The sequence below is a fragment of the Sturnira hondurensis genome, unplaced genomic scaffold, assembly GCF_014824575.4.
Source record: "Sturnira hondurensis isolate 20B ecotype Veracruz unplaced genomic scaffold, ASM1482457v3 Scaffold0008640, whole genome shotgun sequence".
In the NCBI taxonomy this organism is placed as follows: Eukaryota; Metazoa; Chordata; class Mammalia; order Chiroptera; family Phyllostomidae; genus Sturnira; species Sturnira hondurensis.
Genome location: NW_028081271.1, coordinates 12,118,152 through 12,180,201, shown reverse-complemented (window position 1 = coordinate 12,180,201; position 62,050 = coordinate 12,118,152). Strand labels below are relative to the sequence as shown.

General features: G+C 43.7%; 1 protein-coding gene across 1 annotated transcript; it reads right to left on the bottom strand.

Moving 5' to 3' along the window:
* Window positions 1–27,405: 27,405 nt before the first annotated feature.
* On the bottom strand, window positions 27,406–54,325 carry LONRF1 (LON peptidase N-terminal domain and ring finger 1). The gene is made up of 12 exons (XM_037055284.1): window positions 53,486–54,325; window positions 45,687–45,805; window positions 44,623–44,745; window positions 41,675–41,824; window positions 40,906–41,146; window positions 40,713–40,809; window positions 39,300–39,414; window positions 36,121–36,242; window positions 33,891–34,049; window positions 33,613–33,775; window positions 32,069–32,221; window positions 27,406–28,419 (listed from the first exon to the last, which is right to left on the bottom strand). The coding sequence occupies exons 1-12, from the start codon at window positions 54,201–54,203 to the stop codon at window positions 28,261–28,263; spliced, it is 2,319 nt and encodes a 772-aa protein (XP_036911179.1). The 5' UTR covers window positions 54,204–54,325; the 3' UTR covers window positions 27,406–28,260.
* Between the last annotated feature and the right edge of the window lie 7,725 nt (window positions 54,326–62,050).

Sequence of the window (62,050 nt, the reverse complement as noted above, 5' to 3'; positions counted from 1 at the left end):
AAACATCCTACACCGAGGGTATGCTTACTCTCCAACTTGATGCCCGTTTAATTGAAACAGACTAGCAAATTAATATCAGTTTGAAGTCGACATTGACATAGGCCTCGGCCTCACAAACAGCTCACTACCACTGGTCCTGAGCCCAGTTCCTGGACAATGGCCCTTTGGATAATGGCATTGTTCTTGAGTTCATTCACAACACAGTGTTCCTTGCTTTGCATTCAGACCCCCAAAGCACGTGTTTTCCTTGCTGGATTCCATAGAATCATCCTATTCACTTTTTTATGAGAGTTATACAGATCTGCCATATTGTAAGAAGTTATGTATGTTTATTCAAGCCTTTTATGAATCAGCTTCATAAAAACACCTGGAGTTAGTACTATGACTGACCTGGACTCGGCAGCCTCTCACGGAACTGTCTGTAGATCATTTTACAGTTCCCTGTGGTGCTTTCTCAGTAAAGGTGTGGTGGGAAGTGCAGGGAAGTGGTTACCGCAGGTACTTCTATATTCTCAGACTCCCCAACACTAGACACTCCACACGAATCTCTGACTCAGGCATTGTCTTCGGTTTCGTGCGTGGAACCCAAGCCACCTGGTAACAGCCCCAATGACCATCTGCTTGAGGAAGGAAACACACTATTCCTCCGCTCTCTACTCACGACCCTTGGACAGCACATGGGTGTGGTTTCCCCACCCCGACCAACTCTCTGCCACCAGCTGGGTGACCTGTGACGCAGTTCTGTTCTGACACTGTCCACCTAGAGTTGGCGTCACATCCCACGGGTTAAAGACTCGGTCCCGCACGCCTGCCCCCGCTTCAGATGCCAATTCCCCAGGTTACCCAAGCTGCTGCCTGACGGGGCTACAAACCGGGGGCGCCAATGCCCCTTGCCTCAGGCTCCATAACTTGCTATAACGTCTTACAGAACTCAAGGAAATACTTTCCTATATTTACCAGCTTACTGTATAATGAAGGGGGGGGGAGATACAAAGGAACAGCCAGGGGGAGAGAGATATGGGGCGAGGCCCAGAAGGGTCCCCAGCCCAGGAGCGCCGGCCTCCGTGGGATTGGCCTGTGCCACCCTCCCAGCAGGTAGATGTGTTCCGGAACTGAAAAGCCTTTTAGCACTGCTGTGTAGGGAATTCACAGAGTGTGCATAGTGTAGTTTAGGTTTCATTGTACAGGCGTGATTAGTTATCAATGCAGTTTCTGGTCCCTCCCTGCCGAGAGGATGGGAATGGAGATGGGCGTTCCGTGCTTCCGACCACGGCTCAGCCTTCCTGGTGACCAGCTCCCATCCTGCAGGGATCCAGGAGCCCACTGAGAGTCCCCACGTTAGGAAAGAAGGCACTCCCGTCACCCAGGAAGTCCCAAGGGATTTAGGATCTCTGTGACAGAAACTTGACCAAATACAAGAACAAAAGATGCTCTTAGCCTCTTTATAAGATAGCGAGAGCTCTGGCCAAGAGCCGGGGACAAAGACCAAAACACATATTTATTGTTACAACACAGTGTCACACTAACCTTCATAGTTTCATTACATTTTAAAATACCCACCAGAGCGGTTAAGTGGGGGGAATGTTCACCAGCAGGTTTTGTTTAGCTGCTGTTCATAGCATTTCATTATGACAAGGCAATTACGAGGAAGGAACAGAGCCTCAATCTGTACCTCCGAAATTCAGGACACCAGTTCCTGGGTACTCTGAAACCTAATTTATTTCTTTCTCAGGTCAAATTTAATTTATTCTCCTTCTTGTCTTTCCTTCTGCGGAGCTCTTTTCTGTTGGGTGTGGCAGAAAACACGGAGGTGATAAGTGGAGCACCGGTTCCAGCTCCAGCTGAAAGCAAGTCGCTCTGTGTGCCAGCCTGGGCCACAGCCGAAAGGAGACAGGAAAAGAGTCAGAACTGGTTAAAGCAAATACATGTTTGGGTAGCAAAACTCTCAAATCAAACCATAGAAATTGAGAAACAGCGGAATATCTAGATTCTGATGTATCTTGTACCCACTCCGACAACCACAGAAGCCATTGAAAAATGGAAGCACAGCTGGCCTCTGTGATTTCTGAAGCGAAGTAAGGGTGGAAATGGAAGCAACAGGCCTGAGCCGCCTGTTACTGGGAGGGGGACTCGGGAGATTCCACCTTACCTCACCCCGAAACTTCCTGGACCCCAAATATTGGATATGTCACTTTGTATTGTTACATTTATGTATTTCTAAAAACTAGATACACGTAAGAAGTCAGCTCAAGTGCAAATGGCATAATTCATTTCCACATGAGAAGAAACCAATTCCCCCAGGTGGCGTTCTTGCCATCTGTTCAGAACAGCCTTGTTCAGAGGACGGAGGCAAAGCAAGAGATTCTCGATCACAGAATTCTCTTCTTCAACTGCCCTCCTGGGCCGCTGGGGCCGGCAAAGGGGCACCCATGCAGTCTATGGGTTGGAACAGGTCAGAGGAATGGGCCTCTATTGCTACAAGTTGTGCAAGGTGCAAACAGGTAATTCTGAAAGTTTAGTCTCCAAAGAATGCAAAGTCAGAGCCAAAGCAAACAGTGGAAACCGGGTCAGCAGCCCCAGAGGCCAAATCATGAGTGGCAACTGAGATAAGACGCCAAATGGGTTAGGAAAACAAAACAAAAGACAAGTGAGAAGTGGCAAGAGCAGGTGGGACCCAAGGAGGCAGCTTTCTGAGGTCAGCTGACCGCATTTAGAGCTGAAGTAGTTCGGAACTAGTTCAGAACTGAGACCCACCCCTCCACCACCACCAGCCCTTCTCGCGGAGGATTTCCCTCAACTTGCCTGGTGGAAGGCTCTAGAGAAGTCCAGAGCTTATATTTCTAAGATGAGGGAGCTTTCTGTTGTCACAGTGGAGAAGCGACCGGAGCTCTTACTAATCTGATGTTCAGGGTCAGTTTTTGGAGGATGGGTGTAGCAGGAGTCAATGGTGCATGGTGAGGATGTTTGCAGAAGACGAAAACTAGGGACAGAAGGTCACGGGGACAATGGCTTCTGACAGCTCGGAGGCCACACGTGGATCTCTGGCTTCTGAAGTGTCAGGTCTGTAAGATTCTGGAGGAAGCCCAGGCATCTTCCACGGGGATGCCCTCCTTTAGGGGTGGACCGCTGTCATTGTAGGACTTGTTTTGACCCTGTACATACTACATGGTTTTCTAAAGGCTTCCATAGACATCATAGTTCCTCGAACCCCTGGTACCTGTGGACAGCCAGGCCTGTTGTTCTCGAATGGGGTGTTCTTGAGGGAGAGGGATGGTGGATTGTTGCAGCAAATGCTCCCTGGTTGAGGTGGCTGCACTAGTTGTTTTGGTGTCTGCAGGACTGCAGGTGCTTTCTGTGTTGCCCTTTTACCAAATAATGTGGGTTAATTATTTATATGTCAAGCACAGTGATAAGCATTTAACCTGTGATTCTCACCGACCCTCCCCCGCATTCATGGTCCCTTTCTTCTTTTTCCCAGAGCCCCAGCTCTGTTCCATTCCCCACCTTCTCCCCGGGAGAGGTCACTGCATGCTCAGTACTACGGTGGCCCTGATTTGTCAAAGGGCTCACCCATTCCTTTCACCAGTTTCTACTGCAGGAAAGAACCTACGATCAAATTTGGCCAACAAGGCTTGTAGGAGGAAGCATGCCAAGTTTCTGGGAAGCGCTCCCTCCTTCCTGAGAGAGCCAAGAGAAGGAGTTTCTGTTTCGTCTCTAGTCCCTGTTGAACTTTAACCTACTTACTAGAACCTACTTGCCAGGGGTTGAATCCTACACACAGGGAGGTGGGGAGATGGAGAAAACCACAGAGAACCGACACTGGATTTCTGCTAGCCTGTCTGTGGAGCAGACTGCTTTTACCATGAGACAATAAATCTCACTGTCTAAGCCAGTTTCATCCGGGCTTTCTGCTTATTGCCACCAAATCATCCTATTGCTACACAACGTAAGATTTCCTCCCTCTCCTACAGATGAGGAAATCGAAGCTTAACATTAAGCAATGTTTCCAAGATTAGACAGCTCCTAAGTTAGAGTCAGGATTTGAACGCAACAGGGCTCAACTTCTAAGCCTGTTTTCAAACTCAGAGCCCCTATTTGACATGATTAATCTGACTTTGATAAGAAGGGCAAAGGTCATAGACATGAATGCAGAGGGCCTTGATTATCCCAGGGGCTCCCAATCCAAGGCATTTGTCCTGGGGGTAGCCTGGTGAGGATGGTGCTTTTAGAGGCTCAGGACACCTGGAACCAGGGATTTATAAGAGACAAAGAGAAGGTCCTGCCAAAAAAGAATCTCTCTATGTTATAGGAGGACTCGTAGCCATCCTTCCTGAGTCCCCTTAAATGCTATTTTCTCAGTGGAGATTTTCTCCTGTGCCCCAGGCTCGGTCAGTCACTGGACTGTATGCTCTCATCAGGCCCTTGACTCCTCAAACTTCTCCCAATCGTAATCAGGTAAATGGTTAATGTCCGTCTCCCCTATAGACTATAAATTCCCTACTTTTCTGGGCTTCCTTTTCTCTAAGCCCGCTTCTGGCCCAGCCATCTCTTTGGTTTGCACACCTGGTTGTTCTGTCAAAGAGCTGGGACATCTGTGGGGACCAGCACAGCCCTGAGCACAGTGCTGCATGAAGGCAGGGCAGTGGGTTCCAAGGTTGGGCTGTAGGTGGGTGCCGCACACCTAGGGGTTTGGGGAGCACATGCCACCAGGCCGGCACGTAGGCTGGGCACAGAAGGGAACTAAAGGTGAACCTCATCTATTCCAAAGTCTGGCTGGAAATTCCACACATAGGAAAGGAGAAGCCCTGTGCGACCTATTTACCAGCGAGACAGATACACACGCACACAGACACCCCAAAGGAACTTGAACTAGTTCCTTCATCACTACCATCAAGTTACATACGATTTCCTGGACTGCTCTGAAAACTTAACTGGCATTTGTAATTTACTTCTTATTGGAAAATACTTTGACAGTACCCAAAAGTATGCACTTTATACAGACTTTTAGTAAATAAACAATTATTGCTCTTGTATTGAAGTGGGTTTTTGGGGGGAGGGGAGGTAATTTTGGCTCCTTCTAAAGCCAAGTGCATTATGTGGAAACTACTGGATGTAGTTGTTCGGTAAACAATTGTTAGACAAAGGAAAGAACATTGATCATTGGTGGTACTTTATTTCTATGCAGAAAATAAACAGAAATGAGCTTATTTTAACACAGAGTGTACATGACTAAGGCCATTGCTATAAATGGAATTCCCTTTAACAATAATGGCTGAAGAAGAAAATGAAATAGCTTAGAGAACCTCAAGATTGTTAGAAGCAAAGAGAAGGTGCTAGAATGCTGTGTGCCCAAGACCAGCTTACGGCCCGCTGCTCCTTCCTGCCTTCATCATCTACCCAGCACAGTGCTCAGAGTACTGAGCAAGGTACCATGAAGTGTGCACACAGAGGTATAATACACAGTATCTATCGGAAAAAAACACCCTACTGCTCTTTTCACCCTTTCGATGCCCAATTCGCCTGTCCATACACGGTCCTATCTGCCTACGGTGGCCCCCACTCCCGTCACCCAGTGAATGCCCACTCACCCTTCAGAGGTCAGGTCAAACTTCACTTGCTTGGAAGACCTCCCCGCATCCCCTAGACTGAGTTGTCATTATGAGGCCACACAGATCGAACTAGAAGTAGCTGTCATCATCAAAATAAAGAATGTCACCTATTCCCCTTCTAAAGAGCTGTTGGAGAGTTGACAAGGGTTCAAAGGGCAGCCAAAACATGGAGGAGTGAGTGGTGGAATATAAAGCTGAGAGGAAAAGTCAAGGGCACATTTCTTCAGTGACTGTGAATTACGTAACTATTGTCTTCAATATAACAGACACTGAGGCGGGTGCTGTGGAAATTCAGGAATGGCAGACCTCAGCAGAACTTACAGGCCAGTAAGAAGAGGCGGATATCCCCAAGGGCATCACTAACTCGACTTCAGTGGTGCGTCAGAAATCGGTTAGAGGCCCAGCAGGGCCCTAAGGAAGAAAGGACAAAGTCCCCCAGGGGAGAGAGACTCACAGCAGTCATTGTGAAAGTAGAAGTCTGTGTGGCCAAGGAGTGGCTCTTTCAGAACAAATACAGACCTAGTTACACTCAAAAGGAGGGGGAGAATGACCTTACGCTGTAACACCGAAGAGGTTGATGTCTTCATGTTGAAAGTTAATCCAGAAGTTATTTGCTGTATATGGTGTACAATCTTCCTTCTCCAAAAATTAAAAAAAATGCATTTTATTATCTCACTGGGATGATGTAACTGTTAATTAATGTGTTCAAGACTCATTTAGCTCATAAAATGCTATTTTTACAAAAACTCAATTACTTTAAAAATTGACTGCAAGCCTGATTACTTAAGCACTCTCAATGCAGACAATTAGTGCTTCTAAATAGTGAATCATGTCCACCGTGTCTCCTAAAGACGGCCTGTTCTCCAAGGCTTCCTGGTTGTTCTGAAAACTCTTCAACAGTGCCCCCCCCCCCAACTACAGGGTGCAGTTCCCAAACCCCAGTGGGTGCCTGGAGTCACGGACAGCTCTACACCCTATCCAAACTATGTTTTCCCTACACATACATACCTTTGCTAGAGTTTAATTTATAAATTAAGCCCAATATGAGATAATAACAACTATTACTATAATAAAACAATTATAACACTATACCATAATAAAAGTTGTGTAAAAGTGGTCTCTCTTCTCTCTCAAAATATCTCATTGTACTATGCTCACCTTTGCACTCAAAGGGAGCCCTTTAGGGTCTCTCTGTGGCGTTTCCAAGTTGCCAGCATCACTACTCTTGGGCTCTGGGGACATCACGAAGTAAAATAAGGTGACTTGAACACAAGCACTGCGATACTGTGACAGTCCATCTGATAATGGAGAGGGCTACTAACAGGCAGGGAGAATCTACAGTGTGTATACACTGGACAAAGGGATGAGAGACGTCCCAGGCAGGACACATCGAGACATGGAGATTTCTTCATGCTACTCAGAATGGCTCAAAACATAAAACATATGAATTGTTTATTTCTGGAATTTTCCACTTAATATTTTTGGACTGTAGCTGACCATAGGTAAGAAAGCAAATCCGTGGGTAAGGGGGACTACTGTACTTACAAACATAACTTGTAAGCCATCACACACAGGAGCAAAACTATTTTCCAGAACAAAACTATTTTGTTTGTTCTAATAGAACAAACTATTTTCCAGGCACATTGACTCTGCCTACTGCCAGCAGATGACAGAAACAGTTACACACCATCATTTTTATTGGAATATAAATTTGCTGCTGGCTTTAGCCACTAGCCTAGTGTGTATCTGCTAAGTCTACATTTAGCACTAAGGTGCTTTTATGAGCAGGCTTTACTCCACTCTCTCCAATAAGTACAAAAACAAAGGCTGTTAGACGGGCAAGTTTGAAGACACACCCAATTATAATGAAAAACAACAGTAGAAAGAATAGAGAAATTATTTGAAAATTATATCTCTTTAGACATATTATAGGCATTACTCATTGGTCCATTGGAACAATTTAGTGTGACAAAGCGATGTGTAACAGGGGCGGCTCTCACCCTGGCTGGGAGCCTCGGTTGGTTGGAGGATCGTCCCATGCCCGTAAGTATTTGGGTTCGAACCCGGGTGATGCTTGCAGAAGGCAACCAATTGACGTTTCTCTCTCACATCAATGTTTCCCTCTTTCTTTCTCCCTCTTCCTGTCTCTCAAATCAATAAATACTTTTACAAATTATACCATAATGACAGGAATGTTTAGCAAAAGATTAGAAAGAATAACTAGCAAACTGGAAAAGAAAATGAGCTTGGCAGGCTTAAGAAAAAGGCTAGGAAGTTATCCAAAATCTCAGCATGGCGGAAGTAGTAAGCCACTGTGGCTTGGTGACAAGCAGTAGACGCCCAGGCTTCTTCAGACCTGTACAAGGTGCGAGTCAGCGGTGCCGTATCCAAAGCAGACGGAGCAGAGATTAATTTCTGCAGGACCCTTAATGCCACACTGGGGAACAGGGCTCAGGGACTAGAACAAGGGTAGGAACTTGACTCTCATTCACCGCCTCAGTGGATGACCAGCCTGCGTATACAAATTTGACTGTTAGGCAACATCTCACAACATGTGTGACAGTCCCTTGGAGAGGGGATACTTGCCCACCAGATTTTCCTTATAGTTAAAACCAGTCTGACTTGGAAACAGGTGTAAGAGTTTATGCCTTTTAAGGGTGGCTGAATATGGCATCTCAAAATATGCCACTTTAGCATAAGAGTTATATGGAGCTAAAGACACTTGATAAACAGAAGATGTGTGAAGTGTATTCTGACCTCCCCTTTTTCCCCTGAAAGCAGGAGATACAGTTCCCATGTGAAAAATGTCCCCCCGTCCCAGGAGGAAAGAAACATGCTTACCACCAGAGACCAGGAGTTGAGGACTAGCAGATTCTGTGCATGGACTTTGTTAAAATAATTCTCTTCTCCTTCAGCCTCTCCATACATACTCTTCCACCATTGCCTCTCATTGTTCCAGTTAGTATAAAAGCATTTGGGTTCGGCCACTCCTTTGAGTTTTCATTGTGTTGTGAAGACTTTTATGCACATTTAAAAATAAAATGTCCATTATTTTCATGGTTTTATACTCTATCTTATGTCTGTTTAATTCTCAAGCTAAGCTGGAGACCCCCAAAATGATGGAGGCAAAGTTTTACCTTTTCTTACACTAGCAAGGAGGAAAATGTTACCTGATTTTAAAGCTCTTAGAAGAGCAAGTCATTCTCCTACTGGATGAAAACACTTTGGACAACCAGGTATAAACCTCTCTTGGCCATTAGAAACTATGAAAGGAAAATGTATTATTACAGCTTCTCAGGATGTGGTTGGTTGTATGCAAATAAGACCTCCAAAATTCCCTCTTCTATGCTTCTCCTACTAAAATTTTGAGTCTCTTTCCTCTTCCCTTGAATCTGTCTTGGCCTTGGAATTTGCTTTTCTTGCTTTAACTTCCGTCCCTGTCAGAATGCAACAGAAATGACATTCTGGGACTTCTGAACCTGGGAGTTAAGAGACAACTCCTTCTTCCTCTTGGAAGCCAGTCGTGGCATGAAAACTCCAACTACCCTGAGATCAACCCCCAGGGAAGCAGCCAAACAAGAGACATGGAAAAGTCGTGAGAGGGAGAAGCAAGGCACCCAGCAGTTGACCAGCCAATGAATGCATGCCCTCAGGCCACCCCAGGCGAGACCGGCAGGAAATCCACCCAGTGGACCCACAGGACCATGAGATCACTAAACTGCTTTTGTTTCAAGCCTCTGAGTTTTGGGGTTGTTGGTTGTGCCAAGCCTCACCAGACCATAAAAGGAGAGGGGCTTCCGCTAACAGGTATGTGAGACCAAACCCCAACACCGGCACCTCCCTGAGATTTCATGGAGATCAACATGAGTGGCAGGTCAGCAAAAACCCAGATGTGAGGTGACAACAAAGGCCAAGAGAAAACTTCTCTAGTAGAACTTGTGACGACGGAGCGGGTTACATTGTCACTTGGAAGGACGAGACAGACGACCCTTGATGCTGGCTGTTGGAAGGGGATTCCTGTACGTTGTGGTTTCGGAACTATTTTGCAATGGAACCCCAATACACAAGACTGGTAAAATACTCTTTTATTGGTAAGTTATTTTTAAGTTTAAGGCATTACTTTCACTTGTGTAAAAAGTCATCCATGCGGTCAATAAACGCATTTTAATTTAGACAAACCAAGTGACCATCAGCTCTATTTTTATCCTCACTACCCACTTCATATTTTGTCTGGAATGCACTATACCTAGAAAATTCCATTTAACCTAGAAGTAGACTGAGAGGAACTCAAGGTCAGAGACTCTTCCCCAAGGCAAAGCAAAACACCCAGGACGTGGTAGGTGCTGGATTAATACTTCCTGAATGTGTGACGGCGGAGTTGCTGATTGGGTGCCTCTTTCCAGAAGTAGCCACACCCACAACTGCGTTCAGTGGTGAAGATGCTCCCAATCTGGTTTCCCTCATTCATTTGCTTAGTGTGGGAGCTACGTAAAGAACCTCCTCTACCTACTCGAGGCGAAGGAGCTCTCTGCCCCTCCCCTGCTTCTTTACCACTGATGTCTTCTCCCTCCCCCAGGGGGACCTCACAGTAGTCAGAGTTCTTTCATGACGCCTGAAGGTTCTCAGAATGAACATCCTGGGAGAAACTGGCATTCATTTCATAACCATTTCTCCTATTTGGGAAATCACACAGAATCACTTCAGCCACTTTCTAAAGGCCTGTCCAGGTTCGAGGGGAGGGGACACGTGAACCCCCCACTTGATGTAAGTGGCAGGGATTGTGGGTATGTTTGGAACTGTCTCAAAGACCCTCCCTCTAGCAGCAGCGGGTGTGCGGGAGCTCCTGTCCTCTTCCGAGTCTTTCCTCTGTCCGGCTGCCTGGAAAACAGTTCCTTCCACCCTGGACCTCGAGGTCAAGGTGGGGGTCGAGGAGCAACTGGGCGGAAGGGTTCTGAGTCACTGCAAACCATCCCGCCAGCCCTTTCCACCTACTTGGATGCTTCTCTCTGGTTTAAGAGAATCGTATTTTGAGTTTTCCGTTACTCACAGCCGAACCTAAACCACAGCAATTAGCAAGGTCAGCAGGACTAGGCAGTGAAAACCCTGAAAAGATCAGACGGTAAGAGTAATCCTATGAGAAATAGGTAGGCTGGGGAAATGCAGGAAAAATAGCATTCCACTAGCCTACCACACTTCAAAACTTAGAGTTACTTTTATGACTTTGTAGGAAGAAATCTTGTATTCTACTTTCCATAGATAGTTAGGGAGTCAGCCCCAAATAACTCCGGTACATCTGCTGGATTTGAATTGTTCTGGGTGCCTAATAAATATGCTTCTCTGTCTCATTTTAGTAGATTCTTTGATCAAAACTATCACAAATTTTCAAATTATATCGAAGCCAAAATCACCTCTTAACCTAAAGCAGTGTTTAGCATCCTAAATGAGATTTGAGGCAGATTTTAAGGACTGCTTAATGCAAGAAATTATTCAAGTGAGAGAATTCTAACATGATGAGTGTTTATATATAAATCATATGTAAGTGACACCGTGTCCTACCCACTCCTACCAGGATTAACATTTTCCTACTGAAAAATATTCATGCAGCTGCTTTTTTTAAAAGAAAAACTTTACAAAGCACCTATGAAATTATCTTGTGATTTGTCTCTCCTTTGGCCATTTATCGTTTGGGGTTTTCCTGTGTTTAATATCCTTTTGTGTGAATTCTTTCTAAATTAAGGATTCTGGAAGAATTAAGTCGGATGCATTTTAATGCCACTCTCCATTGTTGTTCTCAGGAAATTATGACTATTTCACGTCGGGGACTGCCAAATGTTAGGCATCTTGGTTGCACATGAATAATCGTCCGCTGATAATTGCTAGTGAGGCTTATGGTTTACTGACCTGCTGGGGTTTGTGGAGATTTATTGACTTAGAGCTAATTAAATTGTTGCCTGCTGCTTTTGAAATTCCACCACAGAAACATGCCTGTTATTTGCGCAGCCTTTGTGCGAGAGGCCTGAGCTGGGTCGGGGCACCGACTTGCCTTTGCTGGGGGTCACGTGGGGACGCGGGATGGCCTCACAGAGGGCAAGGTTGTGGCACACAAAAATTTCACCGTGAGCACTGGTCTTTGTTGACTGTCTGTTTGTTTGTTTGGTTTTTATTTATTTTTTATTTTTGGATTTCTGAGGTATTGGAACTACATGCTTCAACTTGCTGCATCTTCCTTCCAGAATCTCTCTTTGACTAGCAGAGTTATTTGGTGGTCATCCTGATTTCTTTTACCATATCGATTTTAGGGAAAATTCTAAAACTATGATTTTTTTTAAAAAATGTGTTTATTGATTTGAGAGAGAGGGGGTGGGGAGGAAGAAAGAGAGAAAAGGAGAAAGACAGACGACCACTGATGTGAGAGAGAAACACCAAGTAGCTGCCTTCCACATGTGCCCTGACCAGGAATCGAACCCCCGACCTTTTGGTGTAAGGGACCACGGTCCAACTGACTGAGCCATACCAGTCAGGGATAAAACCATGCATTCTGATGCATGGTTGTGAATACCTGAATCATCTGGGATAGTTTTACCTCCTCAAAAAGGTTTTTCAATTTAGAAATGACTAACGACGTTTTAAGAGTAGAACTACCCCTCATTTGTGGCCACATTAAGTCGACAGTGCCCCTTCACATCAAGTTTTAAGAGTCAGAACTGCTCTGGAAGCCATGCTGTGGGCTGGAGACCTCAGCCTTCTGCCACCAAGCCAGTCTCTCAGCCAGTTGTGCCAATTCCTGTCCCTGCCTTCGTTTCCCCCTCTGCCGATCACAATTGTACTGTCCCATGGGGTCATTGGGAAGATGAAGAGACCACATATTTGTAGGCTTGAAAGAAAAGTATTGGCTGGTACTGTTTATTTTTGTATTCATCATCATAATTATAGTGATAAAACTTACATTTTGCTGAGCTTCTGAGCTCAGAAAGCTCACATCAGAAAGTTTCCCATCGGTCATCTCATTTGACCTTAACTGCACGGAACAAAGTCATGTGTTATTTTTATCATTCCATTTTAGGGATGAGAAATCTGAGATCAGAAAGGTTAAGAATTCTTTTTTTGCAAAATCAAATGACTATGAAGTGATAAAGCCAAAACTCAAATCGAGCTCTGTGGAGTTCAGACTTCCCTATTGATTTACTATTTCACTCTGCCATCCTCCAGCCTCGTCGAATTTAGAACCAGAGGAGACCTCAAAAGACATTAGTCTGAGCCCTTAATTATATGGCTGGGAAAAAAAGAGCCCCCCCCAATAAAGATTCGCCCGAGATCACGTCGCACTGCGGAGAAGACCCACATTTCTTGATTACCATCTAAAATCCTCTTGCCACCCCCACTCACCAGACAACAGACATTCCAGTAAAGCACAGAGGAAGTGGTGATAACAGTCCCGACACGAAGAACAAGGTTCTTTTTTTGGTAACTTGAGAATTTTAATATCATTACTTGTCTGCAAGCCAACTACTGTGGAATTGCGATAAAAGTTAAATAACATCCTCTCCATCAATGAGTTATTATTATAGTCAGAGGGTCCCTTTAATTTCCCCTTTGTAGCCAACTTGGGTTTCGTCTCCTGGGCATTTCTCCCTTTCTCGTGGGAAAACACGGGTCCAGTGACAGCTGTCCGGCCCTCTGTGATCGCTCTCCGGTTCAGAGCCCCCAGGAGCTGTGAGGTGTGGCCGACACACAATGAGGTCGGTTTTCACAGTGGCTTCTGGAAGCAGAGAGGAGCAAGGGGCATCTAGCGTGCTGCGTGCGGGAGCCTCAGTGCAGTGGGTTCCCGTGGCTGCGTGGCTGCCACTGTCCCGTGCACGTCACGTGCAGCCAAGAAGAGCCTACTTCGTGCACAGCCTAGGAGCCACATTGTGCGCAAAGGCAGCTCCCCAAGCCACGGGAAACACAGGGAGGAAGTGACGTAGAGATAGGCAATTGGTCCATCACCACGCCTGAAGGGGTGTCCCCTCTGCTCACCAGAACAGGAGTGTTTCTGGAGAGGGCTTCCTCTCCCGGCTCCGGACAGAACCACCCTCTCCTCTGGACCGGGGGAACTGTATTTCCGAAAGGCCCCTCCTGGCTCTCAGATATGGCAGGTCTTTCCCCCCTAGAGCCTTCTCACCTTTATCTTTTCACCTGAAACTCTCCTGTCACACCCAACTGCTTCTCATGCTGGCGAAGAATGTTTTCCTTGGCAACTGTCTCTAAAATAGAACACCCGGCCTATTTTATGTCCACCTCCTAGTCATAGCACTGATCTCAATTTTATACTTATTTGTCTGCTGCAGTAAATATTCTCTCTCTCCGGCTAGACTTTAAGATCCATGAATTGAAACAACGTCCAGCTCAAACCACCAGCGTGGGCAAGAGGCTCAGAGCACAGAGCCCGTGCGCCCAAGTGCTGAATGAGCACTTTTGGTTGGGTGGATTAGGTGGATAACTGAGTTCATTACGAAGAAGTTCAGTTTAAGTGGACCACGTAGGAGGGTGCAGTGGGGCGGGGGAGGGATGTCACAAGATGGGATTAAGGCGTGACAATAAAATAACAATCGATGGGTTTAAACCAGAAAACTCATTTATTCACTTCTGTGTGATTCCAAGGCCAGAAGTAGCCTTTGAAATAAACTGCACAGGCAGGTTAGCTTGTGGACATCTGGTCTTGCAGGAGCTCCCCTACCCTTCGCTGAGAGCCACCACACGCACCCAGGACCCCCGTTTCCCAAACCATGCCCGTTGCTTCTGCAGCTGCATAGCTCTCTTCCACCCAGTTAGGACTTAGGGATTTTACCATAAATCCTAAGCTACCTTTCGAGGTATTTTTCTCAAGTCCAAAACAGTTCCATCCCTAAGAGAAATGCTGGTGCTGTGACAATGATGTGTTGTTTCACCTTGCTGCGTTCGTTCAAATACAGGTGGTTATGAGGAACAGACCCCTAGGGGAGCTCAGGGAGGCAGGTACGGGATTTAGTAGAGGGATGCAGTGGTTTCTAATGGGACTCAAGGAAGAACCGAATACCCGGGCCTCGGGGCAGCGGCTCACAGGAAACGCACATCACCCCTGAGGATCCCAGACGATTTCCACGGAAGGAGCAATCCCTGTGAGCTGTGCAGACACTCCCAGAGATGTCTACGACCTGCCCTGCTGAGTGCCCACGACCCGGGGCCATTTCCTCAAAGAGGTGACCGTTTAAGTGTCTGGGGAACAGAGAATAGCATGTGGAGCTTTCACATATAACCATTTCCAAATTAGAAAAAATGGTCATTGCTTCACTTAAAAAACCCTTGGCTGGTGTGGCTCAGTGGATTGAGTGACAGCCTGAAAACCAAAGAGTCGCTGGTTCGATCCCCAGTCAGGGTGTGTGCATGGGTTGCAGGCCAGGTCCCCAGTGGGGGACTTTCTGGGGGTGGCCACGCGCTAATGTTTCTCTCCCTCTCTCTCTCCTTTCCCCTCCATCTAAAAATAAATAAATTAAAAATCTTAAAAAACAAACAAACCCACACTGTACTCCATTACCATTCAAGTGAGATATGGTTGGGAGTGAGAAGAATTCATTGAAATTCATTTTTAAAATAAGGGTGCTAGCAATTACATTGACCTTTGAAGTGATCATCTAAAAAGCTTATTTATTCTAACATCATTCTTAGCATTTTTGTATATTTATTACACGCCTTGTGAGATGTGTAATAAATATTTATCTTCTACAAAATATGAGGTACAGTTACTATTTTTATTACTTTATAGATGAGAGAACCGAGTCTTGGAAAAGTTAACTTGTCTAAGATTTAACATTTAGGAAATACTAGTAAAAATATTCATTTATCTCTCAGGCTTCAAAGACAATGGTTAAAAAATGTTCTAATATGGAGGATGTTTTTCTAAAATATAAAGAAAAACTGGTTTAAAAATACACTCTGGTCTTATCTGAGAGCTTGTTTTTGTTTAAATGAGCGAAGTCTTTAAGAAGAGAAATCCATCAAACTCCCTCCACAGCCCATGTGACAGAATCTGTTTTATCGTCAGATGTGGCAGCACCATCTAGTGGCCAAAGGAAGACATAGCCTTCTTGAGTGGTTTTCTTCATTGGACAACTAACCTCATTTATAAGGGTGACAGAGATTGATTTGAGGCTTCCAATTGAAAACAAAATGAGCGAATATGTTTATTTTCTCTACCTGGAAAATGGCACTAAAACTGAGCTAGTGAAATAAAAATGTTATTAATTCACGAAGGCAGATGGAGACAAACCCATCGGGGACAAAGACTTCTACAAATCCTTGGAAGACAGAGGACAGAAGCTGCTGACTTAGAACAGGAAGCACATGCTTTTGTTCTCCTCACGTTAACCTCCTAAGGTTTCTTTCACCAATAAGCAGTCTGGTATTTATTCCCCAATAATGAGGTTGAAAGCAGAGACGGATTTGCGTCTTTCTTTGCGGTGATGAGACCAATCAAACTCTGTGTGCTCATCACTGCAGCGACGTGGATGAAATTTCGGACCGCATTTGAATCACTTCTCATCTAGGAGGTTGGCCGGGTCATCCCAGGCTGTCCGTGCCTGTCTTCCTTAGCAGGCGTGCCGTTTATGGAGGAGAAGTCTAGGCTTTCGTTCATCCTGTTTCTTCTGGAGTTTATTTCCTTGTCTATTCACCCGATTAAACACTACTCATCTTTAAGACAGTCTGGAGACCCACCCTCCAGAAGCCTAGCAAAGCCCTCAACACCACCCAACCCTCACACAGATTCAGTGAGCATCTTTATACGTAAGAACACCCCAGGCAGATGCCCATCACTGCACGTGGCCCTGGTTTTAATCACCTGCTTCTGCCTTTGTCTGCCCCACTGTAATGAAAGTTCCTCGAGGGCAGGGACTTGGTGTTATTTATTTTTGTTGCTGAACATCTGGTGGGACATAGTCGATGTTTATTTCATAAAAGAATACAGAGAAGTAACCGTGGCTTCACAAGAGAGTGAGAGGAAACACAGATGCCCTGTACCTGGAGCTCTCAGGCACAGGGCCAAGGACTGGATTAAACTTTTAAAAATATATTTTATTGATTATGCTATTACAATTGCCCCATTTCCCCCCTTTATTCCCCTCTGCCCTGCACACCCCCTCCCACCTGCATTCACCCCTCTTAGTTCATGTCCACGGGTCGTACATATAAGTTATTTGGCTTCTCCATGTTCTATACTATTCTTAACCTCCCCCTGTCTATTTTGTACCTACCATTCATGCTTCTTATTCCCTGTACCTTCCCCCCATTCTCCCTCCTCTCCTTCCCCACTGATAACCCTCCTTGTGATCTCCATTTCTGTGATTCTGTTCCTGATCTAGTTGTTTGCTTAGTTTGTATTTGTTTTTATTAGGTTCAGTTGTTGATAGTTGTGAGTTTGTTGTCATTTTACTGCGCATATTTTTTCTTTTTCTTTTTCTTAGATAAGTCCTGTAAACAATTCATATAGTAAGGGCTTGGTGGTGATGAACCCCTTTAACTTGACTTTATCTGGGAAGCACTTTATCTGCCCTTCCATTCTAAATAATAGCCTTGCTGGATAGAGCAATCTTGGATGTAGGTCCTTGGCTTTCATGACATTGAATACTTCTTTCCAGCCTCTTCTTGCTTGTAAGTTTTCTTTTGAGAAATCAGCTGACAGTCTTAAGAGAACTCCTTTCTAGGTAACTCTTTCCTTTCCTCTTGCTGCTTTTAAGATTCTCTCCTTATCTTAGGTAATGTAATTATGACATGCCTTGGTGTGTGCTTCCTTGGGTCCAACTTCTTTGGGACTCTCTGGGCTTCCTGGAATTCCTGGAAGTCTATTTCCTTTGCCAGGTTGGGGACGTTCTCTTTCATTATGTTTTCAAATAAGTTTTCGATTTCTGGCTCTTCCTATTCTTCTCCGGCACCCCTATGATTAAGATGTTGAAACATTTAAAGTTGTCCCGGAGATTCCCACACCTCTCCTCATTTTTTGGAATTCTTGTTTCTTCATTCTGTTCTGATTGAATGTTTCTTTCTTCCTTCTGATCCAAACTGTTGATTTGAGTCCCAGTTTCCTTCCTGTCACTCTTGGTTCCCTGTACATTTTCCTTTATTTCACTTTTCATAGCCTTCACTTTTTCCTCTATTTTGCAACCATACTCAAGTAACCACTTCTGTGAGCATCCTGATTACCAGTGTTTTGAACTGTGTATCTGATAGGTTGGCTCTCTCTTCATTGCTTGGCTGTATTTTCTCTGGAGCTTTGATCTGTTCATTCATTTGGGCCATTTTTTTCTGTCTCAGCACATCTGTTAGGTAGTAAGGGGTGGAGCCTTAGGTGTTCACCAGAGCAGGGCAATGATGTCACTGCTCTGTGGTGCAAAATGTGGGGGAGGGTCCAAGTAGGAACAATGCCGCTTGCGCAGCCCTAGACTGGCTTTCAGTTACTTCCCCCTCTACCCACAATCAAATTGGGCCCTTCTGGTGCTGATTTCCCAGTGGGTGGGCTTGTGTATGTTCTAGGACCCTGTGGATCTCTATAACATACTCTCCTATGAGGCTGGGAGTTTCTCCTGCTGGCTCCTCAACCCCCACAGGTGTTTTCAGTTGAGGTTTTGAGGTTTTATTTCCCAGGAGCCCTGAGTTGTGAGATCGGTCTCCCTCCCCAGCTGTTCCTCATGGTTTATCTGAATGTAAATGTGGGACCACCCACTCTGCTGGCTGTCTTCTCACCACCCGAGGTCCTCCAGCCACTGCCTTGGCTCGAGTCCTCTCCACCCAGCTGCCTGTCTCTGCCCCTCCTACGGGTAAGGATGAATGTGTCGTCTTTAACTTGTTGGTTGTCAGATTTCCATACAGTTCAATTTTGTGGCAGTTCTGGTTGTTTTTTGTTTTTTAAATTTGTTGTTGTCCTTCTTTGGGTTGTGCAAGGAGGCACAATGTGTCTACCTACGCCTCCATCGTGGGCGGTGGGTTGAATTTAAGAGTCAGAGTGGATCACAGGCATGTCAGTGACATACACTCACAGACTGTAAAAGGGGTAAAGACGAATAACAGGGTGATGGGTTGCTGGAAGAGTATGCTCTGGTTATCTTCCTCAGCCCAAACCAGGATCTCGTCAACAGCATCAGTGTAGTAAATGGAGAGAATTGTGTAGACCGACAGACTTATGGATGTGCATACATGTGTAGGGCCAGAGAACTGTTACAAACCTCCACTTGACAATAGACCGCCAAGGACTTTTCATACCGGAATGGAACGGTATCTTCAGATGTGGTAGCACCACCTAGTGGTGAAAAAAGACATCGACCTATTGAATGCTTTTCTTTGGACAACTAACCCCTAAATGAGTAACAGATTAATTTGGGACTTAGAAAGTCTCCAGCAAACGGGGGATAAACTAGTAAAAGATTGTGGTGAGGGTGAAAATGTGCTACTCAAAATGTGCCTTTGAGTAGTATGGTTTTAATAGCGTGAAGTTTGAGATGTGGTAGTCACGTGTTGTTACGAATTTTGGATTTTGAAAGCTGTAGGGGTGATTTTTAGGCTTATTGAGACTCATTTCTATAACTGAGGGAATGTGGCAGATGGTGCTTCCTGTTGCATTGTTGTTGCTGTTGTTTACAACTTTCTATCATTTAGTGTAAAGAAACCGGCAGAAATCCTTTTCTGACTAAAAATATGTCCAAACTGTAAACAGAGCACTTACATGGCTAGGTCATTGAGGAAATTTCACATTTTGTTTTTTAAGTGTCTGTATTATTTCATTTTATTTTAAAATGTGTATTATTGTTGTAATTACATTAAACCATCATTTAAATCAGCGCATGCTGAGCAGTCAACTACACCTTCCCTCTTCAGTGTTGGGGCAGTGTGTTCTCAGTGTGATCCCAAGTCTTTCTGGTTCCTAGTAGTTCCCAGTGGGAGGCAGGAAGGAACTGTGAGACTAGATATTTACAAGCAAGTCCTACTTTCTCCACTTTTCCCCCTTCCAGGACTCTGCAGGAAAATAGGGTAAAATGAGACCGTTGTAAAAGCTTGCCATTTCAGCTGCAGTTGATCTTCCCGGCCACCAGGTGACGCTTGTGTGTCTCTACTGGGAAAGATTTGAGTCAGGACAATCTAGAAAGAAATTTTTGGAAATTTGGAATAGTTGAGAAATCATCAAGTGAACTCCTGGAGAAATGGAGTATAGGTGTTTCTGGATGCCTTTTTATGAACAGATCAGAAACTGAGCTTCTAAAGGACTGATACAAGAATATCCACTTGACCCAGTGTTGGGCACAAAGTAAATGCTAGTAAATATTTTTGGCACCAAAGATCCAACTGTAAAAATAGTACTGTTTTAACTTAAAGAGATCTAGAATTTCTTCATTTGGCTCTCTTAATTTTCACATATTATCAACAATTTGATACAGAAGTGGCATTAGAATCTGTTAAGTTGAGAATGAAAATAACTTAAGGACAGACTGCATTGCCCCAGCACATACATGGGTACCTTTCACTTCATGGAATTTGTTCCCCTGCAGACCTCAGTGAGCTCTAAATTTTGAAAAGTGACCCACATTAGTGGTAACATGAAGTCAGGTGTCTGTAAGCCTCTCCAGATAGGCTGTCATTCTGTAGGTATTTATTGAGTAACTACTATACATACGAGATGCTGGAATCACTCAGATGTTTTGGCTTGAGATGAGATGCTGGCTTTCCTTACGTGTCTTACATTTTCCAGCTAGTCTGAATGGATTTATGAACACGTGTTTCTGGAGCCCAGGGCATGATTACTTTCCATCTGATCGGCTAATTTGTCCCTAAATCCCTTCCCTTCCTCATTTTTGGCAACTCTATCTCTATTTACAAATTCTCCCACTCTAGAATAAATGATAACACATTAGTTACTAGAATCTATGTTAATCTGACAAAGAAATCTTTCCACCAGTTTCAGACACACTTGCACGAGGCCTTTGCCTCACCATCCTTGTGTCAGTCTGAAATGGGCACTCTCCTAGTTTTCTGAGGTTGGTATACCAGAAACTGGGTGGCTTTAAACACTACAAATTTATTCACTCACAGTTCTGGAGACTAAAACTCCCAAATCAGGGTGTCTCCAAGGTCATGTGTCTTCCAAATCCTCTAGAAGCACGTTCTTGCTTGCCTGTTCCTAGGCCCCCTCGGGCATCTGTTGGCCTGTGGACACGTCACTCAGATCTCTGCCCCCATCACCACCTGGCCATCCTCTCTTTGTCTCTGTGCTTCACAGGGCATTCTCTTTTCTTCTTATTCAAATGCCACTCACATCGGACTAAGGGCTCACTCGATTCCAGGAAGTCCTCGTCTTAACTAATTACATCTGCACAAGTGACCCTGTTCCCAAATAAGCTCGCAGTCTGAGGTTCCAGCAGTTTAGGGCTTCGGCATATGCTTCCGGAGGACACAGCTGAACCCAGAAATGACTTAACTAACTTGCGATTCAGTTTCCTGTACAAAAATTCTGTACAGAAATCTGTCCCAAAGTTCCTATTTTATAGTATTTTTCTGAGAATTAAATGTGGTGCTTCACCACAGTTTGAAATTAAACACAGTTGTGACAAGAAAATTTTCTAAGGACACATTTAATGTTGGTGAACAGCCAAACACTATTTGGAGGCAGGTCTGCAAGAGAGCTCGCTTACTAAGCTGGGTCATAACTGTCTTCTCTATAAAACAAACAAACAAACGTTTTTCAAATGTTGGCATTTAACATTGGCTTAGGAAAGAAATTCATATAATCGAGTCCTCTCCTCCTTGAAAACCAGTCAGCTAAGTTACTGCTATTTCATTAGTCCTTGGCCCACCTAAGTTTGTCTGATTGGTTCCCTTTAAATAGGTCTCTAAGAAAGCTGACTATTTTATTGGTCTTGAGCTCTGGGAAAATTGCTTGTGTTATTTGTTTCTTCTCTTCTCTCAAACTTCTGTTACCTGGACGTTGAAACTTCATCTTTCCTGTCTCAATTTTTCCCTATATTTTGACTGTAGTAATTTCTGCACTGTGTTTTGGAAACCACCCTGCCCCATTTAATCCTCCACCCCATCAATTCATTGTTTAATTCATTCTCCTCTTTAGCTCACGTACTTGCTTATTTTTATGATTCATCCATCAATTCAACAAACTTTATTGAATGCTTCTATGGTGTCAATGACTATTTGGAGAGTATTTCTTAGATTCCCAGGTTGCTTTTTGAATTGCACATTCTGAAATCTAAGAATATTGTTTGTTATCTTGCTTAGGGTGTTTTATCTTGAATTTCTAGGATTCAATTGCTTATTCATCTTTGTCACTGAGGATGCCTGATCATTTGGGGTTACTCATTCGGTCAGCGCCCTGTTGATTGTGGGGTGACCCTGGAATACACCGCCACACAGGTAAGGTCAGTAGCCCACGTCTGTGCCCAGGACTCTCCGTCCTTTCGGGGATCCGTAGCTCATTAAGGTTCCGTGGGTCTTCCTGGGCCCAACGCCCCCATTCAGGGCGTTGGCCTGACAACAGTTGCTGCGGCCCTTGGCTGCCTGGCCTAAGTGGAGGGCGGGGCCAGATGATCCAGCTATGTCAAGGGGAGACTCCCCTCAGAATCTTCTGGAGCTTTCCAAGGTGCTCTCTAAGTTTGGGGCTTCCCTGCAGTCCTCCATTTCTGCAAAGCGGTGCTTTCCTCTGGTCTTGGGTCAGATCTGTTTCTGTATCCCCGAAAGCTAGTCAACTGATGAACTTCGGGTTCCACAGTGCCGTTGGATTTCATTTGCACTTCTGTCATCCCCCCCCCCCCCGATTTGGGGAGGAAGGAAAGGTAAAGGCACTTTCAGTCTAATCGTCTTTATCCAATTTCCCTTCTTAGCCGGCATCTATTTCGATTCTGTTCTATAGTCAGCAGGCGTCTCGGAGCTCAGATCTATCTGAATTGCTCAGCACTGGCCATAACGCTCAGGAGAGGGTTTTTGTACTTAATTCGGTTACCTCCTGGCCCTGCCAGAAGCAAAGCAGAAGGAAAATGCTCAGGAGTCAGAGCCGCAGTGGAGGGGAAGCTTCCACGTCGGACCTCGATGAACAGGAAGAACTGGGCGTGTAGAGGCAGGTGTACGAGACAAGCGCGCGCAACCAGCTCCTTCGGCTTGAAACATTGAATTCATGACAGAACTTGGTCCCTTCAAGTGACAAGGGGGGACAGTCTGGGGATTCTTTTGCTCCCATTTTTAAAGTAAACTGTACAGAAAGTGTAGTGAGAAATCGTTTCCAGATATTAAGAAAAAATCTGTACACAGAGCAACTATCAGACAACATCTATCACAAAATCAAGGTCAGGTGACAAATAAAAACCAAGGATTCCTATTAGTATGTGTGCATCTGGAGACCACTTAACACCCATGTGTGTGTGTGCACACTCGTGTACACGTGCAAGCACACACATTAAAGACCTCGATTCAACACCAGGTAAGTCCCACTGCCCCCCCCCCCCCCGATATNCCCCGGCCCCCCCCCCCCCCCCCCCGATATCACACGTAGTTTGAGAACTATACATATAACTCCTAGTGCTGGGCACCACTTAGCAGGCATTTAATAGTTTATTAAGAGAAAGTCTCATCCAACACTTCAGAAACTACTGATAAGGGACTTTGGGGGAATGACCCAGGCTTTAGACAATGGTTTCTGCAGAAGTAATGAACACATCAGCTTCTCAATCAGCATAACAGAGGGGGGCAGAGGATGTGGAGGACAGCTCTAGGCGGTCATTTCTGAATACATTTTTAAAAATCATTCAGTATTAAAAGATGATTTGTTTCTATTTGAAAAATCCTAGCTGGGAAACTGGGGACTGAAATGGTCAAGTCCATCGAATCAAGAGGAGTCCCCAGTGGGTATCATGTATTCATCCTTATCCTAAAGGAACATGGAATTTTTAACTCTTATTTTTAATTGAATTTATTGGGGTGACATTTGTTTACAAAACCACACAGGTGTCAGTGTCCAGGTCAGTAAAACATCCTCTGCTCACTGCATCGTGTGTCCATCGTCCAAAGTTTCTTTCTGTCCCCGTTTCCACCCCTTTGCCCACCTCTACCTATCTCCCCCCCCTCCCCTCTGGTTAGCACTGTTGTCTGTGTGTTATGTTTTTTTTGCTCATCCCTTCACCTTGTTTCATTAGGCCTCAGATCCTCCCCTCTGACAGCTGTTAGCTTGTTCCATGTATCCGTGTCTCTGCTTCTATCTTGTCAGTTTGTTTTGTTCATTAAAGTCCACGTGTAAGTGAAATCATACGGTATTTGTCTTTCTCTGACTGGCTTATTTCACTTAGTATAATAAACTCCAGGTCCATCCCTTCTGCCACAAAAGGTAAGGTCTCCCCTTTTTATGGCTGCGTAGTATCCCACTGTGAAAATGTACCAAAGCTTTTTGCACACCTACTGATGGGCACTTGGGCTGATTCCAGATCTTATTATAAATAACACTGCAATTTGCGTATCTGATGATTAATGATATCAAGTAGATTTTCATCTATGTACTGGCCATCTGTATGTCTTCTTTGGAGAAGTATCTATTCAGGTCCTTTGCCCGTTTTTTAATTGGATTGGTATTTTTTGGTGTTGCATTGTGTAAGTTTTTTATATATTTTGGAAATTAAAGCCTGTTCAGACTTGTCATTGGCAAATATGTTCTCCCACTCAGTGAGCTGTCTTTTTATTTTGTTGATGGTTTCTTTAGCTGTACAAAAACTTCTGTTTGATGCAGTCCCATTTTAATTTTTTTCCCATTTCCCTTCCCCAAGAGATATATTGGCAGAAATATTGCTACATCTCTGAAATTTTACTGCCTGTTTTCTCCTAGAATTTTTATTGTTTTGTGACTTACGTTTAAATCTCTTATCCATCTTTTAAATTTTTTCCTTGAGTATGGTGTGAATTAGTGGTCTAGTCTCATTTTTGACGTGCCCAATTTTCCCAACACCATTTATTGAAGAGGCTGTCTTTATTCCATTGTATGCTCTTGCCTCCTTCGTTGAATATTGACCTTAAAAGCTTGGGTTTATTTTGGGGCTCTCTGCTATGTTCCATTATCTATATGCCTTAGTACCAGGCTGTTTGATTACAGTGGCCTTGTAGTGTAGTTTGATATCAGGTAGCGTGATACCTTCAACTTTCTTCTTTCTCAAGATTGCTGGGGATATTAGAGGTCTTTTTTGTTCTAGACCTGTGAACTATGCCATGGACTTGATAGGAATTGTGTTGAACTTATAGACTGCTTTAGGTAGTATGGATGTTTAATAATGCTAATTCTTTTCATCTATAAACAAAGCATATGCTTTCATTTGCATCTTCCTCAGTTTCTTTCTTCAACATCCTATAATTTTCTGAGTACAGGTCTTTTACACTCTTGGTTAAATTTATTGCTAGGAACCTTTTATTGTTGCAGCAGTAAATGAGATTGTTTTCTTAATTTCTCTGATGGTTCGTTATTGGTGTATAACAATGCCACCAATTTCTGAATACTAATCTTGTATCCTGCTCCTTTGCCAAATTCATTTATTAGATTGTTTCTTGGTGGAGTCTCCAGAGTTTTCTATGTACAACATCGTGTCATCTGCAAACCATGTTTTACTTCCTCCTTTCCAGTTTGGATGCCTGTTACTTCTTGTCTGATTGATGTTGCTGGGACTCCCAGTATTACATGGAGAAAGTGGACATCACTGTCTTGTTCTGGATTATTAAACACTTAAATTTTTTGCCCATTGAGTAAGTTGGCTGTGGGTCTGCCATATATGGCCTTTATTATGTTGAAGTACAATCCCTCCATTTCCACTTTGCTGAAAGTTTTTATCATAAATGGATGCTGAATTTTTTCAACTGACTTTCTTACATCTATTAATATGATCATGTGATTTTTATCCTTCAATTTGTTATGCGATATATCACTTTTATTGATTTGTGAATATTGAACCAATCTTACATCCCTAGAAAAAATCCCAGTTATGGTGTATGCTCTTTTTAAGGTATTCCTGGATCCAGTTTGCTGATACTTTGTTGAAGATCTTGGCATATATATTCACCAGGGATATGAGCCTATAATTTTTTCTTTACAGTGTCTTTATCTGGTTTTGCAATTAGGAATAGTGCTGGTCTTGTAAAAAGAGCTTGGAAGTCTTCCCTCCCCTTGAATTTTCTGGAATAATTTGAAATGGATAGGTGTTAATTCTTTGAATGTTTGGTAAAATTTGTCTGTGAAGCCATCCAGTCCAGGACTTTTTGTATATTGGAAGGTTTTTGATTACTGCTTCAATTTTACTCATTGTAATTGGTTTATTCAGGTTTTCTGATTCTTTCTGATAGTTTTGGAAGACTGTTTCTAGAAATGTATCCATTTCACCCAATTTGTTGCTACATGGTTGTTCATAGTATTTACTTAGGATCCTTTGTATGTCTGTGATGTTCTCTCTCCACTTTCATTTCTGATTTTATTTGGGTCCTCTCTTTTTTCGTGATGAGTCTGGTTAAAGTTTCATCAACCTTGTTTGTCTTCTCAAAGAACCAGCTCTTGGTCTCATTGATCTTTTTGCATTATTTTGTCTCTGTTACTTATTTCCTTCCTTCTCCTCACTCTGGGCTTTGTTGTTCTGTTTCTAGCTCTTTTAGGTGTGAGGCTAGATTATCTGAGATTTCGCGCACTCCCTGAGGTAGGCCTGTATTGCTATGACCTCCCCTCTCAGGACTGCTTTCACTGTGCCGCACGAATTTGGGGTTGTGTTCATTTGCATTCGTCTCTAAGTAATTTCTTATTCCTTCCTTGATCTCATTCTTTAATAACATGCTATGTAGCCTCCACATTTAAAATGTCTTTCAGTTTTTCATTGTATTTGGTTTCTAATTTCATACCTTTGTGATCAGAGGAGATGCTTGATATGACATCAGTCTTCTTGGATTTGGTGACATGAATTTTGTATCCTAACATGTGGTCTATCTTCCATATGCACTTGAGAAGAATGTATATTCTGCTGCTTTGGGATGACATGTTCTGTACATATCAGTGAAGTCCATCTGAGCCAGTGTCTCATTTAAAGTCGTCATTGCCGTGGTAGCATTTTTGTCAGGGAGACCTGTCCACGGATGACAGTGAGGCACTGAAGCCTGACTCTGACTGTCACTCTCCCTTCATGTCCAACTTGTTTACAGGGGTCATGTCCTCCTGTGGGATGGGTCCCAAAAGCTATGGGTTTCTAAAAGGTTGAAAAACAGTGCATTAGAGGTTGGGTCAAAGGCCTCAAGCCTCCCAAGACACTGCACTGTTTGGTAAAAACCTGACCAAAGAAAGTGTCGTGGAAGCTAGTGGTCAGTGTCTCGTGGCACAAAACAGCAAGGAAAACGCTGACCTTCCACTATGTAGTTTGATTCCTCTACTTTTCTCTGACACTGACCTAAATAACATTTAAGAAAACATTTATTATGAATTTAGCTTTTATTCAAAATTAAATAAGCAAAAGCAAATTTTTCAGAAACTTTTACAAATTACTTACATAAAAGAAAGTTAATAGGGAGAGTTATAAGTTTGCAACAAATAATTACAAAAGTGTCTAGGGCAGCATGAATATAAACCATGTCACGGCATGGCGATCTAATTATGGTGAATAAGGCATAACTAACATTTGCACCAAGACCAGAATTAAGAAATAAAACATACTTTAAAAGCTCAGTTCTACATTAAGCTTCTCTTCCCTCAGATCCTTAATGGGTTTAAACTATGTAATTTTTTTCAACGAACACATCATGTCAAACTATAAATTACATAGATGGGCAGTTGATGTGAAAAGCTCCTAAAATGTACAAACTAAACTGGTACTGAGTTGAGCTCTCCATTTACCTTTATGTACAGTTAAATGTAAACCATAGTTTCACAGTTTTAAGTGTTTTATGAGTAGGTGCACAGTACCACGTCAGGTTTGCAACTGTTCCTGAAAACTGGCTCTAGGACCTGCACCCAGTGCCTGGTGGCCACTGGGCCACAAGTATTTACATAAATAAGAAAGCATCATAGTCAATGGTCAAGACAGTTCAGCAAGAGCAGGATTTCCAACAGAACGACACTCGATACCATAGTTTACACACGTGTGCAAATATAAGCATCAGGACGGAGAATCTGAGGCAAATTCTATTGGCCAAAACTGGTGTTGCTGCTGCTGTAAACTTGGGCAGTAAGTGACCCTCGGCAAGTTCTGCTCTCTATGGCTTTTTTTTTCTTTTAAAATCTTAAAGCCAGAGAAAATGCACACATATGACCCACACACTTGCGCGCTCACACACACACACACACACACTCCACATACATACAGAGTTCTCATTTCATTTTAGAATATGGTACATAGTGCAACTTCGTCACCATGTGGAGGTTTAACACACATTTGCTGCGTGTTTTTCTGTGCAAGTTCTTAGTGGTCTAAATCCTAGTTGAGGGTATTCATTTGCAGAACCACATGATTCTGGAGGTTGAAGGAAAAAAAAACCCACAAGAATTTCATTACATTTCTCAAACCAGCACTGGATGTGCAAAGGCAGCGGACAACCCAGCTGTCAACACAGCCAGGTTAGGGTGACGTTAAAGGAAGATCCAAGCAGTTAGTCACTTAGACTGGTCTCTAGAAAAATAGGTCAATATATGCTGTATCTTTGTCAACCGTTCTTTCAGAGACTTCATTGATAAAACCGACAGCTGGTATCGGGGGTCCACGGGGAGAACTGCGAGAAGCCACCAACACCAGGCGGGTCCATTAGGAGTCGCCTAAAAACAAGTGACATATTAAAGAATTAATAAAACAAATATTTATGTAATAATGAACAGTTACAAACCACTAAGCTAGTCTTTATTGAGCACTTGGCCCTATCAGGTCCTATCTCAAATTCTTTTAACAATACTGTAAAAAAGGCTATTGCTATGCCCATATAAAATAAGGAAACTGAAGCTCAGAAAGTTAATACAAATTGTCCATGACCTCTCGGCTTACATGCGGCAGAGCCAAGATTCAAATCTAGACCTGACTCCACAGCCAACGCACTTTTCTCTGTACCAAACTGCCTGTAAGTAGGGTTTTCTCAACCTCAGGCTAAATGGCTTTTGTTGAGACCTGTTCTACACATTGTGGCCTGATCAGCAGTACCTCTACCCTCTGTCAGTAGCTAGCACCTCCCTAGTTGTGACAGTTGAAAATATCTCCAGATGTTGCCAAATTGTCCCTTTGGGGTAAAATTGTTCCCACTTGAGAACTGCTTTCTTTCCTTTTTTTTAAAAAAAAGATTTTATTTATTTGCTTTTAAACAGAGGGGAAGGGAAGGAGAGAGGGAGAGAAACATCAATGTGTGGTTGCTTCTTATATGCCCCCTACTGGGGAGCTGGCCCACAACCCAGGCATGTGCCCTGACTGGGAATCGAACCGGTGGCCACTTGCTTTGCAGGCCAGTGATCAATCCACTAAGCCACACAAGCCAGGGCAAGAACGACTTTCTAAAAATAGGTATTTAAAACATTTCTTAAAGTTAGTTGGTATTTTAAATTTTTTTCAAAGACTTGTGAAATCCCAGGAAAGATGTAAGAAAAAAGTCTTAGCTTCTTGCTTCTTTTTGGACATAAACATATGTCCAGCAAAGAAGTGCCTCTGATGTTGCGAGGGATGACTACTGAAAGGACCAGAAAGGACTAGAAGTTTATACACAGGGATTTTTAAGCCTGCTTTATGCACAGCCTCAGGGGCACGACCACCTCTGCTGCACATCGGAAACGTGAGAAAACTGTGTTTCCTACAACCCCCTTTCCACACGGCTCCACGTCGGACTCGGCCAATGAGAGGTGCTCCTGCGGCGCGTACAGTGGGAAGACAGGAAGCCATTATTCTCTGGAGACTGTTGCCAAGTGAGGGCAGATGTGAGATGTGCAGAAGCTTTCAGGGAACTCGTGAACACCACCTGCTCCACCACTGCTGCAGGTGAGACACTACGGGGACCTCCCTGGGGCCCCTAAGGGTGACAGCAGCTTCCCTGTGCGCTCCTGGGCAGCGCACACTCCACTGTGGCGGCAGACTCCCTGACCGTCACCCCACGGAAAACCCTGCCCTCCTGTGTCCCCAACCGAAGCCTGACTCGCACAAACTCACAGGAGGCAGAGGGGCAGGAGAGGACAGGGCGGGGGGGGGTGGGAGGGGAGGTAAAGGCAATGCGAACGAAACGTTGAAGTTCTCTACAAGTTGGTTTGCTAACATTTAAAACTTCCTTATTCAATGGGAGTAAAAGACAGAAAACTGTACTTGAACAATTAAAATAAAAAAATAAAAAAAAAATAAAATTTCCTTATTCAATTTGGTGCTTATCAAAAGCTGTTCCCATCAGCCCTGGCTCGTGTGGCTCAGTGGATTGAGCTCGGGCCTGTGAACCACACGATCGAGGTTTGATTCCCAGTCAGGGCACATGCCTGGGTTGCAGGCCAGTTCCCAGCAGGGGACTCATGAGAGGCAACCATACATTGATATTTCTCTCCCTCTCCCCTTCCCTTCCCCTCTAAAGATAAATCAATAAAATATTTATTTAAAAAGCTGTTTCCATCAAGTTTAATAAGATCCCAGTAGACAGGATTTTTTAAAAAATATGCTAGACACAGTACTCAATCAGGAGATGGTCTGATACTGAAATTTCAAGTTCAGGTGAAGAATTCAGCCAGGATTCTGACAGACTTCAACCAGCCTTCGGAAACTAGAATGAGAGGCAGTGTGCGCCACAGTGGGCTTCTCTCTCCATCTTCATATTTATTCATAGCCATCACTTTATGAAATCTATTACCTTCCAACCACAAACATCTTTATTCAGTTCAATTCAAAATGCTTACACCTAAACGTTAGTGCTTTGATGAGTCTAAACTCAGATTTCCCAGGACAGGGACACTTCTTTTACGCTTCGCACAGCGCCTGCTGACAGATCTGCCTATGTACAAAGTGCTCACTTCATATTAATTAGATTAATATAAATATAAACTCTTAAGTACAAACCCTAAGTACCCGAGCTAGACCATTAGACCATCGGTTGCCTGAGGAGTGACGCACATTAAACATGAAGAGACAAAAATAAAAATAGTTACTAGGCTGGGAGTTGGAAGTCAAAGTGAGAAAATAATTTTTTAGAGTACAGAAAATGATACATCTCCCAACTGTCAAAGAAGAACAGTTGACTGGCTCAAAGGGACAGTTGTCGCAAAGTCACAATTTGCTAAGTGGCACCATGTCCCATTTTCAACTCCTTATNGTTCCCATCAGCCCTGGCTCGTGTGGCTCAGTGGATTGAGCATGGGCCTGTGAACCAAAGGGTCGAGGTTCGATTCCCAGGCAGGGCACATGCCTGGGTTGCAGGCCAGTTCCCAGCAGGGGACGCATGAGAGGCAACTATACATTGATATTTCTCTCCCTCTCCCCTTCCCTTCCCCTCTAAAGATAAATCAATAAAATATTTATTTAAAAAGCTGTTTCCATCAAGTTTAATAAGATTCCAGTAGACAGGATTTTTTAAAAAATACGCTAGACACAGTACTCAATCAGGAGATGGTCTGATGCTGAAATTTCAAGTTCAGGTGAAGAATTCAGCCAGGATTCTGACAGACTTCAACCAGCCTTCGGAAACCGGAATGAGAGGCAGTGTGCGCCACAGTGGGCTTCTCTCTCCATCTTCATATTTATTCATAGCCATCACTTTATGAAATCTATTACCTCCCAACCACAAACATCTTTATTCAGTTCAATTCAAAATGCTTACACCTAAACGTTAGTGCTTTGATGAGTCTAAACTCAGATTTCCCAGGACAGGGACACTTCTTTTACGCTTCTCACAGCGCCTGCTGACAGATCTGCCTATGTACAAAGTGCTCACTTCATATTAATTAGATTAATATAAATATAAACTCTTAAGTACAAACCCTAAGTACCCGAGCTAGACCATTAGACCATCGGTTGCCTGAGGAGTGACGCACATTAAACATGAAGAGACAAAAATAAAAATAGTTACTAGGCTGGGAGTTGGAAGTCAAAGTGAGAAAATAATTTTTTAGAGTACAGAAAATGATACATCTCCCAACTGTCAAAGAAGAACAGTTGACTGGCTCAAAGGGACAGTTGTCGCAAAGTCACAATTTGCTAAGTGGCACCATGTCCCATTTTCAACTCCTTATTTCTCCTTCCGGAAAAGGGTGCCCTCAGTTAAGGCTACCCCCACCCGCGGCCCTCGCCGCTACCTAACACGCAGTGCGCACCACTGCACCAGAGATCGTGGTCCGATTCTAAAGCCGGGACAAAAGAAACGCTGTGTGGGAAGGGCAACGAGAAGGAAACTTAAAAGTGTACTCATGTGGGTCTATAAAAAAAGTGAGACTTTTGGAAACAACATCAAAGCCATCCTACCTGAAGGTTTTCCTCTCTCCTGGGCATCGATCCAAAGTGCTGAAGAATTTGGCTTCGAAATCTGTCTCTTAAATTCTGAAACCAGCTGCAGGCTTGAGAGTACACCAAATCATGGAGCTGCCTGAGATTCTCCATCTCGTCTTCATTCTCGACCTAGAAATACAACAGTCGGTCAGACTTCTGTGTCCAGTCTTCCTGTCTAATATACCAACCCTACTGAAAGGAGGAAAAGACCAAAAAACAAAGAATACCGATTTCAGTTCTAGATGGGAGAGTATCACGCTTACGCAGCGTGTACCATCTACTTCTGCCTCACCGAATGCCAATGGGCCACCCCAAAGAACGACAGCGAGGCCGCACGTCTCTGCAGCCCTGCTGAGTGGCAGAGCAGAACCCCACCAACAGCCCCAGTCGGGGGAGGGGTTAAGCTGAGAGTGGGTTCTCAGGCCAAGGTTTACCCTAAGTGGCGCTTCCTTTTGTCTTTATGGATCGATGGCTTTTTAAAAGCAGTGGAACTAAGAAAGCAGAAGAATACAGTTGCTACAATAAAAGGAAAGATTGTGAGGAGGAGGTTTAAGGTACAGACGACATGCGGAAAGTGTAACAGGATGGAAGACAAGCATAATTATATCTTTTACCAAGGAACTGGATCAAAAAAACAAAAAAGAAAAAGTACCAAATAACTTGGCATATAAGTCAGTATGTCAAAAAATAGAGAATAAATTGTGGGATGATGAAATTCTGCAGTAAAGACCCAAAGCTGCGGTCACCTCCGCCATCCCTCCGTACACCCCTCCGACCACTGGATCTCGGGGCTGTGAATGTGAAATTAAACGCACCAGCCTTCAGCCCGAGACCCAGAGTGGTACCACAGAACACAGGGGGGAGGACGCAACACTAACGCGTCATCTCCTCGGGACTTCTGTAACGCACATCTCTGGCCCACTCACTCCCTGCCAGGGAGAGCTCTGTTCCACGTGCACTAACGCGGCTGAACAAACACTAGCCTGGACTCAGCCTTTCCCACTGCAAGGATGACTTGACAGAAAAACAATAAAGGGACTCCCAAAACATTCTGAAATATAAAAGGTGAATCTATAGCACCTAAGAGATGAGAAATTACTTTTACTTTTGAAGATTTGAAACGAAACACAAGCGTTTAAAAGGCACCTACTTTTGCACAACAATGTAAATGCACTTCATGCCACTGAACTAGTCACACTTAAAAATGGTCAAAATTCAACCAACTGCTCCTGTTAAGTGCCTGCCGTGCAAACGCACACACACAGTCTAGGCATGTGCTGGCTGCAGCACCTGGAGAAATGAAGAGGATCGAGGTTCGGATGTCCCTCGGTCTCTTGGAACTCACAGTGATTAAGAGCAAGGTAGGAAAAAGGTACGCTGGAACTAATTTGCAGAAGTGTTGCTGAGGGCCTCTCAGAGGAGGAACTGCTTCATCTGCCTGGAAAAGAGCCTGGGTACCAGTACAAAATGCACAGGACAGCGTACACCGGAGTGGGCTGGGGAAGAACACTCCGCGGTACCTTAACATCTTCCAGATACTCAATGTCTGCGGTGCAATATCCATCTTTCATTCCTCTCTTTAAAACCCGAAACCGCTTTCCTCCGACCGTATCCACCACAGACCTTCCATCAGGTAAGAAATGTACGTTTCTAATTTGTAACATACAACCATAATCTGCAAAACTAAAAGAAAAACTCTCGTTAATATCAAAGTTCAAGCAACAAGCACACAAGTTCTTAAAATATTCAAGGAAAGTTCCAATATAAATACAAATATTTAAGTACACAGAGAGCATACCTGTTTTGTGTATCACTGACACACATCCCAAACTGTTTGGTTCCAGTCTGTATACTTCTCCGAATCATCAGTCTGTATCTTGGCTCAAATACATGAAGAGGGCAAGGCACAGTGGGGTAAGCCATAGTGCAAACAAATATTGGGACATTCTTGGTCAAGCTGAAGAAGAAAGACGTTTATTGTACATCATAACATACAAGCAGAGTGAGTGACGCTTGCACCAGTAATAAGTTAAGATAAAACAGAAAGAAATTAGCCCTAAATAAGGTGACTTTCATTCTTGCCAGGAACGAGAACTGGCATCGCCTTCATTACACTCACCATGATAAATATTAGACTAAGAAATTTGTTTCTGACCCTCTATGTATACAAGTCAATCTGAGCTTGAGACACCAGGGTATCATATAGCACCAAGTACCTTTATGAACCCAAAACCCACTGACCATAATTACTGTTTCCTATTAGAAACCTGTCTAAAGTATCCGTAACATGACAGAGTTAGTCTTTTATCTGTAAGACACTCTTGGTTACTCCTAGATGATAAGAAAGGATGAGCTCTCACAAAAGACAAAAAGGAAACCATTAAAAATATTTTCAAACTCACTATTCAAAGTAGGTAATTCAGTCACATTTCCCCAGGTAATTAAAATGATGTGTCTTTCCTTGCCAGACTGACAGAAAGGAAGGAGGACAAAGGCGACGCCCGGCTTTGACAAGGGTGTAGGGAAGCTGCCAGGGCAGGTGGCAGATGGAAACAGTGCAATCAATCATGTTGAGGAAGAATTTGGCTAAAAACATCAAAAACTTTTTTAAATATTCATAACCATTTGAACCAGCAGGCTCACTCCCCCCCCCACAAGTACCAAAAGAATGCTCAATATAGTATTGGACATAGTAGCCAAAACTTAGAAGCAAAAAGCGAGTGCTAATAATTTTTGCAGCACTGATCAAAAAGCTTCATAATCTGTGTATCTTAATATTTTTTTATCATAAAATCACACACGCCCTGGCTGGTGTTGCTCAGTAGATTGAGCACTGGCCTGTGAATCACATGGTCACTGGTTCAATTCCCAGTCAGGGCACATGCCTGGGTTGCAGGCCAGGTCTCCAGTAGGGGACATATGAGAGGTGACCACACATGGATGTTCCTCTCCCTTTCTTGCTCCCTCCCTCCCCCTTTCTCTAAAAATAAATAAATACAATCTTTTTTTTAAAAAAACACACAATGAAACATCAGTTCTATGAGAAGACAAATCAATATTGATTTCTATAAAAAAAAATCCATTCTTTTTTCTGTTGCAGGCCACTGGCCCAATGAAGACATTTGGTGAACACTTTCTGAAAAAGAAGAGCCTACAAGCACAATAAATTTTTTCTTAAAAAGTGTGAAATACAAAATCTCCAATTTATATAATTTGAAAAATAATGGAAACCAGATTACTCAATAAAAAGACTATACAAAAATGGCAGTTTTATTCTTTAGTGTGTCTAGTTAAAGGAAAATGAAAGGAAAAGAGTTAAGAAATTAAAAACCTATGAAAGAAATTTAAAAGAACTCAAGTGACTGGTCAAAGAGGGAAAGACATGGAAGAAGAAAAGTACAAGAGAGAAAGGTATACAGAGGAAGAAAACCAAGTCCAACCTACCCAGCCCAAATCAGCCAGGATGTGCTCTTAACAGCCGTCTGTTCTACTAAATCCCAAAGCTACCAAGCTACCTCCACTTCGCTGTTACTAACTCAGCATGTTCATTAAGTTAGAATATGGCCCCTAAGTCCTGGCCCCCTTTTCCAATTTCAATTTCAGGTCTCAAGGTCCCACCTTCCAAACCTCTAACTGGCTAAACCCCTGCCAATCCAGACCATTTACCCCCTACCTTCCTCCTACCCAGAGGCCCAAGGGCCGCTGTCCCCAGCAACCAGTCACCAGCTCCTCTTCTCCATTCCGGATTCTGCCCCAGAAGCCACTGTAACGAGCCCCTCCCCCACCGAAAACACTGCTTCAGTGCAAACAACTGAGTCAGTAATTCCCAGCAGAACATCTGAAAGTTACCAAATGAACTTCTTAGAAATTCTTTTTGGGACGGGGAAGCTGACCAATATTTGTCTAAAATACTCCTCTGACTATAGGGTTGAACTAAAGACAGGATCCAGCTTGCCACGGGAAGGCCTTTCCTATTTTAAAAGGTAGCAGTTCATAATTTGGTTGTGTTTTTATGAGAAAAAACTTACTGTGAGAGTTCAGCAGTTTCTTCATCATACACTTTTTTCCTCTCAGACAGCTCATCAGGCAGGTACTTCACTATTAATTCTTCCAACAGCTGTGTGACACAGTACCTCCTATCTGCTAGGTACTAAAAGAAAATATTACGTGAACATTCCAATACTTTGTTTCCTACAGGATAAAACAGGCAGAGCGGTTTGGCTGACACAGAAAAGCCTTTAGCACAGATCCACACGGTCACTTCTGAATTGGTGGCGGGGGGACCTCGCAGTGGAGGACGACGACCCAGCAGAGCAGCCTGAGGCTCTGCCCAGGACCTCAGAGATGCGGCCGCGGCACAAGCCCAGCTCTCCCCGGGAGGCCTGGGTCCTGCTTCCACCACACGCCCGGTGTCAGCAGCTGGCAGCCCTGCCCCTGCCGCCCCCCACGCCAAAGGCCAATTCCAACCCGAGGGCTCACAGGCACCTGCAACTGGCATTTTTATTGAGAAACAAAAATATAAGGAATAAAGAAAATGATGCGTGTCTTATTTTAAAAAAGCAAAACTCGGCCTCCTGCTCTGTGCTCTATGTCAGGGGCAGAGTCTCCAGATAGCATGTTTTTTTTCTGGGGCTCCCCTTCCCCTGTCACTTTGCCATGACTCAGACGGTGGTCCTTATATTGAGAGGTGGCTTTTCTCATTCGACCCCCTGGACTCTGCATCAAGTGGTACACTTCACCACTCCCTCCACACTCGGGAAAGTGGCCACCCGCGTGCCTTTTTGTGTCATGATTCCAATTGCTAAAAGCCATCTCTTTCTCTCTTGCCTATGAAAAGCCCACCAATCTTTTAAGGTCTGGCTCCATTTTACGTTTTTCTTACAGTCCTCCTTAACTATTTTTCTGTCTCCCAAGAACCCCATGTTTCACTGCTCGTACCACATAAAAGTCAGCTACCAACCACACCCTGCACCGTACCACGTGGACAGAGGTACACCGTCTCTCTGCAACTGAACCAAAAACTGCACAGGGGCAGGGACCAGGTTAGCGTGTATGCACAGAGCTTTGGACAAAGAAAATGTTCCAGACAAATGTATTTAATAAAAGAGGAAAAACTCTTGGGAGACAGTGGCCAGAGAAGATAAACAGAAGCCATCCTTTAATCTGTGGGGCCAGCATAAGTAAGAGTTTTGTCATTATCCAGTGAAAAATGAAGGAGGAAATAAGAGAGGTTGGGAGATGGGTCGCGTGAATTAGGGCTTGTTAAAATGCAGATTTCCGTGCCCCTCTCCAGGGTTCCTGACTTAACAGCTCTGGAGTGGGGTCTGGTATTTCTAACAAGCTCCCAGGTGACAGCTGGCCAGGGCCCACACCAAGCCCCACTGGCGAGGGGCCCTCTTGAGCAGGTAATATGCATACAGACAACTCACAAGTATGTAATAAAATTAGTCAAATTACAGGCATCAAAAGAACAATTTTATAACTTTTCTATTAAATTAATAAAGATGTTTTAAAATTTAATGTGCATGCATTAAATTTGGGGAAATATGACCTCTTTTAAATTACTGATAAGGATCTAAATTTGTACACTTCTAGGGACCTAAGTAATTTGGCAATTGGTTTTAAGCATCTTATAAACATAGAACCTTTAAGCTAGTAATTTATCTCTCAGGAATTTATCCTAAGGAAATATTCAAAGACATAAAACACAGTGTATAAAATAGAGAAAACAAAACGACTTACATAACCAACAATAGGAAAACATTAATTCACTAGATTAATACACTGCTATAAAAATTCTATCTTTAAAATATATTCAAATTAGAAAATGAGCAAAATAAAATCACATGTAGGAAAAACATAAAACTGTAGAGCATACTAATTTTGATTTTCTTTATATATTTAGATTGTACAAATTATATTACATAAGGTGTTCTCAGGGTCAGGACACAGGATAAAGTTGTTTTAAAACAGGATATTTGTTATTTTTAAATTATAGGCTTATTTTCTTTCAAACTCCAAATATCTCTTTTAAGGTGAGCTATCTCTAAATTTAAAGCAATGTATCTAATTGTTAATCAATCTAAAAATTCTAAAAACACAGGAAAAATAGCATATTTAGAGTATTTCACCTAAAAACACTGAAGCATATTAGTTGAACATGTACTTGACAAACTCCTTAAGAATAAGTTTATCTAGTTTCCTGACACTGAACATTCTGAGTACGGTTTTGTGGTTTCCTATCAGCTTGTTATATAAGACGCAGGTGGAACATAACACACACACAATATTACAACACTCACACAGAGTTGTGCTTTGTATATGGGAAGCAGCTATGAATATCCACAACAAAATGGTTTTATCACTTCTGTATCCAGATTTGGAAGACACTTTTTCTGTAAACAATCCTGTCGACCACCAGAGACAGCCTCCCACTCCCTGATCGATGGCACCAGGCAGCCGGAGCGCAGGATGACAAGGCCCTGGCCCCACTTGGGGGAGCTCCAGCGGTCCGGGCCCAACTGAGGGTGTGATCTCCTACCTGCTTCAGGAGGTGCCCATGGGGATCTAGCCGCTTTCCCAACAGAGGTCATCAGCGCTGACCACTGACCCCATAAGGAGGAGTGCGGGAAGCTGTGCCTCCCGCTCCTGGCCAGTCTACCACTGCCCTGTCCACCGTGGTAGCCACTGGTCACGTGTGCCTCCGCAAATACAACCCCTCAGTCACATCAACCACATTTCAAGTACGCAGTACCCACATGTGACTAGTGGCTACCACAGTGGACAGCACAGAAAGAGCGTTTCCATCAATGCAGAAAGTCTACCGGTGAGAGTTGTTCCAGATGGTAAGGGGCCAGAACTAGGGCAGAAATTTAGCCTGTTATTGTGGAATAAGGCAGGGCAGTTGGGTTTCCCCAATACTGTCTCACTAAAATTGAACCTACTCCCGGCCAGGTACTTGACCAGACCCGCTTTATTTAAAAACATGCAGTGCAGGGGCCTTGGTCCCCAGGACCTCGCTGCTTCCCCGTCCTCTCTAACCTCGCTTTCTCCAGCACTCACATAAGGTAATGAAATGCGCTCCTTGACGGTCACTCAGCATACACAAGGTAATTCATTCTGAACATGATAATCACTATTCCTATGGCTGCACAGAACTCAAACCATGTTGCCAAAGCTGAGATCAATAAACAGATAAAACACTCACCTCTTTTAAGCTTTCTTTGCAGAGGGGACAATACGGCGCATGATCTAAACAACGCTCAAGGCAGCTCTTACAGAACGAGTGCCCGCAAGGGGTTGTCACTGGCTCGAAAAACAACCTGAAACCCACCGAAATACACGTTAGTTTCCACATTCAACTACCTATTGGAAAAACTGGACACACTAGTAACAGAACCATAACACGAATCTCGAGAGGAGGACAGAGGGTCTGATGGCAGAAGAAGCGACCGTGGAGATGCATCCACACTCTCCTGAAGACACCCTCAACGTCCTATCCACAGAGGCGCCCTGACAAGCAGCGAGGGCTGTACTAACCCACAGAGCGACCACTGGCCCCACGCGGCACGAACCACTTGAGTGGGGCTGGTCCAGACTCAGACGTGCAGGAATTGCAAAATACACACCAGATGTCAGACTTTGTGCAAAATAAATAATGTGAAATATATCATTAATAATTATTAAATAGCTTTCATAGAGTCTTATTTTCTCATCTCTTTAAAATTGGTTTCCTTGAGATGCTTATAAAAGCTTTACTATATAAAATTCATTAAAAGGAGTGATCCAATAAATATTACAGTTAGATCCTAAAGAAATATTAAGCCTAATACCAAATGCAATACATAAGTAGTATGGGAAAGCTAATGATAAATAATAATAAAAAATTATTTCCTGAAACACCTCTGAATTCCCTAGAAGTATCATTAGATGTGTGGATACTTCAGAAATGATCGGGTCTCACCCCTTTTCCTCATAAATGAGGAAACCTAGACTCAGAGTTGGGGGACTTGCTTGGGAATGCAGGGAGTGACCCCCAGCCTTGCGGGGCCAGTGCCAGGTCCCCCGACTCTCTGTACACTGGTCCTGTGACTCCACCCAATATGTGTAAGGGGAAAATGTTCTTTCCACACTACCAGTCGTTTAGGGCTCTAAGCATTCTACACAATGGAAATCCCTGGCCGATGTACTTTAGTAGGGTTTTATGGTTAAAATATATACACAAGATAGAGTCGGATACATATGATACATAATTAGAATTCTTACCCAAATCTAAAAGCATGGATGTTTCTGAATTATAACAAGAAGTATAGCTTTTATAGCACTTTACAATTTTGCAGATACTTTCTACACTTAAGTCATTTGATTCTAACAACACTACTATAGAGAATACACAAATACTGACCCACTTTCTAAATAAGGAAAACCAAGGTTCATACATTAAAGTTACTTGTCCAAGGTGTGAAAGGTCAACCTAGGAGTAAAATTCCTATCTTTTGATATTTAGTACAATATTCTGTTCATTTACACTGTTATCACAGAGGAGGTCACCTTTATCTACCCTGCATTTTATTTACCTTAATATAAAAAGTCCGTCTCTTATAAAACATTGCACACTCACCTCATGCACAGAGAACACTCAAAGTCGGAGGCATCGACCAGTTCTCCCGGGACGTCACTGCTGGCTGATGAAAACGTACAGACGTCACTGGGAGGGTCTGTTCAAACAGGGGAACAGGTTGTCTTTAGGAAAAAGTTTAAAAGGTATTCTAAGTAAGTAAATATGCTTCCTACGAATGTAGGGAAAGTTTTACCTCCTTGCTTTTTAAGCTTGTTTCTTCCATCTTCATCAACAATCACGTCCTGCTCCAAAAGAGACAACTTTCTTTTCAGGAGAGCACCTTTTGCTTGAACAGAGAGTAAAGGTTCCGAGGACACCCTTTTCAAGCCGTCTTCCTGGGAGGGCCTTTCTGCGGAATTTATAGCCTGTGCTGACAGAGCACGGTTTAAACTTCCCTTGACAGGCTCCGATGAGACCTCTGCTATTTCCTCATTCTACAAAAATACAGTAACAAAAGTATCTGTATTTATTTCCCATCCTTTAGTGCTCTGGCCAAGAATCGAACTGAAACGAACTTTCCATGTCTTGTAATGCCCATTTAGTCTTCATTTAACAGCACCAACTTTTAATTCTAAAACCCTGGCAAGTAAATGATTTTGCCAGTACTTACATAGCCCTAGACATCCAGCTAACTTCGATTACAATGAGGTGTAAGCAATTATAGTAATATAGCTGTTCCTCTCCTGAGGAAACTAAAATAAATACAATATTCTCCATTTTCCAGTAGACTAAAAGTTTTCTAACATTCAGGTGACTTAAAATGGTGATTCACAAACAAGTCTCTTCACATACAAGTTTTTGGTATAAAACAAAAGGTTATAAACAAAAAATCCTATTCAGACAATTACTAAATAGCTTAACCACACCTGAACACGTTCCAGAACTGAAATTGGGGCAGTGAAGATCTTAACAGAAAGGAAACAGACACACTAAGCCTGTGCTGATCTTTCTTCACCCCTTACCTGCTCCGGGCTGAGCGCACTGGCAGAGTGAGGCTCTTCCATCACTGACGGAAATCCGAAAGGTCTGTTTTTTGTGCACGGCAACGAACTCCAGGAAGAATCCTTCAGGCCTTCTTTTAAGTTTTCAGGTGATAATAAATCAAATAAAATCTGTAAGAGAAATATTATAAAAGTCATGAAAAACATACAATATTTGGTTAAGGACAAGTTAATAAAAATTACCTAATATTTTAGAATTCATAGGAAACTTGGAGCATTATTTTCAATGAGCAGAGGAGGAAGAGATTAAGCAATAGAGCGGGACTACCAAATACATGTGGAAGCCATGCAAAGCCAAAGTGTGCCTCCGTGGGGTCAAGCCGTCTCAGAGAAATGATTCAGAAGGAAGGCATGGTTCAACTGGAAGCCTGTGAAGGTATCCGAGATAAAGGCTGACTTTTTAATGTCAGGATGGTCAAAGGGGAGATCTCAGAGGAGTAGAAAACAATTACCTCTGAAGATCAGCGAGTCCCACCTGTCAAAATAGTTCATGGTTCACCTCCAATGTCTATTTTAAGGCTGGACTTAAGAGTGTTTATGTGAACTGAAGAACTCAGACCTCTAACTACAGAACTCTAAAATTCCATGCATTTAGCTTCGGAATTTAGCTTCTCACTGAACAACTGACCTGCTCTGGCAGTCCCCATGCCAGCTCTTGGCTGGGAGCACCAAGCAGCAGCTGCCCCGTAACAGCTGGGGGTTAACCTGGGAGGAAGCTGTGATATCCGAATTTCTGGGAGCGTCTATCAGGAATACCCTAAAACTCTCAGAGAAACAGGGCAGGTCAAGCCGGGGGAAGAACCTGGCTAGAGGAAATGAGAAGGATTTGGGTGGGGTTTTTTTTTTTTTTTTTTGGTTGCCAAATTAGTTGTATTTATATGTACAGAACATTTCTTAAGGTCTAAATTTAGAGGTTTTATTTTTCAGCTGTACTATCTCTCAAATACACAAAAATTAGAATTATTCCTGATCATTACAATGTATATAAAAGGAAATACATACAATGTAAATGTGCATATCTGGTAGGCACTCAAGCAATGCCTCATTTAATGAACAAACATTCAAACATCTGTGTATGTTTTCACATTTCCCTTGACTTGAAAAAAATGGGTTAAACACATGCCCACCCTAGAACCCAGCCACTCTGCTCCCGGTGCATACAAAAAAGATACAAAAATGTGTGTCCACGAAACGACTTACACAATAATGTCTACAGTGGCGACTGGAAATAATCTGAATGAAAGTCACTGCTAACGGTGAACACCACAAATCGTGGCGTGTTCATACAATGGGGTATGTGAACAAGAGAAGTGAACAATAGTTCTTAGTGAACAACAGAAGCTTTTCAATCACTGGATGTATCTCAAAAATATTATATTGGAGAAAAACCAAGACACCAAAGAGCACGCACTGTATGATTCAATGTATATTAAGTTCTAGAACAGGCAAAACTACTCCACGGCGATAGCGGTCCCAACAGTAGTTGCCGCTGGAAGCAGAGAGACAGGGAATTTACTGGAAAGGAGCTGAGGGAATTTTCTAGGGTGATGAAGATACTCTGTACCTTGATGGGCTATTGTTACATGGGTTTATAATTTCTCAAAACCCACTGAATTATAAAATCCATGCATTTCATTACATGTAAGTTATACCACAATATACAAGCAGCATATTTGGAAAAAAGAAATATTTCAAAGTATCAGGTGTTTTGTATTCACCTGACTGTACTGACCAACAAACAAATATTTACAGATATATGAGGATATCCAACAGCATGGAAAATGCAAAATTATAAGCCCTTAAAAGTCTGCAGCCTCACCAGGGAGGTAACACTAACAAATACAGAACAGTAGAAAAACACATGACAATTAACGAATTCTTGTTAAATCAGGGCTCAAATGTATATGCCAACAACCCTCACAGAGGATATACCAATATTAGCCTGCTTCATGGGCATTTGAGATACGAGAAAAATTTTAAAGTTCTCCTATTTCAGGGTATATAAGAGTCTATCGAGGTGCTTCTTAAACTATGTCCCAGGTCCTGAGATTTTAACTCCACAGGTCTATGGTGGGCCCAGGAATCTTTGTGTTTACCACACACCCAAGATCATCTAGACAAAAAGCCAGTGTAAGAAACAAAGGTGATTAAATGAGGCAGCATGTTCTAAGGACACTGAAGAGAGAATCCTGACCGGGCACCGAAGTTGTGTTAGGTAAGGAACTCCCCCAAACAGTTTCAAAGACTCTGGTCTTGCCGGATGCTCTGTAAGTTTGACAAAAACTGAATGCTACCCTTATGCGTGCAGAGCAAAACCTGTGCGAAGCGTTGAAGAAATCTGTTTAACTGGGTTTAACCTAACGTTCCCCAAAGTCATTTGTTCAGAGAAGCCCCTCCCTTTTTTCTTTTAATTGACACCTACTAACACACTACCGAACAAACTTGAGAAAGTGGAATACTGACTACTGAGAAAAATGTTTTTGAAAAAGAAAGAAAGAAAAATCAGGAAAACAACTTGACTGAGGCGGTACTCCTGGCACCCATAAAAAGTAAGCAAAGGTTAGACCTGATAAATGAAAGACAAAACCAGGCCAATAAAAATTCCTGAGCAGAAACATCATGACAACTATGTTTAATTAAGGATAATTACTCTGGCTCGGATAAAACAGACTATTAGGGAACATCTAAATTTAACTAAGCTATAATGCATTTACATATTCGTGAATGGAATGTTTCGATTTCAGTAAGAACTCAAGACACTAAGTTTACTGAACCTGAAAACCACTTGTTGAATTGCTACTAAATTTGACTTAGGGATTCCTTATGTTCTTATCCCAGTTTTCTGGCATTTTTCAAAATAACTGGGTTTTAGCCCTGCCTTAGACTAGGAACGTTGGTAAACTGAGTACCTTTTCCACTTCTAGCTTCGCAGGCGCAAAATCTTCATCGAGGGCTAAGCACTGCAGAAAGAGCTGTAAGGCGTCGCCTAAGAAGCCAGCAGCATGGAGCACTTCTCCTTTCCTGAAGTAGACCTGCAATAAAAGCACATACATATGACTTTGTTGACAGAATTGTTCAAAACAATTAATATCAAGTAAAAGGAAAAAAAGGTCTTCTTGCAAATGCTCATTTTGAAACTCTGAATGACTCTTCAGGGCTCAGAGCATCTTACAGGCGCACTCATGCGCTGCCCCGAGAGACGCTGACTGAGACAGTGGCTTCGGACCACACTCCTGATCCTGCATTCCGGTGTCAGGCCCAGAGGGCTCGAAAGTTCATACTGATCATTTCCCTCTCATTTCTTCATATGTATGTGCCTATGTACTAACCAGTCACGCTAGCATGGAATTCTACATAATTTTTTTAAGTATTTATTAATTTTTGGACTATCCTTAATATACTGTCTTTGAAGGCACAGGTCTGAATGGAGGAAGAAGTCACAACAAAGAGTAACCTCCAGTTTACAAAACACATATGGGACATGGACTGATTACCTTGGCAAGTTGCTGAACAGGGAAATTGGCAAACTTGACTGCGTACACGCCACAGTCTTTTTCAAACCACGTGGCAAGGCAACCCCCTCTGCCCCCATCTCCTGGGTGAAATCACCACCCAATAGTCTGTGTCCAGGACGACGCCTCACTTAGTTCTCCAGCTACAAGGACCGCTTCCCTTCCCATTACGGACTCCCTGCGTCGATGGCCGGTTTATACCCATCTTCACAATATGGCTAGTTATATCTCTTTGAGGAAATTTTGTATACTAAGGTCTCTTTTTTTTCCTCCCATGCCTTGAATTCAGCTTGTTCTTTAGTTAGGAAACAAAGATTTCTTATCATTTACTGAACTTACATTTTGAGGACTCTGAGTCAACCCAACCATTCTGTTAAAACTTATAACCATAAACGAATGCATGTTCCTTCCTTACAGCTGAAATTTTTAAATGTATGCAAAATGTAGAACAGGAATGTTACCTCAGGCCAATTTGGCAGTTGAAAGAGAACTGCATTCAGATCTTCGATGGCTGCTTTAAACTCTTGGAGACCAGCGTACGATTCAGCTCTGTAAATTTTTAGTGTCAAGTTGCCAGGCTCTGAAATTAGAATTTTATAAAGACTGATTGTTTTTAAAAGATTATTGTATAACCCACAAAATACATCACACCAGATTTAACAATTCACCTAGTTTGATTCCAGTCACTAACCACCACACTAAATGTTATGAACCAAGCCCAGTACAGGTACAACCTACTCACATGTTGAATTTTATCTACAAGTTACATGAGCTCATAAGTAGACTAAAGCTTTATGGCTCACAGGAACACTGGGGATATCTTTATAATGTGAACAATCACTTTCAAGAAAATAAATGTTTTCTTAAAATAGGGCATTCTACACAATTTAAAATACATGTCCTAGATGCTTAGATTTGCCTTTTTATGGTAAATTTTAATTTTTTTACAGCCTAGTGTCCGACTCCTTCCTTATAAGCAACACACGTGTCAGCACTGCACAGGGAATCTTCACAGTGATGAAGACGGACAAGCCAGGCTCAGGAGGTATGTAACGGTCCTGATTCAGGAGGAAACAGGTTGACTGAGAGTCAGCTCTCTACAAGCGTCAAAATTTTAATCCCTGTCATTAGCGAGAATGGTATTAAGCCATTCCAAAACAGGTTAATGTCAAATATTCCTGAGGAAAAAGCTTTGTTTTTAATTTCTCTAGCATCTCCCTCTACATGAGAAACCAAATGAGTATCCAACGACCACCACAATTTCACACACTGAGCCGGTTCACTCCACACCATCATCTATTACCACAAGTACATAGATTCTAAAAGGGAAGTCCACGGGAAAAAAAATCTTTGGCACAAACACATTAACTTGCCTTTTAAAGCAATTCAGTTTTGATGCTTTCGAACAGGTATGCATATAAAATAAAGCATTCATGGTGAGAAGGGCATACAGACTTAGAACGCCTCATTTTTAAAAAAAGCTATTATATCGCCCTGGCTGGTGTAGCTCAGTGGATTGAGCGTGGGCCTGTGAACCACACGATCATGGTTCGATTCCCAGTCAGGGCACATGCCTGGGTTGCAGGCCAGTTCCCAGCAGGGGACTCACAAGAGGCAACCATACATTGATATTTCTCTCCTCTTCCCCTCTAAAAGATAAATAAATAAAATCTTTTTAAAAAAGCTATTATAAAACTCCTCAACTGCTCCACGGTTTGCTCCAGTTTTTAAAAGGTTGCTTTTCTACAGATAACTCTGGACTGAAAAATTACAGTAAACAGGCCTTTTTCAATTGCTGGTGCTTGAGAATAGGAATGATTCTGTTCCCTCAAATTTATACTGATGAAAAACTTTAAAGAAGAAGGAAATTAGTATTTCATGAAAATACTTACTTCCTAAATGAAAGACACATCTAGAATATTTTGTCTTTTGTTTCTTAAAGCAATATAATTGAAAATCGTTATCTCTGGAAAAAAACAACAACACAAAAACCAAAAGGTGATACGACCAGCCAATCAAGAATGGAAAGTTCTAGGCCCTGGCTGGCGTAGCTCAGTGGATTGAGCACAGACCTGCACACCAGAGGAGGGCGGTTTGATTCCCAGTCAGGGCACATGCCTGGGTTGCAGGCCAGTTCCCTGCAGGCCAACTCCCAGCAGGGCACGCGAGAAAGGCAACCATACATTGATGTCTCTCTCCCTCTCTCCTTCCCCTCTAAAGATAAATAAATAAAATTTTTAAAAAAACAGCTAAAAAAAAAAAGAATGGAAAGTTCTAGCACAAAGCTGGACCCTGAAGGTGTTCAAAAGACTACTTTATCTCTGCCTCTGAGGAGCTTGTTATCTAATTAGAAACTTTTATTTTTGTGTGAAACAGCATCATGCGATCCTGATTTGACAAGCACAACTGAAGTTCAGAAGGGGAGAGCAGCAGGTGCCAAAACAGTCCGAGTGAGTCAGAGCCTGCGTCCACAACCCTGAGCGGGGCCCAGGGCCTGCGCGTCCCTTAGCAGCGTGAGCGCCGGCGCCACCAGGGAGGGGGGCTTCACTGTCGCCACCAGCAGCCTGTTCCACTCCTGGCCCCCTTTCTGAGCTTTTTAAAAACTTGCCTCTTTGTTCTTGCACAGCGAGTCCCCATCGCCTCATCCTTGTCGCACACTGAGAACTACTGAATTTCACACCCTTTCATCAGCCCTCACCGCTCACACAGCGTCGTTAACGAGGGACCGCACCAACAGGGAGGGAGGAGGTCCGTCTGAGGAAACGCAGTCGGGATGTGCGACTGCTCCTTCGGACCTGTGTCCCCGCTCCTCTCGACAGGACACTCGCAGGCCATCGAGACTCCCGAAGACATGACAAGAGGGTCAGATTTGAAAGCGTTTGCTCCCCAGTCATTCACAGTTAATGTTTTCATTGAGAACTTCAAACATTAGTGCAATAATTATATTGAACGACTATTAGGGAAAAAAGTCAGGTGAATTCAAACTCTCAATTCCTTTAAAAGAGATCAGAGCCACCTCTTCTTATTCTAAAAAGAGCCAAACGCGCTCATCAGGGCCGTGGGAATCGCCAAAGCACAGACTAAGTGTGTGCATAAAAGATGCTCCGCGGACAGCGCACCCTGCAGCACTACCAAATGTTCATTGGGCCTCATTTCTTCACTGTGTGCATAGCATTAATTCTAAAATCTACTTTTGTGCTTCCTCCATTATCTCCTGTTTTTGTAACCCCAAGGCCTGGCTTTCCTAAGTGATCCTTCGTCTTCTCCCAGTCCTTAGGAATATGTGTGATTATTAATAGGTTCTGTCCTTAGTTCATTTTCAAGAAACTTTTACAATTATAAAAGTTATTGTTTACTTATAAAATTTGAAAGATATAGGCAATTGAGAATTATTTTTCCCACCACAAAGAAATAACAAGTATTGGCATATAACCTGTACTTTTTAAATAGTTTTATAAAATATACCACATATACTGTTTATGACCTGCTTTTTTGTCAATGTAATTAAGTCCCCTTGATTTCTAATAGTTGCAAAGTATTGTACGATATACACAATCTTAAAAATTCCCTACTGTGCAGTTTTTAGTCCCAATTTTTGCTAATATAAAAAGTAGTATGAACATCTATCTATATGGCTTTACATATCTATTCATTTCCTGTTACTTTTTATAAAGCTGAATGACTGTGTAGAAAGTTATATGTACAGTTTTCAATACATTCTAACCCTTCTTTTATTAAAAACTTTATTTTACACTTCCACAAGCTGTGCTTTTGTTTCCTAGAAAAATACAAAAAAAAAAAAACCCACCAGTATACATGCATTTCTTCAGTGACTATGTGTTAAGTATAAAAATTCACTATTCATATCCTTTTTGTCATTCTCCTGAATGTTGTTTTCTTTGATTTATATATAGAGCTGTTTCATAAATTTCAATGACTATCCAAAACACTGAATTTCTGTGCTTCTTTACTTTTCAAGTTCAGTGTGGAGCACTTGGTTATCCCAGTTAAACTATGATGAGGTATTTATTAGTGATTGATTAATAAAGTCCAAGAATAATAGCTCGGCGTAATAATGAAGACTATAACCACTGGATTCAGAGGACCTGGGTGCAGGTCCACTTTGGAAGGTTACCTAGTTCTCTGAACTTGTCTCCTCGCCTATAAAATGCTGGTGGCCTGCAACGTAAGGCTGTCGTGGGGAATAAATGGGAGAATGCATGTAAATGGTTAGGACACTGCCTGGCACACAAGTGCTCAATAAATAATATTGTTATAATACAAAACATTTCAAAAGTTGATAGAAAAATGAGGTTAGATCTTGATACAATGTTTCAAGTCCTTTGTAAAGTATAACATGCGTAAGTTTACTGACTGAATTCAAATCTTTTCATATTAACCACATTATTAAAAACCTTTTACATTTTCCTTAAATGTATTTAGTATTTACCCATAACTTGACTAATCTTTGTATGCCTAAAGCCTTGCAGTATCTGTATTTTATTGATGTAGCCTAAAATGTTGCCACTAATTAACATATGCAAACCAGAATCAGGATTGACCCTCACTCTGGTCCCATTATTAATGTGGCAGAGAGAAAAGGACAGGACTTGACATCACAAGATTTAGATTTCAATTGCAGCTAAATCATCTTGTAGCCATAGCACAACTTTTACATTTATAAAATAAGTACTGTATTTTAATTAATATTTAGCGGGCATTTACTCTGTCAGGCACCATTCAAAGTGCTTTACAGGTTTTGACTCGATTCTCACAATAGACCTAGGTGGTTTTTATTATTTGTACCTATCTACGAAGTAGATTCTATTCTCTCTCTTCAGATAAGGGACCAAAACAGGGAGGTCAGACCACGGGCCCAAGGTCAGAGAGTAAGTGGAGAGCTTGCACTGGCATTCAAACCCAGGCCTTCAGCTCCCAGCATGCACAGCTTTACCCACTAGGCCACACTGCATCTCTAGCCTGAGGTGCCTTAACTTCCTTCTGAGGACAACAGTGCTCCACAGGACTCTTTGTGAAGATCGAATGCTGTACAGATTTTAAAAATACTTGGCAATAATAGTCAAGGACTGTGTAAAGACAAAACACATTAAACACAAAACTTCCTCCTCCAAGTATTTTAAATAAAATGTTCTCCCATGTATGACCTTTATTTAAAAAAAACAAAAAAACACACAAAAAACAGCCCTGGCTGGTGTAGCTCAGTGGATTGAGCATGGGCCTGTGAACCAAAGGGTCGAGGTTCGATTCCCAGTCAGGGCACATGCCTGGGTTGCAGGCCAGTTCCTAGCATGGGTCGCACGATAGGCAACCATACATTGATATTTCTTTCCCTCTCTCCTTCCCTTCCCCTCTAAGGTAAATAAATAAAATCTTAAAAAAAATAAAAAAACAAAACATCCAAACTATAAATTACTCTGTCATTCTGTTCTGTTCCCTTCTTTGGGGAAAGAGGGGCATATAAAGGGAGGAGGGAAGTGTGTAAAAATCCACTAACACTGAAAGAAGACAGCAGAGCAAAGTGGGATCATTTCAACAGATTCAAGTATCAAGACTCAATGCAGACAAGACTTTTACATAATATCCTTGAATACTAAAAAGGTAGAAAGTTATGAAACATCTGAGAGTTATTATCAAAAGATCAATGGATTAAATGTTATCTAAATATACTTCAATTCAACAGAAACTTATGTAATCTCAATGGGAAATTTCTGATTTTGGCAAAGGCTTTCAAGCTTTTCTTTCTTGTTGACAGAGATAAATTTGAATGTGCGTGGGCTAACTACAGACTAGATTTTTTTCCTAGTTAATAGTATTTATTTGTTTCATTTTAAGAATTACATGAAATTAGTGAAGTTCTTTTTTCATTGCCAACGGTGACCATATCATTATTAACTACAAATGTACAATTATATAAATACATTCCAAATCCCTATCTAACTAGCCAACTCACAGAAAAGTTAAAGGCTAACTGTACAGATTTATAACCCTACCAAATAGCTTTGTTTATGCCCATAAACTGTTAAACACCTGTATTTTACAACTAAAAAATCAAAGGATGAAAAATGTTATCCTCATTAGTATCATTCAGACATATTTTAAGTATGTAATTAATAATTCTTGAAAGAGCTAAAAATGGGGGGGCAGGGCCAGGCTAATGCGGTGAAAATCAGGAGACCTGGGTTCTAGTCATACAAAAGCAGGACTGAGTATTTGAATGGGAAAAATTCCCAGGTGCTGTTGTCTATGCAAATTGAAAAGGGAAAGTAGATCTTTCAGAGTCTTTTTCTGTTAAAAAATAATACCATCAATCTAAGGACCACAATCTTAATTAAAGGATTACTGGTCACAGAACACAAAGCTAGACCTCAATTAGTAAATGTTGCTTAACTGTTCTTCCATGGATTAGGACCTGAATTCTTACGAAACACCTAATTTAAGAGGTCAAATCATGAAATCGTAATACTGAATAGAGCTGTCACTAAGCTGCATTCTTTATTTTATACTAATGACACAAAAAACCCTCTTACAGATTTATTAAACATTTCCATTGGATGAGCTATAACGGCAGGATGAACCCTGGTCCAACACTCAGGAGAACTGGATAGTGTTGCTGCCTCTACAACCAGCTAGTTGGAGGACAAGTCACTTCACTGCCCTAGCTGGGCTTCTTTTAAAAACCAGGACGGTGGCCTAGAGGTGGGGTGGTCTGCATCAGAATTCTGTATACCAAATAGTTCTCTTTTGTTCTGGACTTGACATTCCATCCTATTTTATAACTGCCTGCTTTCTATAAAAAACCAGTCAAAGTGTACGCAAATGTAGCAGGCTTGTACTTTGAAGTCTGAAGATATTAAATAACTTAAAGAACCATAACAAAATATTTTCAGTGACATAGTTTATAAATTTACCTAATACCTAACATCAGTTTATATTTTAGATGTCTACTTTCTTGGTCCTTATTCCCCCCAAGTATTATTTCCTGCAAGGAAATAGATGCTAAGCTTGAAATACGTCTATTTATTTAACACAAGGTTTAACAGTAACACTCTTGACATTTGGGGCTTGACAATTGTGTGGGAGGCAGTCCTGTGCGTTGTAGGGTGTTTAGCAGCTTCCCTAGCTAATGTACCAGCAATAATCCCATAAGGGGTGACAACCAAAAAGTCTCCCAACATTGCTCCAGATAATGTCCCCTTGGGGGAGAGGGGCAAAATCTCCCTGGTAAAGAATCACTGATTTAGAGAACGACTCCACATTTTACATAGATAAGTCAGGCGACACCTCCCTTCCATTGCCTAAAACCACTTTAAGAAAAGTACTAACCTAGGTTAGGAGGCCTAAGCTGCTAAGCAGAAGGAGACAAAAGACCTAAAGGCCATTTCCATTTCCTTGATCAGGAATGGAAAAGCAAAGGGAAGCCTGGCAAAGAACTCCAGGAGACTACCTCTTTATCTTGACCATGAACTAGGTGTATTCAAAAGCACATAATGTGTTTATGAAATAAGTATGATTTGAAATAGGTAGGTTGAAGCCCTCAAAAGGAACCACTCCTGCAGGCGTTTTCAGGTTCAGACTTAAAGGTCCTGGGCAGCTCGGACACCCGCCCGGAGCGCAGCGGCCGGCGGGGCCAGGGTGATGGGTGCGGGCGCCGAGCTCCCGCCACGCCCACCGGACGTCACCCGTTACACAACGCCACCCCCCCTCCAGCTTATGCAATTCTGCCCTCCCGCGGCTTCCAATTGCCCCGGTGACTTTTGTGGGAGACCAAGGTAAACGCTGCCCGCCAAGCCTGGCTCGGCTGGGGATCGTCTCCGCGCCCCGGCTGTCGTTTCCCCGTGGCGGACCAAGCCAATGACCGGAAAGAGCGAGGCAGGAAGAGAGGGGCCGCCCGGGCTCGCCCTACTCCTACCCATCCCGGGCGGCCTGGCCCGGGCCCCGCGGTGCTCGTGACACGCACGCCCAACCGCCAGGCCGCCGCTGAGGGAACCCCGCGCCTGTGCGCCCCTCCCCACGCCGCGTCACAGTCAGCTCGGAGGGCCATCCCCATTGTGACCGAAGCACCCCGGGGCGCCGCCCCCTCCCACACCCTCGAGGACCCCGAGACCCGGTACCCGGGAGGCAGGCGGCCTCCGGGAAGCAGAGGTGCCTCCCGGGGGCGCAGATGAGCTCAGGGTAGCCAGCCCGTCGGGGACGGGAGGGTGGGCTCGGCCGGGCCCGCGCCGCATCCCCCCTCGGTCACCTGTTCGAAGCGCCTCGCAGGCGGCGGCCAGGGCCTCCCGGTAGCGTCCCTCGTGCAGTAGCTCCCCGAGCCGGCCCGCCGCCCGGGCGCGCTCCAGCTGGCCCGGGAACCACTTCTCGGCCAGGTGGTTGAGGACGACACTGGTTCTGAAGCCCGAAGCGGCGATGGCGGCAGCCAGAGGCGGCGGCCGCGGGGTGGTGCCCTCAGCATCAGTGGCAGCGGCAGCGGGTGGCAGTCGGTCCCGGCAGAGGCGGCAGCGGGCGCGGAGCTCTCTTCTCAGGCAGCGGCGGCAGTAGCTGTGGCCACAGGGCACAGTCACCGGCTCGCTCAGGAAGCCCCGGCAGCCTAGGCAGCTGAGCAGCCCGCCGGCGCCGGGGTCCGCGCCCGCTGCCCGGGCGGCGCTCCAGCCCAGCCCGTGGCGGAGCCGGTAGTTGAGCACCAGGCAGTCCACCAGGGTGCCCAGGCACTCAGGCCTGACCGGGGCCCCGCGGCGCAGCGCCGCCGCGTACGCCTCCAGCGCTCCCTTCAGGTGGCCGCCCAGGGCCAGCAGCTCGCCACGGCGGAGCAGCAGCTCCCAGCGCTCCGACTCCGTGGCAGCGCGCTCCAGCCGGTCTCCGCTGCCGCCGTCCACTTCCCAGAATCGGCCCCGGCCCCGCGGCCTGGGGGCCATCTCCCGACTCCCTCTCAAGGAGCTCCTCGCCACGGCCGGAAAAGACATGGCCCGTGGAGGACTGCTCCACCGCCGCCGCCACCAACCGCCGCCACCGTCCGGGAGCCTCCCGGGCGCGCGGCTCCGCACGCGGCCCGAGAGCAGGGGGGCGTGGCGCGCGGACACGGCGGGGCGGCGCGCGCCCGGGAAGCCCCGGGGGCGGGGCCTGCGGGCTCGGGGTGGGGCCCGGTTCTGCTCGTGCTCCGGGACTCCCCTGCACCGCCGGGGTCCCCCAAGGGCTGGGTGGTTGGCCCCGCCCCTTCCGACGCCCCTCCTGGCGAGGGACGCGTTGTCAGATGATCCCCTAGCGGGGATCTAATTGGCTTCTCCATAAAGAAGGGCGTGGCTTGTAACTGAACAAAGCTCCAAAAGCCCAGATCTCCATCCTCCCCCCGGTGCCTCCCCGCCTTGCTCTCCCCACCTGCTAAGACCCTTCTTCAAGTGGGTGCTTCCTGGACCTCCGAGAAATCTTCGGGGGGCTGAGCCCGAAATCGCAATCCCTCCCCTGATATACCCACCCACCGGGGTAGGGAACCTGCTCCCTCTTCCTGGCCCGTGGGGCCTCCCTGTGTAGTGTCCCAATTGTCAGGTGCAAGACTACATTTTCGTTAGTTTACGCCCAAGTTATAGATGGTGGTGCAGAGGTACATGGCCTAGGAAGGCACAAAGGCAGTCTAATGACTCTGTGACTCCTGAAGTCTAGAGTCTGTCAACTTTATAAAAAACCTTATGGGACAGGGCCTGCCCCTGAGCAGGTCTGCCTGGGGCCAGCTGTAGTATATGGGTTCTTGACTTCGTGTGGGAAGGATTTCACAACACGAGTCCAGCTGACTATGAGGGTACGTTCATTAAAGCTGGAGACAATGAAACAAGGACGGACTTAGCATAGAAGAAACAGCAGGAGAGCCTAGGCTGTGCTGCCTGAGCTCACTAGGAAGTCAGGGGAAAGGGGCCTTTGGAGACAGGTCCAGGGGGTCAGCCTGCAACAAGCTGCCTTGCATTTAGGAGAGGCATCCCTGTGGGGAAAAACGAAGGGACGGGAAATGGCACAGGCTGCAGAGGGAGAGCCCACGTGCGCTGGCTCCTTTGTCTGCAGGCTTTTCTTCCTTGCAGTCAGGAATCTTGGGGGAGGTCTCAGGGGAGGGTTTCAGTAGAACAGTCAGCAGTTCCCCAGGTGTGCCTTTCAGGGTCATGGTCTCCACTGATTGGTCAGTGGCAGGGAAGGGGGTTTTTAGTCATTGCAGTTGGTTCTGGAGTCCCCCACCTGGTTCTACTGCTTTTCTGGGCCTGGAGCTGAAACACAACTGAGGCCCTGATGTTATCTCCAGGGAAGAGAGAAGCCAGGGAGGAAAGGTTATTCTGGGGGAAGAGGTCCTTGTTTTCTCAGTTTTGCCTCCTGCCAGGCACTTGGGGCCTTTCCCCCTGGTGACCATCTGCACCTGGCTGAAAACTGCTTGGCCATTGTGCTCAGCTGCGTGTCTCAGTTTCCCTATCCAGCTCACCAAGGAATTTTTCTAGCTGCCTGTCTCAAGGTACCCCAGCCAGTTTTTGAGGTGACTCTAGGAAAGCCAGGCAGTTTTATCTGAGGCCAAGTTACTGCTGCCTTTATTATTGAAAACTCACCCCCCACTTCCAGGGAGGAAGCTCACACCAAGGTCTCCTCTGTACTCTTCATATCTCATTCACTGCCCCACAGCCAGTGAAGGCCTATATCTGAGGGTTTTAAAGCAAGAATATCAAGATAAATGCTTTTCACAGGGCTGCTACTGTATCAGTACAACCCAAGCAGGGGCTGCAGTTTTGCTGACAGAAAAAAAAAATTCGTCATTAAACTTGATAGCAGGAAGTTTAAAGCTCTATGTTGAAATATTTATAGACTTGATTATAGGGTACTAGATTGTTATTGCTGGACATGACTTAGAATTTTTCTTTTTCAAATGGTTAGAAACAATGGCCCAGAGAGGGAAAGTTATTTGCTCAAAATCACACAGCTAATATTTTACAGGTTTTAAGATAACTCTGATTCCACTATAGTGTTCCTATATTATATCTTAGAAATATTTTACATGAGATTTTTGAAATTAGCTGCTGAGACGAAATGGTAACCTGAGCATGTTACAACTGAAACCAGCTGACATTTAACATCCCTCCCTATTCAGAACAGGTGATTGGGTTCAAAATTGCTTTGTATGTGTGTGTGTGTTGTATGTTGTATGTGTTTTTACTACACAAGGAGCAAACTGTGTGACTTCAGAGAAGATGTAGGTATATTTCCCCAATAAGACCAAGGGAAAAGCTCAGGGAGGAAAAGCTGAGGCTCTTATTACCAAGAGGGTACAGATGCAAACAAATTGATCGTTCACATCAGACACGAATCATATTACAGCTAAGACCCAAGGCTCAATTCCTAATCATTTGAGGAGGGGAATATTGAAATTAATTCGTGTACATAAGCTTGAATCTATTTCTACCTCCCAAAGGACTGCCTTCCTTCAATAAGCAGGAGAATGACTTCAGTGAGATGACTGCATACTCACTTGGACCTGACATCGTCAGCGGTGCAACAAGCATCCTGACGCACAGCGACACATGTGTGGTGCGTGTCTGTCCTTCCCAGCAACTTGCAAAATGTGCAACAGTAAATACGCAGTGTGTTCATGATAAATTACACCCGAAGTATAAACGGATGAACATGAGTGTATTTCTTACCAAAGATGGTTTAGATCAGGATGGATTTATTAAGGACTTTCCCAATATAGAGTTCAAAAAATAATGGGAAGTATCTTTCGTCCTTTGTTTCTGTCCTGAATCAAGGTGACAACCACCTCCGATTCTGGTGGGAAATTGGTACAATTATGATCACGGGGAAAAAAAATGAGCCTGTAGGAGGAACCTTGCCTTGTTCTCCCTGGTGTTTGTGAATGGTCATAATTCATGTTTGCTGGTTTGTACATTTACATAACTGGTTCTCATTTATGTAACTAATTTATGTAAGAGGCTGTCCTGCCTCTGTGGCCTTTGTGTGCTGCACAGTTTCCCTCTGAATCCGGAAGTCTGGGGCGAAACAATCACTGGCCCCAGGATTGCTCCCTCTCCTGTCATTCTGTGCCACCCAAAGAGGGAGTACACTCCGATGTCACCACTTCTTAAATTCAGAGGGGAGAGGAAAGAGCACCTTTCTCGGTTCCTTTTCTAAAATTTGGCCTTTGGTCTCTGACTCACCCAGCAGGCTGCCCTGGAGAAGGGAGAAGCCCATGAAACAGCCCCCAGGGCAGGAGGAAGACAGGAGTGAAGGGCTCTCTTCTGTTTCCCTTCAAACCTTACTGGCTTGTGTCTTTTCTAACAGTAGTAAAATCATGAGATTTGTATTTCATTTCAGTTTTTAGTGTCTTCTAAAATAGATCAGTTATGTAAGAGAGTAAGAAGAAAAGCATATCTGTTTCCTAATTTGGAAAATGCTTATCACCATCCCTGCCTGTGTAGCCCTGCCCTCCCTCCACACCACACTAGGACGCTTTTCCTGAGCTAGGTAAACTCCTACGAAAGAGTGAAAGAGTAACGTAGCTTTCCTTGAATACCAGCCAGCTGAAGATGTGTATTTGGACTTTTTTTTTTTTGCTGGTGGGTGAATTACTATTTGTTTCTTCACATTCTTATCATTTAAAAAGACTAAATTTAAGCTTTAAGAGTCAAGCAAAATTACTCCTCTTTCTGATCCATTTTAGTTGGTAAAATTCTAGTCTGCATTGAAAACAGTAAGCTCTTGAGTGTCAGGTAATCAGGACGCACTCAGTAGCATATCTATACATAACGCACAGATGGAAGGGGCTTCAGAGACCTCCACTCACACCCCTCATGTTATATAAACGAGAACAGAGATCGGAGAAGATGCTGGGTTAATTAAAGAAGCCCTACCGGAGACAGAATCCAGAGATCTGGAATTCACAGTGTGTGTACCTCTACACCAGTCAGGAAGCCACCTGGCTTCCTTGAACGACATTTGTCATCTGTAAAAGGAGGGAACTAGGACCCTCAGGTGCTTCAGTCCCTGAAGCGAATCTCTAGGGTGTTGTTTGAACACAATGGGAGGAGGCAGAGAGTCTCCAGGGCTCTGGAACACAGCAACATGACACCTGATGAGAATGTAACAGCAGAAGGTGAATGCTGGGACTGGGAGAGGAAGGCATCAGGAAGCAGTTTGTTGGTGCACACCCAGCCTCGTCCAGAGGAGGGGGCACCCACCTGTGGAATGTGAATGTTTTCCGTCACTGGACAGAGATTCCCCCTTACCTAACCACCCCTGCAACACACCTCCTTGCACCTACTGTAAATATGTGAGAAGCTGGAGGAAAACCCCAGGGGAGGGGGGTGATTATATAACGGGCATTTGTGGGGAAGTTTATATAAGATGCTAAAAATACAGTATATGATTGCTATAATGGTAGTCTAAGTGAAAAGTCCCAATGAGGACAACCTGAGTAGGTTAAATAGAGGTCACGCTGGGTAGATGTCTAAACCCAGTTGCCTGCAATGACTACTGTCTAACCAGTTACGGTTTACTACTCATTGTTAGAACATCCCTGGTCACTCCTGCTGGGGGGAGCTGTAGAAGTGCTCAAGGCTCACTAGCCTCACCAGGGGCCGGGGCACCATGCCGAATCCTTCATTTCTAACTCTGAAGAATCCAGAAACACTAAGTATGTAACCCGTATTGTATTTTATTGGTAGCCAAATTGATAAAATGAATGCATTTCTCAGTATCAATCTGCTAAAATGGAATAGGCCCTGGCTGGCGTGACTCAGTGGATTGAGCCCCGGCCTGCAAACCAAAGGGTCGCTGGTTTGACTCCCAGTCTAGGGCACATACCTGAGTTGCAGGCCAGGTCCCCAGTAGGGGGCGCATGCGAGGCAATCACACATTGAGGTTTCTCCCTCCCTTCCCCTCTGGAAAAATAAAATCTTTAAAAAAAATAGACATGTGAATAAATCCTATATCTTAGTTAAAGAATTCTGAGAACTAACTACATACGCATTCCCCTGGCGTTTTCTCCTGCCTGTGCCCCCACCCTTGGCACTTATTGTCATCTGACATTATGTGTGTGTGTGTGTGTGTGTGTGTGTGTGTGTGTGTGTGTGTATTTTACATTCTCTGTCCTCAAAGACAGCTGGGGTCGCTGCGCATCTTGTTCACTGATGTGTCTCTAGCACCTAGGGTGCTGAGAAGACACAGCATAATCATTGTTGAATGAGTCACATGCAAATTAATGATATCACCTAATATTCTTTATTCTTGTTAGTGGCAAAAATATATTATTAACATACTGGGCCAATGTCTTTTCTTCATTTCTGCTCTCTTTCTCTCATACTTCCCATCTGGGCTACCAGCACATCCTTCAGGTTTTGCCTTCAGAATACATCTAGAATCTGACCCCTTCTGGTCGTATTCTCCATCCTCAAAACCTCCTGTCCGCCCCCTGGACCAAGCCTCCAGCATCTCTCCTCATAAAATAATACAACCGGCCGTGGCCGATGTAGCTCAGTGGATTGAGATCGGGCCTGTGAACCACATGATCGAGGTTCGATTCTTAGTCAGGGCACACGCCTGGGTTGCAGGCCAGTCCCCAGCAGGGGACTTACGAGAGGCAACCATACATTGATATTTCTCTCCTCTCCTTCTCTTCTTCTCTAAAGATAAAGAAATAAAATCTTTAAAAAAATTTATTAAAAAATAATACAACCAGTTTTGACATTCTTTAGGTTAAGAGAAGTAATTTTGCAATTGCTAACAGATATAAAGTTATAGTCAGCAAAATATATATAAATATATGTGTGTACATCTGTATATATAAATTAAGAAAACAAATATAACAGTCTATCATAGCAAATATAGCTCTTATAATTTGAAAATTATTAAGCAATAATTTGGATAGACTCTATATTACAATTGCTAGTTAGAAATGCTTGCTACACTGAGAATATCAGAAAGTCTTTGAAGATTTGAGAAGATTTGGTAGGATGACTATATGGGTCAAAAAATATTACAGACATTCTCAACTCCTCTCTTTCTCTCACACCTCACATATGCTAGGCCAGAAATCCCTTTGGCTCTACTGTCCTAATATATCCAGAATCTCACTCCATCTCCATTCTCCCTTGCCACGACCCTGGTCCGAGCAACTCTCACCTCAATTACTGTGACTGGGCTCTGTTTTTGTCATTACAACCCTTCACTCTGATATCAGCAAAGCAACCAAAGTAATCACTTTAAAACACAAACAAGATGGTCCTTGAAACACAGCAGAAACAAACCCACGGCGCTGACCTTGGTCAGAAGTCAGTACTTGATCTAGCTCGCCCTCCGGCCTTTCTGATCTCATCGCCCGCTGGTCTCCCCACTCTCATTGCTCTCCAGGCACTCCTGCCTCACCAGGTCCTTGGTCCTTTCTGTTCTCCCGACCTGCGATGCCCGTGACAGATATCTTCAAGGCCGCCTTCCTCTCTTCCTTTTGACTTTTGGGCAAATGACACCCTCTATGGGGTGACTTACCTGTTCTCCCTCTTTCTCTTTTCTGTTATTTTTAGCATTTACCCCTCATATACTGTATGTTTTACCTTATTTGTTGTTTTTCTCTCCCAAAAAACATAAATTCTACAAGGGGAACTTTATGTAATAACGTACTTAATTCACTATTGGATATTTAGTGCCTAGAACACATAAGAGGTTCTCAATTTAAAAAACTGTTGAATGAAAGAGTGAGAAAGAGACTTTGGTGCTGCACATAGAAATGCGTGCTTCAATGCTCACCTTCTGCTTGTGATGGTTATGGTCACTGGGCCACAGCCAGAAGGGAGAGCGAAGTCTATGGGATGAGGATGTGGAATAAAATCTCTAAGATGGCTTCCTACAACATGATCCAATAATTGCAAATAAGAAAAATAAGTAGAAGTAAAATTGTATATCTGCCTATTTGAAAATGAATCACTAGTTCTAGGGAACAACACTGAGTGAGTTTACTCTTTTGGAAAGTTCATGTATGCACTGGCAATCTGGTAAACTCCCCATGCCCACCACACATAGCAGAAGCCCCACCACTGTCCCCCTCTCACGTGGTCTTGTCTCATTTGTACATTCCCAAGATTATACACTTTGTTGGACTGTACCAGGTTTGGAGGATAAAGCAGTGTAATTGTTTGGTTCATTTTCAGCTCCTGTGTCATTTTTAAGAATCTGACTTATTAGTTAAATCATAAGGATTCAAGATTACAATTTATAAAATAATGAGTGATGTGGATAAAGCAAACACTTGTTATAATTTCACTTGAAAGACTGGAGTAAGTCAGCGGGGTGGGGAGGGTCTTTGAGCTGGTAAAAGAGATCAGGTATGTTAGGTAGGGAGACACCTGTAACTAGGTTAAGCCAGATGATCCATGTCCCAAGATGGTCCACAAGTTCAGTGCCAAAAAGGAAAGACAATGACTGCAGATGGCGGAAGAGTTCGTATAACCAAGAGATAAAATTGTATAGATTGTAGAGTCAGGACAGGGGCATAATGGTAGGAAAAACAGCCAGGTTAGTGGTTGAGACGGTTAAGAGGGAAATGAGGAGGACGAAAATACAGAGCACATCAGGGTGATGCTTACAGATCAGCTTCATTCAGTACCCAGTGAGTGCACGCTTTGGGCCGGATGGTTTAGGGACTTGGACTGGAGAGAGGGATCCCTTGTTCAACACTGAAATGGCCAGATGAAGGGACGTTCTTCCAAACTTAAGTGAAATAAGTTAAGTACACAATGCAAAGGACTCTTCAGCCAGCATGGGAACACTAGTTGTCACAAAAATGAACAAAATATTTTGA

Excerpts from the sequence above, each read along its gene's own strand:
- LONRF1 (XM_037055284.1), bottom strand. The coding sequence starts at position 54,203 with ATGTCTTTTCCGGCCGTGGCGAGGAGCTCCTTGAGAGGGAGTCGGGAG. Across the intron at positions 45,806-53,485 it reads CTGCGAGGCGCTTCGAACAG|AGCCTGGCAACTTGACACTA; the intron begins GTGACCGAGGGG and ends TTCTAATTTCAG. Across the intron at positions 44,746-45,686 it reads AACTGCCAAATTGGCCTGAG|GTCTACTTCAGGAAAGGAGA; the intron begins GTAACATTCCTG and ends CTTTTATTGCAG.